Here is a 72,089-nt window from a genome sequence, read left to right as displayed (position 1 = left end):
GTTCTTATGATCCTAATTCCCAAAATCAAATATCTGGAAAGCTGAATCACTGACAACTAGAGAACTAAACACCTTTGAGAACCTAAGCCTTCATGTCTGGTCTATATTCTGACAATATAACACAAGTCTCACTGAGAGCAGTGGAAATAGTACTCACCTACACTTCTAAAAGGCCCTTCTTTTCCACTTCTCTTTTGTGCCTCTACTAGCAGATGGGCAGCTGTATGATGGACCACATCAGAGGGATGATCTGGCTGACAACAAAGACTTTTTTCCTAATTTTCATCTGGAGCTGTTCCCTGATCTAATTCACTGTGTGACTGCACTTAAACCATGAATGAGCATCTAGAGATGCTGAGCAGAATGAAATCACCTCTTTTATTCACAACAATGAGTTATACAAGACTAAGCTGCTAATGGAACTGCAGAGCTATGCGTCCCCCTCTAAGGTGGATATTTTTGCTATTTAAGGGATAGAAAGAGAAACTGAATATACATCTTTATCACTTTGAGCACATGAAATAATGCAAGCAAAAAATATTACTATTAGAAGTAACAGCTAAATTCATTGCTGGAATAATAACACATATATATTATTTGAATTTATTAGAATCCATGTCTTCAAGAAACTGACATATATTTTCTCATTTTGAAGTCAATAAAAAATTGTGGTTTATTTTTCCTCTTGTGGTTTTATTTCCATGTTATGTAAATGCATAGCATGAAAGACACTGCCCGAAATGTGTTTCATTAATGCACCCTCCATCCCATTAATTCTATAATTCGGTAATTTCATAGTTTATATTTCAGGGCTCCTTTTGCAATAATAAATTTGAACAGGCTTTAATATAAGGGAGAGAGACGTATGTGGAAATAAGGCTTGAAGACCAAATACCTTTCCCAGTTCTATAGGGAATTCTGAAGACAATGTAAGTATATACAACTTTCTGCAGAATCAGTGCTGCTTTGTTTTGTTAGCGTTACATTTTTTATCCATATGGTAAACTAAATTTGTATTTCGCTAAGAGCAGTCAGGTGTAGTTAGATGCAGCGAGGTGCATTCAATCAGATTCAATGATGTAAATTATGCCACGTAATACAATTTACAAGATACTCAGCAACTAAAATAAAACTTTTAATTTTTGCTGTTTTTCTATGGACCACTGTAATTTTCACACATTCAAACAGAGAGAAAAAATATTAGTCATAAAACAGGAGCACTGTGAATCCACAGCCTCATGTGCCTTAGCTTCATCTTAATCCTGCCATATAAACCAAAGTTAAATTTATAAATAACATGAAGGGAACTATAGCAATAATATTGGGCTATCATGGTTCATCCCATTACTGGCAGTGTTGACTAAGATCCCTTCGATTTTTGCAGTTGTATCAGTTAACACAGTCCAAAGAGGAGAGATTTCAGACCTTCAGGGCTACTACACCAGTGTTGTGCAGGAGGTCTCTACAGAAAGATAAAAACTTGCCAACACTTTCTAATGCTTGTAAAATGTTTGCATTTCTGGAGATTAACCAGTCAAGAATGTAAAGTGCATAATAAATATGTCATATGAATAACGCCCTAGCAATAAATCATTATAATTATAAATTATTTGACCTTACTGAATTAATTTTTAAGATTTCTTCTTTTATTTTCTTGAGCACTTTGACCACAAAGAGTGAAAGTATCTAGCAGGCATTTAACAATTAATTACAGTAAGCATGCTCTTGAGCCTGTGCCAGCCAACCCAATCTTTCTGTTGGAAGAATGGAAAAAAAAAAGGATCCCTTTAAGATGGAGCCTCTTGTAAGATGCAGAACCAGTGGCTGGTGACAGGTCACTAGGTTGGTTTTAAAAAATTTTTTTTAAATGAAAAAAAAAGATAAATACTTTAATGGTCTCAGATGCAATGACATTTATTTTCTGGTTTACTGTGGGCTTTTTTGCTTGGTTGACTTTTTGTTAAACAGATACCTTGTTCAAATCAACCCCAAATTTTTTCTTAACTTTTTGCCATTAATATTTTTTCTATTTTTGTGGTACTCTATAAATTTAAGTTTTATAAGAAAAATACCATTTCAAGAAGTCTTGCCACAGAAATGAAATTTTATAGCAATTGTAAAACAAAGCCTTAATTAGGAAATTAAGTATTTTGACATTTTGAGATCCCTAGCTTGAGTGCTTTGAATTTACTAAATGTTTCAATCTCCTGAAACTTATAAAAGCTTAAAGAAATTGAAATATGTCTCAAACAACTGATGGTAAAGGATGTAAAATGACTGACAAGGTTCTCCTTGATGCTTACCAAAGATGCTTTGCATTAAAGGTAAAGCTGCATCTTTATGCCCATAGTAAAGCTGGAGAGATTTTGCACCAGGACCAACCAAGGTGAAATAAGCCACTGTCAGGTAAGATGAGATGGAAAGATTTCATGCAGCAACAACCCTCACCCATGTTCTTCTTTTTTTTTTTTTTTTTACTTATATCTACATATTTACACTTGCTCAGAAAATCTTTTGAAAGCCTGTTGGTATCTGAGTTTACATCCAATACATCTCTTCTATGCTTTTGATGGATAAACAACAGGCAGAGATTGACAGCATAATTGGAATTCTTATAGGCAAAAGGATACTGTCACTGTATCTTCAGGATCAGCACTGATCACAAGGGCCTGTTTTTATGAAATGGTAACAGAGTACCATGTTCCTTGAAAATGCCAGAGCAAATCCAGGAGGATTACCGCTATTCTTTCCAATTCTGAGAATTTTAGAGTTTAAGAGCCTAAGGAAACATCCAAACACAGTTAGTGACCCTTGCTTTCTAAACTCCTTTTGGAACCTGGGTGCAGCTGGATTCAATCTTAGTCTCAGACTTGGTCAAAGGTTTATGTCTAATGGAATTGTCCATACAATGTTTATAATAACATTGAGTAGCTACATGGATTAGTAATGTTTCACTGTATTAATTCAGCATGCTATCAGTCACATACAGGGGATCTGTCATGGGTAAGGGATCTCTTCATCTTGGGTAAGGATCTCTTAGTCTCAGGTAAGGAATCTCTAACCCTGAGAGGCATCCCTGTTCAAGGGGAGAGTCATCTGGTGTGCAGTCCAGCTGCAATTCAGGGAGAGCTCCAACTGGGCCCATCCTGATGGTAATATTTATAGAGTGAAGTAGTTGGCTGCTAGTCAACAGTATAGACAAGATAGATGTCTTCATTTTAGCTCTCGTGTCTTGTTCTGTACTTCGGTTATCTTGCAATTTTGGGTTTCCAAACCGACTTTTGAAATATTTTTCAAGATACCTTCACTCATCTATACATGAGCCAGGGGCTTTCCAGCTCACAAGCTCGTCCCAAGGATGTAAGGCCTGTTTCTCCTTAGTCAGCTTGAACCAAAGTATGTCTAGGAGTCAGGTGTATCCATCACAGACTTTGTTATACATTCATAGAGCATTTACCATGATAGAACTTCAGATTCTTGAAATAAGTGAAAAGTAAGCATATAAACTGAATTGAGGCTTTTGACCCCCTACAAAAACGGATTTTCAGACAGCTGTGCTTCTTAGTCAGTTTTCATCACTATTATGACCTTTTAAAACATTTAAATAGAACATTTTTCACCCCTGCACATTAATCAGTCAACTTTTATTATATAGTTGAAAACGTTATATTCAGATTATTGTGTCGCAATAAAAAGCTTGGTCTTAGCAGGACTAAGTTATCCTTAAACTTATTTTCCTTGAGGATTTGACAGGGAAAGCCAGGGAAAGAGGTGGTATACTTGCTCTGAAGACAATAAAGTTTTGAGCCTATGATTCATTTCTACAGCTGGATTATAGATCAATGAAAATCTAAATTGACAGTGAAGATGTTAACAGACACAAAGTATAGATCCAGCACTACTAGAGATAAACAATTAGTATTTACATTTGCAAATATTCATGCTGCATTCTAGATTATGTTTGCCCTATTTACTTCTTTGGCAGTAATGAATCAAATATCCTATAACATAATCCTCTCTCAGCACTTACCAATGAACTATGAAATAGTATTAAATAGAATTAATTAGAAGTTTTAATGAATCATGTCTGTCCTCATTTATTATACAATGTAATTTTCAAGGAGTGATTAATTATGAGCTACAGATGAGTGAATGGTTAATGTAGTTTGTTAACCTTACTAAGCAGCTACAGTACACAGTGCAAGTTAGTTCTCCTCTGTTATTAGCACACTTACGTACTTTCCATCACTTCAAGTGAACAAGATTTTCATGACTTTGCCATTAAGATGCAGAATCGGCTAGTTGTTGACCTTCCCCCTATATTATTTTTACAGCTTCTGATAGACCAATACGTGTTCCTTCTTCTTCCTTTCCTTTCAACCCTAATTTTCAAAGCAGATGGTACCCATATGCAAAAAATCCTCCCTTCCATCAAAGTGAATTTGTAGGCTTAATTCCTATTGCATTTAAGGTCACAAATTAATTTGGTAAGAGAGGAATCCCCTTGTGTTCTAGACAGCCCTCAGAGATCAGAGCGGCTAGGGTTGGCTGGACTTATCTCTTAATAGATACGCCAATTATGGCCATAACTATAAGCCTGACACCAGATGCACGAACAGCCCGTATGCTGTGGGTCCTGTTGCATTCAAGAGAAGCAGTCAGGTTCACAAATAGTACGGTTTATTCTTATGCAACATCTACAGATTCTCAGAAGATAACATAAGATGAATAAACAAATTAATTTCTTGACATAAGATATGCTCTATAGTAACTCAAAACCCAAGTCTGACTGTTTTGCCTCTTGAACAGTAGCTTTATTTTGGTGTGTTGCTTTATGATTGCATCTGACCTTGTGTTTGTTCTGGGCACCATGTGTTAAGGAAAAGTATGTTTTGCAGTTTTTTCACTGATTTGTTTTTCCCACGCTACCAACAATTCCCAATACATCATTTAGCCCATGTAATATTTTACCTAACAGTATCTGAAATTGCTAGGTTTTGCTATGTTCTCAGTGTGCAATATTACCATAACTATAATTTCAGCATGTGCTGAAACTGGGGTTGATAACATACCAGTGTTTTAGGTATTGGTGAACAGCTTTGTCACAGCATCAAGATCTTTTTCCTGCTCTGCTCTACAGTGAGTAGGCTGGGGGTGCACAAGAAGTTGGGTGGAAACACAGTTGTGACAGCTGAACTGAACAACCAGAGGGATATCTTATGCCATATGACATTGTACTCAGCAATAAAAGCTCAGGGAAAGGAGGAGAAAGAGGGAAATAACCCCTTCTGGGTTATAGCATTTGTCTTCTCAAGTACCTGTTATGTGTACTGAGGCTCTGCTTTCCATCTGCTCTGCCCATGAGAAGTAGTGAATTAATTCTTTATTTTGCTTTGGTTGCACATGCAGCTTTACTTCACTCGTTAAATTGTCTTTATCTTGACCCACAAGTTTTTCTTGCTTTTGCCTTTCCTATTCTCTCCCCATCTATCTAGAGGGGAATGAGTGAGCAACTGAGTGGGATCAGCTCACTACAGTTCCCACTTGGACTTCTTTAAAAAGAAATCATACAGCATAGGTGACACTTTTGTGGACATATGTTTGAAGCAATTCTCATTTCCTTTTATTACCTAGGAGAGATGACGGCATTTTCTAATGCTCAAGTTCTCAATAACAATACAACTTAATGAGACCCCATATTTGTCATATAAACAGAAATCAAGGGAAGTCTACTCCATTTATTCTTTTTTTTTTCCATTCACCGTGAAAGTTTTCCTCATTATTTTAGAGTCTTAAAGAGGCCCACACTTCTTTCTATTTACCAGATGGTATTAGCAGTAAGCTCATGAATTTACAGAACCATCAAAATGCAGGCTTTATCTTTTTAAGTCATAGTCATAGACAAGTGATGATAGACATAGGTCTAGCCCTCAGTAGAGCAAGTTTCCTTAGTATGCTTGGTTCAGAAATAACTGCTTAGAATGTGGCTTGGAAGGACTTTTTCTATTCACACCTTCTCTCCAGGGTAGGATTCAACCCTTCATGTCCACTGTTTGCCTACAGCAATACCCTAACCTTTTGCTAGCTCTCAGAACTCCTCTCCCTACCTCAGAGCTTGAGGTCACAGAACAGGACCAGTCTTGAGCAGGACAGATCAAGGCAGCCAAGACCCCACCAGAACCTTGGGGCACAAAGTAGTCACTGGGGTTCTTTATGTCTAGAGTTGGCCCTGCATTGCATTCCAGCACAAAATAGATTGCAGAATCTCTCTTAACCAATCAGCTGCAGAAAGCAACAGAAGTTCACCCATTTTTGCAAATCAGGAGGAAGAAAGAAATATATTCTCTCTTTTTCTGTGTACAAGAACCATGATGTTTCTGAAGGGGTGGAGTGTCCTGGTTTAGCCAGGATAGGGTTGAGTTTCCCCAGCAGTGGGGGGAAGCTCTAGCCAGGTTATTCAGATACCATGCAGACGTCACATCCTGGCGTGTCGCATCCTGGCGTGGGATCATGGGGCGCGTGGTTTTATACATCTGCTCCTCTCACTCCTGTATTGGTAGATATTTTGATCTGCTCATTGTTATCACTGTTATTCTTATTGTTGCTGTTTGTTGCGTTGCTGTTGCTCTGTTGTATTAAACCTTTCCTTATCTCAGCCTCGGGGCTTTGTATTTCACTCCCTTTGTGGGGGAGGGGCAGCGGCTGCGTGGTCTCAGACCCCAGCAGGGGCTAAACCATCACAACCATGGGAAGTAAAAATGAAACTCGAGAAAAAGTCAACTGTGGTCTACTCAGAAAGGATTTAACCTATAAAAGAAGAGCGTGCATAATCATTCAGAAGATCAGAAGACTAAACCCACACTTCCCTTCCAGAGCATGGGACTCTTAATCCCAGGGTCGTGGGTTCGAGCCCCACCTTGGGCACCAAAGTTGTGATGGTTTAGCCCCTGCCGGGGTCTGAGACCACGCAGCCGCTGCCCCTCCCCCACAAAGGGAGTGAAATACAAAGCCCCGAGGCTGAGATAAGGAAAGGTTTAATACAACAGAGCAACAGCAATGCAACAAACAGCAACAATAAGAATAACAGTGATAACAATGAACAGATCAAAATATCTACCAATACAGGAGTGAGAGGAGCAGATGTATAAAACCACGCGCCCCGCGCTCCCACGCCAGGATGCGACACGACAGGATGTGACGTCCGCCTGGTATCTGAATAACCCGGCTAGAGCTCCCCTCCACTGCTGGGGAAATTTAACCCTATCCTGGCTAAACCAGGACATGGAGACATTTTCCATCTGAACACACAAAACAGAAAGCCATTCTACTTGGATTGCCCCTAGATTTACATAAGTAAGCCCTGATATTAAATTTTAAACAAAATCAGTGGAAAATTAAGAGTTTGAGTCCTTGCTTCAATGATAATATGAAATGGATTTTATACACATTCACGGTCAACTGCAAATATATTATGACTCTTGTAAGATATTCAACAGCTTAAACTTTAGAAAAGCAGACATACACCTCACTAAAATGTTTCTGTTGATGTATAAATGTGCTCAACAATGTTTTCTTTTTCTTAGCCATGCTAAAAGCATAGCAAGATCAGCACGTAAATTCCTAGACACAGAACAGCAGACAGAAAAAGTCATTTTTTCCTTTAACAAAATAAATAATTGGGGTTCTATAACAGCTTATGTATTGGAAGATGTTGAGGGAGACAGGGTTAGCCATGTGTCAATATATTTTTGCCCAGGCTGAATGATTTGAGCAGGAACTTTGTTAGATGGGACCCCTCAAAAACTGTTCACATTATTTGCACTGAAGTCAAAAGACTTATTCATAAATAATTTCTTTGTGTTTGTGTGTGTGGTATGCCTATATTATTCTTAAAAACAAAGGGATTCTATCATAAAATTTACCCTAGATGCTTCCAACTTTACCTTCTTATCCTATTAATATCAAGGTAGCCTAGTCAGTGACAGTTCCTTTCATTGATTCATAATTCATATTCATACTATGGGGTACCTGATCAAATGAGCTATACATATTTCATTGTGTATTTGTTAACATAGTCAGTTTAAACAGCCACCAAACCAAAACAATATGTCATTTCTTCTCAGCATTGGAAACTTTAAAAAACATGGCTTCATTAGAAATTAGGTTCCCAGAATGCCTCTGGTAATCACATAAGATCAATTTGAATTGAATTTTATGGCTATTTGTCACCACTTGTTGCATTGTCATGTTAATGTTTAGTGTCTTCCCTCTGGCAATATACAATATATCTCAGGTGTTAATTTGGGAAAAGCCATTGTAAATATAGTTCTGAACTTTAGGACAGACTATCTGAAAATATATTTCAATAATTAAATAAACGTAACACAGAATAATCGCATGGCATGAACGGCACACATCAATCACAACACTTAAGTCAGATGGAAGGATTTCATTAAAGCAAAAGAAATATCTGTGGCATGAAGCTCAATTTGTGAAGAGCTCAAACCACAGGACTCCTGTTAAAGAAAAGCTGCTGCTGAGACACATCAAAAGATCATCTTTATTGAAGAACAATTGCATGACCTAGTTTCCTGGTCAGCAACAAGCTTTTGTAGAAATTTCAGGAGCTGATAAAAAGCTCTGTAAAGTTAGCATGTGTTTTATCTTTACTCCAGTAGGAAGGAGGGATTTGAAAAGATTTTCTGCCATCTTACCTTACATTTAATTCTAAAAGTTATGTAAATTTAGGAACAAGGGAAGAAACGAATGTAATATAAACTAGATGTTCATAAATATTTACTGTATTAGGTAGAAGTTTAAGATCTAGGTGGTATGTGTGAAAACATTTTTCTGTTTTTGTAAACAGAAAGTAGAACAGCAAAATATAAGGAAGACGATTTGACTCAACTGTTAATATTCACAAAGTAGACTTAAATGATAGAAAAATGGTAGACAAGACTTTTCGAAAGGCATGTACCATATGTGGTGGCTGTACCTAAACTAAATGGAAAGAAAATGGAAGTATGGGATTTTTGTCACCTGTTTGAGGGGTTTTTTTGGTGCTCATGAAGTTCCACCTACCCATTCTAAGATCCAGTCCCTGACATCCAGCTAGTTAAATCAACATACCTTTAGGCTACACTGCTTACTTAACTCTCAGTTCTGTCCTCCTTTGCTACACATTCACTTTGTCTCCCCATGCAAGCCCAGCTTTCTAAGGTACATATTCTAGACTGACAGACATATGCAGTAGAGGATGGGCTCCAGAAACAGGCAGTAGACCAGGGCAGTAACTCTGGATCAGACTTGAGAGAGATATCTGTAGGTGATGAATTTTGCAATTGCTTATCCTCCAGCTAAGGAGAGTAAATGTGGAGGTGGAAGGAGAGGGAGAAGGAAGAAACACTTGCAGTTCTGAGTTTTTTCCTGAGAAAGACTAGATAAGAGAGTGAAAATTTTTAAGTCTAGAGCATGCTTGTGACTAAATATTCAAAAGCTTTAAAGAGCACTCTATATGAGTACACATTACAAATCTTCTCCCTACCATTTCACAGAGGACATGAGATAGTACAAACACCCAGCTCTACTATTCCTTAAACCCCGAGTTTTAGTTCAGAAAGGTCGTTTGTTTTCTTTAATTCCTCATCTGTTAGCCAAGGCAGTCCACATGGGACATTTGTAAATGGCATGTGTGCTTACAATGATGTTGGTGATTCAGTCCTCCTGAGCAGCAAAGTGCACGTATCTCAAGGCATTACAAAAGTCATCCTAGTGATGCCAGTTGCCTAGAACCGCTAGTTCTGGAATCCAGAATCTCCTGAATACCACTGAGTAGCTTTATATCTTTGTATCTGATGTTTCTCAAATAAACAAGTGGAAAGTCAGTAAAAACAGAAAGCAAATTAAAAAAAAAAAAAGGCAGAAATTCATAGGAAAAAATCTCAAAATTGTAAAAAAAAAAAGTTTTATAGAACAGTTTAATCCACTTTTTTTGTCAAATGCACCAGTTTTGCGTTTACTATGAAGCATGTGGTTCATGATCTCTTCTTGACATTAACTGCTCAGCTATCTTCTTTGTGATCGTGTAGGTTCTTTGGCACTAGAACCATTCAATAGAATTTTTTGTTGTTCCAGACAGAATTTTCCCACCTTGTGTCAAGTAATAGCACACTTCAGAGCAGTGCTTTCAGGCACTTTTGTAGGGAAAAGTATTAGATCATCAGATGGATTAATAGTAGAAGCACTAATAGATTTGGCAAGACTGATACCTTGGGAGCAAAGGTTTTTAGTTCATATGAAGAAAATTGTCAGGAGGGAACCACATGATTTTAAAAGCAAGCAAGGAAAGAGCCTGATGTTTGCACACCTTGCCATATTTTTTAATGTAATTTAGAATCCCATTTGTTTTATGGAGATAACTGTAACTGAGGCCTGTCCTACAATAAAGTCAGACCAAAGCTCACTTTTATAACATGTTGTAAAGTCTGTCTACAATGAAAGTCCAAACAGGTTTTAAAAAATCATGAATGTCCCACTGGCACCACCAGGAGTGCAAGAACAGACATAGGGAAACCACTTTCACATCCTCCTCAGTCTTTGGATAAGTGGAAATGCAAGTTTGTACCTGGCAGCCATGAGAATAACATTTCCAAAAAGCATTAAACTGAATGCGTATCAGAAGATCACACCATGTTGTTGTTCATATCCACTCTGCCTGTCGTATCCACTGTGTGTCACTGGCTATGTTTCAGGGCAAGACTGAAGGGAAATATAGTCTTGGTAGGTACCAGAATACAGCTGAGTTCAGACATACTCTTTCCAAAAGAAAAATTGCAGAAAAAGCTGCAAGGGAACTGTTTCTGCCTTTATGTGGTCACAGAAATGGCCAATACACAGCATCATCCAGAATTAGACTGCTGATCTATGACAAGCAGACAAGGTCCACAAATGTTCATTTTTCTTGTACCTGCAAGGAATGTTAGAAGCTGTGGTGGAGGACACAGTGACCACCATCAACACTGTTTTAAAAGGCAAACAGCCACTTATCAAAAAAGATATCAAGTTCTTTCTTAGGTAGAAAAATTTTTAATATGTTTGGGTTTATGTGATGGGACAAATCTTGAGTGTTCTCAGCTCTTGAAACACCTATCTAGGAACCTTCCTATGAAAAACATGCACCACATTGTAACTGGTGCATTTCTTCCAGATTGTGGTACATAGTAAAATATGGAATACATAAAAATTATTCATGCTCCCTTACCAAGTTAAAAAAGCTAGTTATTTTCAATCGTTGACCAACAAAAAAGTGAAACACCACTGTTGATTTTAATTTTAAAATCACACATACTTAGATGTTACTGTCTCAACTTTGGCAGCTCTACAGTTAAGATTTATAAAACAAAATATTTACAGCACCACATGTGTGTTTCATGAACCCTGGTAGACAGGGGCCGCAGACTTCAGAAGATCAAGCAAAAGGCAAGTCCTGCTGGAACTGCATCACTGCAAAATCTTAGCTCTCCACTCTTGCACACAAACTCACAACCACCAGAATGCTGCATACGTGCTTATTTTATAAGGTAAAAGGTTGCTTCAATAACTGGACACCAAAACCACTATGAAATTAGAGAGGGAAATCAAATCAATAGCAGGTCCAGGAGGAGACTGTATTCTATGCTTGGATCTGTTAGCAGGCGTGCTGGGTGCATACAGATTAGCTGATAAATGGCTGATTCAATAGACTGGTAGCAAACACATGCTTTGCTAGAGATGACTTTTTAAGTCACCATACATCAAACAGACAGTGTCAGCCTTTGAGGATAAACCAGTGATGGCTTTTTGTGCTCTTTGAACTGCCTCGGAGACCCAGAGACTAAAAAAGTGCCTGAATGTTCCCCTGAATCCACTGGGAGGATTGAAAGCTTCAAAGAGGAACACTATCACATCCAAGGGGAAATGCATTGATTGAAGGAACCAGTGTGAAATAGTCTTTAATAATTTCCAGAATGCTGGAATCGACTGGTGTTTTGCTGAGATATATTTTATCTTTATTGGATTAACTGTGACATGGTAGGTTATGTCAAAGGGAATCTGCATGAATATTAAAAGTAAATGTGGTGTGAATAATAGATAACTTACATTAGATGCAACAGCATGCAGCAATTTTTATTCACCTATGTAATTGGATTAAAACAAATCTGCTGAATAAAGTATATTGTCTTATTATAATCCAAATTCAAAAGTATCAAGAAGTTATGAAATGGGCATAATTGTTCATCTTTAGAAGATGTGTGTGGTTATACACATATACACATGACAGAATAATTTTGAGAAGAGTTCTAGAGAAAATGGTTTGGTAATGAATTGAAAATTGATTTAGTCTCAAATTGTTAATAAGTGTTCCACATATCTACTTAGAACTTTGGCAGTAGGTATGTGCTGTTCATTTAAAAAAAAAAAAAAAAGAAAAAATAAATTTGAGATAAATGTAAGGAACAGAAATTATATAAGGCAACTGAGCTTAGTGCTAGGGTAGAGCATTAAATCCTTATGGACATTTTAAACTTGTATTCTCAGCATCAGGTCTTCCAATTACTTAAATGATCAGTTGTATGTTCTTTAACACAATGAGTGTTTTCTTATGTATGCCACAGAAATATATAGTGATTTAGAATTTTTAGGTAGAGTCCAATTTTTGCAAAGATGAGTACTTGAAAATATGGATTTCAGTGGTATCTGTAGAATCACAGAATAATTTAGCCTGGAAGGGACCTTCAGGGATCATAGAGCTCTTGCTCTATGCAGAGCTAATTAGATCAGTCTCCTCTGTGATATGTATAGTGGAGTCTTGAACACCTCCAAGGACAGATATTCCACACCCTCTCTGTCCACCTGTTCCAGGATGTGATCATCTTCCTGGAAAAAAAAAAAAATCTTAACATATAAGAGTCAAAATTTTCCACAGTCCAACCTGCGTCTGTTGCCTCTCATCCTACCAGCATGCACCTCCAAGAAGAGTCTGGCTCCATCTTCTCTCTATCCTTACATTACATAGTTATAAAACAGCAATAAGGTCCCCCTTTGCCTTCTCTTCTCTGAGCTGAATAGACTCAGCTCTCTCAGCCTCTCCTCCTATGTTGCATGCCCTGACTATCTTGGTAGCCTCCACTGGAGTCACTTAAGTATGTCAATATTCTTCTTGTACTGGGGAGCCCAAAACTAGGCAGAGCATTGTAGACATAGTCTCAAAAGTGCCAAATAGAGGATCACTTCCCCAGACCTGCTGACTGCACTTTTCTAATACAGATGAGTGTGCAAGTGGGCTTCTCTGGCTCACTTTTAACTTACTGTCAACTAGGACCCCCAGGTCCTCTTCTGTAGAGCTGTTTCCCCACCAACTTGTCCTTAGCCTGTATCATTGCAAGGCATTATTCCATCCCAGATGAAGGACTTGACATTTGTTAAACTCCAGGATGCCAGCCAGCCCATCTCTCCAGCTTGTCCAGGTTTCTTTGGCTAGGGTCTCTGCCCTCCAGTGTACTGACCACTGAAATCAATTTGGTTTTGTCCACAAACTTGTTGAGGATGCACTCCATCTTGTCATCCAAAATGTTAATGAAGACACTAAACAGTTTTTTCACAGTATTGATCCCTGATGGATGCCACTAGTTACTGGCTGCAGATTGGACTTTGTGCCACTGGTGTCCGCTCTTTGAGTTCAGCAGTCTGGACAATTTTCCAATCACCTATCATTTACTTAACCAGCTTGTCTCTCACCAAGCTGGTAATAAGGAGGCTTGGGGACTGTTAAAAATCTTGATAAAGTCAAAGTATACAACACTCACTGCCTTGTTCACAGTGCCAGTCACATCACCGAAGAAAGAAGTCAGGGTAGTCAGGCATTATTTACACTTGGTAAACCCATGTTGACATATGACAACAGCCTTCTTGATCCTCAAGTGTTTAGAAATGGTTTCTAAGAGGATTTTCTCCTTAATCTTTCCAGATTGCCTGTAGTTACCTGGATCCTACCTCTTGCCTTTCCTGAAAGCAGTTGTAATGTTTGCCTTCTTTCAGTCACCAGGAACCTCCCTTCAAACAGTTACTTTATCCTTTTGAAGACAACAGAGAGCCACTTCACAATGACAGCTAGCTCCATCATTACCCTTGGATGTTTCCCATATCATCCCATGGAGTTTTATATCTCTAATTAACTTAAGTGATCCCTAACTTGATTCACTCCCACAGACTTTACTAGTAGGCTTAGGGACCTGGGAGGCAGGTGGGTAAACCTTATCAGTGAAAACTGAGACTAAAAAGGCATTAGAGCATTACAATGAGGAAAAAAGGACCCACATGCTTTGAAAAATCTAGCTTTTTTTAACAAGTACATGCATTTACACATACATACATACATGCACACATACAGATATGTACTGCCTGTGAAAAAGGCAGGGGCAAGAATAGAACAAGTTTTAAGGAGCATCTGCTCATCACAGTCTTAGCTGTGTCTAATGCTTTAGATTTTGTAGAAAGCCATCAAAGAAGCCAAAGTTGTGGTAGGGTTTTATTTTATTTTTAATCTAATCACCCTTTTCCCTACATAGGAGCAGTTAAACATTGCCAGTCTTTATTTACCTTTAAATGTGTCAGTATATGCTGAATAAGTCCCTTTCATTTTCAGGCTTTATCAATCAAATCAAGCTATTCACCAAGTGCTGAAGAGCTAACATTACACAGCTGCTGAGGCAAACTCATTTTTGACAATGGTGCATTTAAAGTCAATGAACACAGTCCACACAGACCAAACATAGCCTGTAGCTTCTTTCCAATACCGTTCACATCACGTCACACTTAGAATGATTCAGAGTTTGACATTTTAGCTGTTAAAGTAACCATGAAAGTGCAGAGTGGGCAACCATTTGTCTTACACAGATTGTAGAAGAAGGAAGAAATATTTCTGGTTGTCTTCAAAGCTACCATTGGGAAAAAAAGGAAAATATTTTATGCCATTTCCCCTTCTTCCCAAAGAACTGACTTATGTTTAAAAAGTTTTATTGTAAGATTTGTGTTTGACACATAAAGTGTTGGTTTTAAATATACACAGAAATCTCAGGAGGACACAAAAGAGGCAACAAGCATCAGAACTGTTTATAGCAATGCAGAAAGCATACCTAAAGATTACCTCATCCAGCCCCAACTCTTAAAGACACTTCCAAATAAGATATCTATCTTCCATGTTACACAAAAGACATGAATCTCATATGACAACATAAGGAAATTTAAGTTGTCAACTAATACTTTGAAAAAGTCCAAATTATTTATTTATCAATGTTATGAGCACAAGCATGCTTGATTGTCCTGAGAAGAAGGTCACTAGTAGGAAAAATCAATAACTGATTGCAGAACTGGTGTTGCTGACAGGGTTTTGGGTTCTATGATGGTTCCACGGGACCCTTTTTGCAGATCAGTGTCTGCTTGGAAGAAATGGGATTCACCTCACTGAGCTGGACAAAGCTATTGTCACCAGTGAGATGGCTGACCTCATAAAGATGACTTTAAACTAAGAATGACAGGGGTGGGAGAGAGTAACCAGCAGTCCTGTGAGGGAGCAACCAACTGGATTGCTAAGCAAAGGGCACGGGTTGATGTGATGGCAAGGGATCACAAAATCAACAAAATGGGGCTTTTTGCATGTAACCAAGGAATGACCTACAAGGTGCTGTTATGGAAAAATCCTCCAAACTGTCTCCAGACATCACGCTGGGGTGCCTCTCTAAAGTGCCAGTATACTAATGCATGAAGTACGGGAGAGAGTGAGAAGCATTACCACATCTTGAAAACACCTTCCCCCATCCCTCCCTTCTTCCCGGGCTCAGCTTTGCTCCCGATCTCCTGATATCTCTACGTCCTCACCCCTTGCAGCACAGGGGGCAGGGAATGGGGAGTGCAGTCAATCCTGCTGCTTCTTCCACCTCAGGGGAGGGGAAACATCTGGCATTCCTCCCCTGTTCCAGCACAGTCCCTTCTCAGAGGACACAGTCCTCCACAAATCATCTCCGACATGAGTCATTCCCATGGCTGTGTGGGTCACCCCTGCCTGTTACAATCCTCCCAGTGCTGAACTACAACAGCGGGGGCTTCTTCCCACAGGGTCCCGGCCTTCTTCAGGTGCAATCACCTGTCCCAGCGTGGGGCCCCTCAGAGGCCGCAAATCAGCATCTGCTCCACCACAGACCCCCATGGGTGGCAGGGGGGCGGCCCTGCCATCTCACCACGGGATACAGGGGAGTCTCTGCTCTGGTGCTCCTCCCCCCCTTCTCCTCTCTTCTGCCACTGACCTCAATGTTCACACAGATGTTCTCCTCACAGCTTCCACCACTCCTCCTAGGTTCCCCTTCTTAAATACATTATCTCATAGGCACAGCTAATTGGCCCAGCCTTGACACAAAGGCAGATCAGACTTGGAGCTGGGGGAGCTTCAAGAAGCTTCTCACAGGGGTCACCACTGCAGCCCCCTTCCCTGCTACCAAAAAATGCCCAGCACTCACTCAAATCAGGACAGGCTCCCATGACTGGAGTCTTCCAATGGAGAGATACAGTCTTTTCAGGAAGTACAAGATGGGAAGACAAGGATAAGTTGTCTTTTATGTGAGAGAGCAGCTAGAGCACATGGAGCTCTGCCTGGGGATGGATGAGGAACCAACTGAGAGTTTATAGGTTAGGATTAAAGGGAGAAAGATAACTTTATAGTGAGTGTCTGCTATAGGTGTCCTGACCAGGAAGAACAAGTGAATCAGGCCCTCTGCACACAGATAGGAATAGCCTCACATTCCCAGGCCCTAGTCCTCTTGGGGAACTTCAGCCACTACCCCACGGCTAAGGGGAAAAAACAGCAAGGTCATATCAATCCAGGAGGTTCCTGGAGTGCATTGATGATCTTTCTCCTCCAAGGGATAGAGGAGCTGATGAGGAGAGGTGTTTGCTGGACATCTTACTCGCCAACAAGGAGGGGCTCACTGGGGATGTGAGGGTCAAAGGCAGTGTTGGCTTCAGGGACCATGAGATGGTAGAGTTCAGGATACTGAGGACAGCGGGGAGGGTAAAAAGCAAGCTCACAATCCTGCACTTCAGTAGAGCAGACTTTGACCTCTTTGGGGATCTGCTTGTAAGAGTCCCCTTGGATAAGGACATGAAGGGAAGAGGGGCCCAAGAAAGCTGTTTAATATTTAAAACTCACCTGCTCTAAACTCAAGAGCAGTCCATCCCAATGAATATGAAGTCAGGCAAAAACACCAGGACGCCTGCATGGATGAACAGTATTTCCTGGCCAAAATCAAACACAAAAAGGAAGCATAAAGAGGGTGGAAGCAACAACAGGTAACCAGGGAAGAATAGAGAAACTTCATCCAAGGATGAAGTTAGGAAAGCTAAAGCCCAAATGGAATTGAATTTACCAGGATATCAAAGACAAAAAGAAGGGCTTGTATAAGACATAGGTGACAAAAGGAAGACTAAGGAAAAGTAGGCCCATTGCTCTACAAGACAGAGGACCTGGTTACACAGGACATGGAAAAGGCTGAGGTACTGAATATATTCTTCACCTTACTCTTAACTAGCAAGACTGATTTTCAGGAGTCCCAGGCCCCAGAGACCTGGGGAATAGTCTGGAGCAAGGAAGACTTATCCCTGGTGGAAGAGGATCACATTAGAGAAAACTTAAGCAGACTGGACATATATAAATCCATGGGATCTGATGGACTGCACTCAGGATTACTGAGGGAGCTGGCTGATGCCTTCAAGGTCACTCTCAATAATCTTTGAATGATCATAGTAACTGGGAGAGGTGTCTCAAGTCTGGAGGAAAACAAACATCACTCCTGTTTCCAAGAATGGCAAGGAAGACTCAGGGAACTACAGGCTGGTCAGCCTCAATATAATCCCTGGGAAAGTTATGAAACAACTAATCCTGTCAACCATTTCCAGGCATATGAAGGAGAAGGTGATAATCAGCAGTAGAATGGATGTATTCACAAAGGAGATGTCATCCCTGACCAACTTGGTAACCTTCTATGATGAAATGACTCATTTGGTAGACAGGTGGAGGGCAGAGCAGTGGATATGGTCTACCTTAACTTATTAATGTATATAAATACCTGAAGGGAGGGTGCAAAGAGGTCAGAGCCAGGCTCTTTCCAGTGCTGCTCATTGACAGGACCAAAGGCAATTGGCACAGACTGAAAAATGGAGGGTTCCTTCTGAACATCAGGAAACACTTTTTTACTGTCATGGTGACTGGGCACTGACACAGGTTGCCCAAGGACATTTGGGAATCTCCATTGCTGGAGATACTCAAAAGCCATCTGGATGCTGTCCTGGGCAACTGCTCTAGGCAGTCCTGCTTGAGCAGGGGTTTGGACCAGATAACCTCCAGACGTCCCTTCCAGGCTTGACCATTCTGTGATTCTGACATAACCTTTTATGATTAGATTATTACCTTGGTAGACAAAGGGAGGGAAGGACCTATTTCCTATCTAGTCTTCAGTAAGGTATGAGACTATCTCCCATAAAATCCTCACAGAGAAGCTAGTGAAGTATCGACTGGAAGAGCAGACAGTGAGGTAGATTGAAAACTGGCTGAACAACTGGGCCCAGAGGGTGGTGATCAATGGCATGAAATCTTGATGGATGCCAGTAACTAGTGGAGCACCCAGAGGTCAGTACTGGTTTCAATCCCATTTAACATCTTGCCCTGAGCAAAGGCAGCCCATTCCACCACTTCTGTCTTTAGCAGGGGGGTTGCACGAGATGACCACCAGAGGTCTCCCAGTTTCAACCATTCTATGGTTCTGTGAATAAGGCAGCATATAAAAATCTTAATAGCTCTTGAGTGTTCTTACATATAACTGGATCTACTGTTGTAATCAAGTACCATCGAGTAGCAATATTTGCAAAGCACAAACTTAAAAAGTAACTACTGAAGGGCCTTCAGTTTTTGGATTCCCAGTTCATGGACTCTTTGAAAGACATTACTAGGTATACATCTCCTACCTTAGAGGCTTAAGTAAGGGAAGAACAACAGAGCTACAAGGTCTTTTTACAGTACTCTGAATATAATGTTTAAAAAGCCAAATCAATGTGAAAAATGTATACATTACAACATGAGGCAAACTCATATTTTCCCCATTCCAAGGGTGAAACTGTGCAAACAAAGCAAGTAAGCTAAAATAATTTCATGATTCATTAAAATCAGTAGTCAAAAGCTGGCTCTCTTTACAAGTGTGAAATGTTACAATGAAGATATATTTTGTTCAGCTCTCTCTTCTTACATGTTAAGATGGAATTGTCCATAACTACTCATTGAGCAAAGCATCATATTCCCAATTCATTCATGGAAACTAATAAAATTGCCATTGGTTTCCCATTACACTGTTCTCACGGAGGATACAAGTTCATAAATTTAAATGCTTCTAGACCTGGACTATTCAAATAGATCTTCTTTTTAATGATTTGTTTTGTCTTGAAAGCTGACATTTAGCTGTATAAGTGTAAAAGGGTTCTATGCTGTAGCTGATAAGAAACTCTTACTAAGAGTTTTAAGCGAAATGAAGTTATTCCAAGAAGGAAACTGTTGTTAAAAGTGGCATTTTAAAGCTAAATCGAAAAAAAATTAAAAAAGGAAAAAAAAGGGGGGGGGGGGGGAACCCAAAGTAAATAACTAGAATACATTTGTTTTAGTATTTCCCTTTACTTTGTAAATAAAAGTTCTACATCATCATCAAAATGTAAAATATATGACAGTCTTCGTCACAGTTTTCACATGTTCAGGTTCACATTATCCAGTTGCTGGAAACAGCTGAGAATTTTCCTGTGTTTAAAAAAGGAAGAATATGTAAGTTACTAGAGGAAGAATTAAAGCTGAAAACACATACTGACTTCAATATCTTTACAGTTCTCTTAAAGCCTAACTTAATTCTGGATATACAGCTATACAAGTAAGGTCTTGTGATAAAACTCTTGCGTATTTTACAAAACATGGTCAACATTAAAAGTTAAGTCTATTCAAGTTTTTCATATGTGTCATAGACCAACACCCCACAGCACAATCTACATCATAAATACAAGATATGAAAACAAGCTTGCAAGGGGTATAGTAATCTTACAACAATTGCCACAGCTCTAAAAATCTATGGATGAAGCTTACCTTTTCTAATCAAGGATAAAATCTTCATGGGAATGTAGTGATGGGAATAGAATAGAATAGAATAGAATAGAATAGAATAGAATAGAATAGAATAGAATAGAATAGAATAGAATAGAATAGAATAGAATAGAATAGAATAGTTCCTGTTGGAAGGGACCTACAACGATCATCTAGTCCAACTGCCTGACAACTTCAATACTGACCAAAAGTTAAAGCATGTTATTAGGGCATTGTCCAAATGACTCTTAAACACTGACAGGATTGGGGCATCAACCAAGAAACCTTTTCCAGTGTTTGACCACCCTCTTGGTAAATAAATGTTTCCTAGTACCCAGTCCAAACCTCCCCTGGCACAGTTTTGAACCATTCCCGTGCATCCTATCACTAGATCCCAGGGAGAAGAGATCAGCACCTCCCTCTCCACCTCCCCTCCTCAGGAAGATGTAGAGAGCAATGAGGTCACTCCTTAGCCTCTTTTTCTCCAAACTAGATAAACTCAGAATCCTCAGCTGCTCCTCGCAGGACATGCCTTCCTGCCCTTCCACTGGCTTTGTTGCCCTCTTCTGGATGCATTCAAGGACAGTCTTAAATTGTAGGCCCAGAACGGCACACAGCACTCAAGGTGAGGCTGCACCAATCCTGAGTACAGCGGGACAGTCACCTCTTTTGCCTGGCTGGTTATGCTGTTTTTGATGCACCCCAGGATGCGGTTTGCTCTCCTGGCTGCCAGGGCACACTGCTGGCTCACACTGAGCCTGCTGTCGACCAGCACCCCCAGATCCCTTTCTGCAAGCCAACTCTCCAGACACTCCTCTCCCAATTTGTACTTGTGTCTGGAGGTACTTTGTCCCAGGTGCAGGATCTGACATTTGTACTGGTTAAATTTCATGCCATTGATGATTGCCCAATGCTCCAATCTATCTAGATCCCTCTGCAAGGCCTCTTGTCCCTCAAAAGAGTCAACAGCACCTCCCAGTTTGAGACCATCGGTAAACTCGCTAATGTTGCATTCAACTCCTGCATCCAGATCATTGATAAATATATTGAACAGAACTGGCCCAAGAAGTGAGCCCTGAGGAACAACGCTGGTGACCAGTGATCAGCCAGATGTAGCCCTATTCACTACAGCCCTTTGAGCCCTGCCATTCAGCCAGTTCTTCACCCAACACACTGTGTACTTGCTTATCTCACAGTTGGACAACTTCTCCAGAAGGATGCTGTGAGGGACAGTATCAAAAGCTTACTAAAATCTAGGAAAGCTACATCCACCACCTTCCCTTCACCCACTGGGCAGGTGACCTTATCATAGGAAGTTATCAGATTTGTCAAACAGGACTTTTCCTTTGTGAACCCATGTTAACTATGCCTGATGATTGCATTGTCCTTTAAATGTCTTACAGTAGCACGCAGCATAATCTTCTCCACAATTTTCCGAGGAACTGAGTTTAGACTAACAGTTCTGTAGTTTCCTGGGTCTTCCTCATGCCCTTCTTGTAAATTGCAATCACGTTGGCTAGCTTCCAGTCAGTGGGGACCTCCCCAGAATCCCAAGACCTTTGGTAGATGATTGAGAGGGTTCCCGCTGTAACATCCACTAGTACTCCAGTACTCTGGGGTGAATCCCATCAGGCCCCATGGACTTGTGAACATTCAGTTGATATAATTCATCCCTGACAATTTCAGTGTCCACAAATGGAAAGTCATTGCTCCTGCAGTCATGGTCCTCCAACTCAGAGGAGTGGGTAGATGAAGTTTTATTATTAGACCAAGGCAAAAAAGCATTGAATGCCTTCACTTTTTTTCATCCCTACTTGTCAGATGACCATCTTAATCAAATATTGGTTCAATATTTTCCTTAATCATCCTCTTGCTATTGACATACTTCAAAAAGCCTTTGTTGTTGTCTGACACAACACTGACCAGTTACCATGCTAGTTGAGCTTTGGCCTTTCAGTTCTCTCCCTGCATATACGAACCACAGCTCTGTACTCTTCCTGCAAAGCCTGACCTCACTTCCAGAGATCATACAATTTCTTTTTCTTTCTGAGCTTCACAAGGAGTTTCTTGATCTTCTGCCCTGCTTGCTAGACTTACAACACAGTGGGATTGCTGGCTCCTGTGCTTTTAAAGGTGATTATTAAAGACTGAGCAGCACTCATGGACCCCTTAACACTCAAAAACAGATTCCCAGGGGACACTGCTAACTAGCTCTCTGAGTAGCTTGAGGTTTGCTCTCTTGAAATCCCAGGTAGCAACTCTTGTGAACCTTTTTCTCATTACACCAAAAAATTTAAACTCAACCTTTTTGTGATCACTGTGGCCAAGACAGCTACTTACCGTTACATCTCCCATGAATCCTTTTCTATTCAAAAATAACAAGTCTAGGAGAGCATCTTTCCTAGTTGACTCACTGAGTAGTTTTGACAAGAAATTATCTTCAACATACTTCAGAAATTTTCCAGACTTGCTTGTCACATCAATATGCTATTCTCAGTTGATATCTGGGAAGTTGAAAAACCCCAAAAAATGTTAGTGTGTGACAGTTTAATGATTTGAAGATGTGAAGTAGCAGTTTTAACTTTCATTCTAATTCTAAGGGCTAAAATTAATACTGGAATTATATAAGTATACTGAGCAACTGGACTGGATTTTCAGTTTATTTGCACTGACAGAGCCATGCAATGCAGTAAGAATGCATGCGCTTGGCTGCCCCTTCTTCATAACCATTGCCTTCTCCTGAAGGCCCCCTTTGGCACCCTCCAGTCTGACGCAGGTACGACAGACTTCAGATAGCACCAGGTCATTTCTAGTTGCACCAGGCTGCAATTATTCTGAAAGCTAATGAGCAATGACACGCAATAGTGGCCAGAAAACCCAGGGCCTTTCTGCCAGTGAATGCCATATTCAGAGGAAAGTTTCTAAACAGGGCCAAGTTATTCCAGTCTTGTTGGTTAGTGGAAAATTCCCCTATGCCACAGAATAGTTAAACAGAGATATCTAACTGACTTGACAGTTATGCTTCAAAAGATCAAAGCAGCTGTATCAGGCTTAGGATCTGGCTAATAAGGTAACAAATTTATTTTGCATGTATAGTGAATAGCAGTTACAGGATGTTACGTTAGCTGATGACCTGTAGTTATGGAGTTTTCATAAAACTGGTTTATTGGTCAATAATGTGTCCAAAGCACCTGTTCTGATTACACAAAAAAAGTAAAGCCCATCATGCCATTAGGTTTTGTAGAGAACCATAATCAATTTTGAAGCATGCAGAAAATAAAATGCAAATGACTCTTGTTTGCATTAATTTAAGATTATAGCAAAGGCCAACACTAGCAAGGCAGAAACATCTATTTCTAACTCACTGTGGAGAAAAGGTGGAAGGGTTCAAGGCACATATGAAGAATTAACCATTATTTGGAATTCACTAGATTCTGCTGCATCTGTCACCCTACCAACTTAAATAGGCACTCATACTCAGGAAAACAGTCAAGCACAACATATTTTTCCCAAAAGGTTATTATGCTGCTATTTACTTCTTTCTCACTCTCTCTTTTAATCTATGTTCATTATAGAGGATATTTATGTGTAAAACAGTGCCTGCTTTTCAGTCAACCTTCTCCTTTCTTCCTGGTCTATTCAGTGATGACAAAACCCTAATGACATATTTATTTAATGTCAGATTATGGCATCAGAATCACCTCAAGGGTGAATCTCACACAAGCAGTTAAAGTTACATGAGCACTCAGAAACACTTATAATGGTCATTATATAGAAAAGCTGGCCACATATTAGATATTTAAAAGGGGGCTGAACTCACTGGAGAACGTGGCTGTATAGGCCCATCTCTGCAAGGCACTGAATGCCCTCATTTCCTCTCCACCACAAAAGCAACACAGAGGAGTCTTTTTGTCAAAGGCAACATTGGCTTCTCCTCAGCTTCAGTGGCAGATTCCTGTGCATTGCTACATGTGTGCTCACCCAGTGTCTGAGCAGGATCCTCAGCAAATGCAAATTATTCTAGCTTCAGTCATACCAATGAAGATATCCTTTTTAGAACAGATGTGGATTTGGTCCACTTTGTAAAATAAATAAATAAATCATAAAAATTAAATAACAAACAGAAAGGCTTTACAAGGAAATTTCCATCTCAAAGCAGATTTTTTTTATGTGAGTTATAAACCCTTGAAAGTAGCAGGTTTATAATGGAAATGCTGACACAACTTTAACTATAGCGTTGCAAATGGCAATGCTATAATTAAGCTTCGATCTTCTTTGGAAAAAAGGAAGAGGGAGGTTATTGTTCAATGAGCTGCTCTGTCATTTGCTGCAGCGATTCTTAATTGTGTCTCATTACTGCAAGATGATCATTACTCTACTTGTCTATCTGATTTAGAGACCACTAAAAGTGTCTTGTAACAAGCAGCCGTCTCCTATGCAACAGTCCTTTGGCTCTCACCCTCATTACTCAGAATCTGTCCAATTATTTGTCATTAAAGTAATAAAAAGGACTGCAGTAGAAAATGTGGGAGGTAATTGTTGGAGGCCTGCCGAGGAAAAAATGAAAACTGTTTTCAAGGCACTGGGAAAGTGACATCGTTAATTAAGTGTTAGAGAATATGCAAATCAGTCACAATCTCAAGAGACTGTAATAAAACAGAGAAAACATTATTATCATTTGAGGTAAAAGAAGGCAGAGTTATCCATTCAGTGTTAGGTTTAGTCACTCTCTAAGAATGGCAATGGTAAAAGGGCACAAGCTCCAAATAAAATTAGCACATGGGTGTATTAATGTTCTATAGCTCAGACCTAGGGAAAAAGGCAGTGGTAGTATGGGATCCCAAATTAAGATTTCCCATGAACACTGTTTATTTAATCACTGGATATCTACACTCCAATTCCTTCACAAAATGTCAGAAACAAAATTGAACAAGCGGATGTTCATTGTTTGTTTATGTTACAGAGTTTATTGTAATTTACACTTCACCTTCATGGTTTCATTTATTTAAGCAGAAAGAGAGAGAAAGGAAAAGAAGGAGAGCGGGAGAGAGAAACAACCAGAAAGGAAGACAAATACAAGGAGACCTGTGCAACTAATTATAAAAAAAAAACATTGAGGGGGTCTTTTCAGCTAATTATTTACACAAAAAATTGATAAAGCAGTTCTGAATCACATACTCTAAAGGGAAGATTACTGAAAGCAAGTGTAACATGGGTGGATTATAAACATACACAAAGGTGTTGTCCATCAGTTCAGAACAATCAAGCCTAAAAGAATCAATCTTCCTTTGTGCTGAGCTTTATATAGGAAAAGGATATCCAAATTTGGGAGGTAAACAGATGAAATATGAATTAATTGACTTAACTGAACTACAAAATGTTGTTTTCCAGACCAGAAATCCATGCACAGGGAAGAAGGATCTGCACTCAGAAAACCTCTCTGTTGCATTCTGAGGGGGATCTTGTCCAGGCTGGGGAGGGAAGACAGCCAGTTTTCAAAGCATCATAAAGTTATACAATACATCTTATGTAAGGACCATCAAGGATCTATTTGGCCCATGGCATATTCAGGTATGTTTGCTGAGGTTTCTCAGGTCAGCTGAGAACAACCTCAAGAGTAAATCTTCTATGTCCCTTGCTTACACCTCTGCTTTCCTGCTTGCTGATATGAGTCCTGCTTAACATGCAGTTTTGAGTCTCACAGGAAAGAAGCACTCCTTTGGAAAGATATATGTATGGAAGCAAGCTGGTAGACAAATTGTGGCTTTGGGCCAGCCTTGGCAAGGTAGATACTGGCATGTAAAGTGTTGGACCTTGTGCTTTAGGAAAAGAGAAGGACATATTTAGATTTACATAGACCAGATATCTTCCTTTTTTTACCCGCTCAGGTCTAACATGGGATCATCAGGCAGGAAGCAGGATAACCTGACACTCCAGCAATAGTGGAGTCAATAAAAACTGGACCACTGTATAGAGAACTAGGTTGTAGCAAAGTTTAGTCTCCTTTAGGATAGGTTGATATGCAACCAAGGTAAATTATGCTAAGTAGATAAATCTAATTATCTTCAAATAATCAGAATCCATTTCAGAGGTTTTGACTAAAAATAGCTTGAAGTGGTGATCATATTTCTTAGTGTGATGTATCATCATGCTTCCTGCGTTTGAGAGGTGCCAAGTAATGATACGTGATGTCTGTGCCACTAAGTGAAACTGTTTACATGATGACATGTTCTCAGGAAAGAGAGAAATTGGCTGACCAGCTGATCAGTCACTAGCCTTTCATGTTATAGGCACTTCTTTCTGAAATTAGTTTTGAGATGATTAAATGAACATAATGCTCTCTCAAGGCAATAAGCCTTGTGATCTCAGTGCAACTTTCTATGGGTAGCAAAATCTGTTTCTCATTGACTGCCTGTGCTGAGGAAAAAATGAAGATTGGCAAGGAAAAAAATGTAACAACATATGACTCTTTAGGGTTTATGCAAAATACAGTGTCTAGGGCCATTTATCTGTTTTGTATTTGGCTACTATCCATTTCTTTAGGAACTGAGATGCATTTTACAGCAGTAGCAACAGAAAATAGAAAGTGAAGAAAAGTAGAAAGTTTTAGTGAATTCACAAAGGAGGAGAATGGGAATATGAAATAGTTGTAGCTGTACCTTTACCTCAGCATTCTGCACCTGAGCATTTAAAACACAGATGTATTGTGAAAATACACAGCACTAGTTATTTGCAGGTTAGGAGTTTAAGGAAAAACAGTCAAAAGTAGATCTTAACTCTCTAAGCTTTGAAGCTGCCTTCCTGAAAAGCAAAATAAAATATATAAACACTGTATGCAATTGCCATTGTGGTCAACTCTGCAGATAATTACAACTGGAATTCTTTTTCCTAGGACAGACTGCAAAATGCCAGAAGAATACCTCTAGAATACAAAGCTAATTCCAGAAAATAGCAGCAAGTTGACATCAGGATGTTCTCCCTAGTAGCACAGAAGAAGAACAGCTATTTGTTTTGCTTATATTACTGAGGTGTCTAGAACAGGTTTTGTCAGTCTTTTCACAAACTGCAAAACTACCCTGAATGTATTTGGTTAAAATGGAAGTTCATACAGCCAGGGTAACCTTATATGCCCAGAACACTAATTTTTAAATGGTACACAATAAACAAAACCCCACTGCACACAGTCAGTATTTTCAGAGGCTCACATCTAACAAATCAAAACCAGTTTTTCTGAGTGACAGTATTCACTGTATTTCAGTTTATCCCTTTTACATCCCACACACCACTTTGAAGTCTCAAATATGTTAGAGATGTTGAAGTAAAGACTGCAAACATAATTCAGAAACAGAGGAAGTGTTTTATCTGTCTCTGCCTGAGCTAACACATACTGAAATATTTTTCTATCCTTCTACCGCTCTTAAAGACTCACCAGGAAAGCTACACTGGAATATAGACAAGTTCAACAACACAAAAAAATAGGAACATTTCCAAAAATAGAAAGAAAATCATTATTAATCCATATTAATTAAAAAACATTAAAATATGTGTGTCATGTTTAAAATTACTTGTAAGGAATAAGCACACTTTGTTTTATATCCCATCTTGGCTTCTTTCTCAAAGTACCATTACCCATTTTCTCCATTTTCCCAGTTTTCAAACCCAACTATAGGTTATAAAAATTAAAAATAAAAATAAAGATATAATCAAATCGTGAAATTGTAGTGTAGTAAGCTTCATTTAACTTTCAGGATATCTTAAGTATTCTTTTTAGGGTATGCTAAATTACAGGAGGCAGGAATTTTATTTTTCAATTTGTCAGTTCTCATAGTGTAAGGTTATGATCTCCAGTGTAAATGTAGGCCACTTCAACTTAACACTTGTCTTTTATTTGCTGTTTCTCTGCCTCTCATCTTTTGCCTTTCTCCCATTTGCCTTCATTATATCCTTTTTATTATTATTATTTTAGGCATGGTGTAAAACGATGCACATTAAAGGTACTGTTCTCCATCCGCCTCCTATTTTCCCAAGATGGCTTTTTTCAGCATTAAGTGGACAGCACACCAGTATTGCAGCCAATGTCATTTGCAGATTGATTTTTTTCTCTAGTGCTTGGAAACTCTGAGAGGAGGCAATTTTATCAGGCCTGTGAATTCTAACAGCCTGAAAATAAGACTCTTCTCAGTCTCTGTTCTAAGCTTTTCATTAGATCCAAATCCCTGGCTTCCTTCTCAAAATTAAATGAAGAAAATTGGAAATACTGATATCCCATTCTATCTTCAACAAGTTAAAGTGCAAAGTTTGTATATTCGCTCTCCTAGCTCTATAATTTAAACTTGACTGTGCTGTGTAGAATGTTCGTTTACTCTTTGTCAGAATACTGTTATAAGCTGGATGAAAATGAAAAATATGGAAGCAAGTTTCTATTCATCTAACACATTGCAAACATTTTTTACTACCTGTTGCCCTCTTGCTTTGTCAAATTAAGTATATAATTAGCTTGACTATATTCTTTCCTCAGAGATAAACAGGGAAATCTATGACTTGTGAAGGTGAAAAACAAAAAAATCAATAGGTGTCTGCCTCAGTGGGAACCTGAGGGGATTTGTAAGTGTGTCAGCGGGAGCTGCCAGCTTTGCTGTCTAAGGAGCTATTATATGTTCTCCCTTAATTTTACAGAGTATGTCACAGATTATCTGTGGATTCTGGTTGAAGAATCAGTAAAAAATAAAATAAAACCTACCTTGCTCACTTAGAGCAGAGAGAATACACTGGAAATCTACTCAACCATTTCTCATCAGTAAGCTTTGATTCATAATCATCTGCCCAAACAAACACTCCCCACACCTACACACAGGTTCAAGGACACTTACAAATAAAGCTTATCTATATAATAGGCTGGAAATGTTAAACTTATGAAGGGGTTGTGACAGAAAATGAAGGAAACCTTGAGTAAAAGAAAGGCTCTGTCAAACTGTCAATTTTCACTGTTGGCACACATCACATCTAATTAAAATCTTTTTTCCCTTTTTTTTTTTTTTTTTTTTTTTGTAAGCACTGTGCATGTCAGAAGAATTTGTTATACATGTATAGATCTTTAAGATGAAAATGTTACCTTCTGGTGAGTGTAAGTTTTTTAGCCCAACTATGTTTTCCTATAAACTAGTAGCCCAAAGCCAGTAGAGGAAATGTTATTTTGTTTTCTTTGATTTAGTGTAGCAGAGAACTAGCACTCCTGGGTTTTAAACAGAGGTTCAATTATTTGCTTCTATAGGAAAATACTATTAATTAACAATAAGGTACCTTAATTCAAATATAATTTTATAAATTTTCTGCCAACTTAAATTAGAAATGAGCTCAGCTTTGAGATCTGAACAGGTCCAAGCCTACAGGATACACATATCCAGAGTCAAACTTCATCCGGGGAAACATTCCCTTCCAGTTATTTGCTGATCCTAAATATCATGAAAGAGATTCTTTACATTATGTCTGGGAAGTCTAGCCTGGACTAGTAATCTGCATCCTTGTTTAGCCACAGTTTTGTGAAATAATTTTAAGATGAAAAAGAATAACTGTATGAAAAAGTTTAAGTGATGCACTAACTTGCTATGAGAAGACACACTCATCTGGAAGGGATTTTTTGGATCATATTTACCTGTTTATTAATGGATAGCAAGCTATATGATTTTAAAAGTAACATAAGACACTCCTCAGCTTTTCTAAAAATTAGTAATAGAATTAAAGCATGGTCCTGATGAAGAACATCATCTGGACTACATGTCCGGATAATAACAACAAATTTTGTTTAGAGCACATGTATAAGCACCACTGCTAACAACATTAAAATGAAAAAAGAGATAAGGAATAAGATATAGCAAAGAGGAGCAGCTTGATCAATTAAAAGACTTGCTGAGATGGATATGAAGTCAGCAAGATTAAATGGAACAGACATGAGAATTTTAAAAACTAAGAGAACCATGAAAACTGGAATTATGAAACAGAGTTGAGATGAACGATGGGAGGATTATCACACTCTCACAAGGATGCACTGCATCTGCCCTTTGCAATTATTTTCTAGCATTCCCACAGCAGGCAATGCACTCTGTGCGCACAGAAACAGTCATTGCTATTAGTAGCTATAAATAAGTACTTAAAAAATCCCCCTGAAAACAGAGCCATTCCCTTCTCTCCTCCATTATTCCCCATCCCCCCTCCCCCCCGGGGTATATCTCACTTCCCACACTTTCAATGAGACAGCTCACAGGAGCTAAACAGCAAAAAGACACATTGTCTGGTTTTGTACCCTTCCACTGCCACCCCCTACTATTAGTTGCGAGATTTAACCAGTAAGTTGCAGGCACTTATATATGTAACTATTTGATGACATCCCTACTCTGATTACAACCTGTTCTTATTATTACATCTTACATAAGTCAAACAATAGTTTACAGTCTAATTATTATACTGTTATGCTCTACTCCCATGAGTTCTGTCAACAGAATTTGACCCAAGGAGATCTTCTTGTCGTTTTGCAATAAACCAAGAGTCATTTAGAAATACCTAAATACTTTTCTTGCAAACTGAAGATAACTGTAAAGGATTGTTATGTGTACTTTTACATCTACAATATTCTGAAAACAGGAATCTAAATAGCATAACAAGATGTCTTTCATATATCGTGCTGGAACAACTCTGATGCCCTCATGTGGGAAAAAGGTATTTTAACACCTGTCAACTTGGCTGAAAATTCATGCTGGGAAACAATGAAATCTTGCACAATATTTGGGGACAAGATTTTGATACTAAGAACAGAATAAATTTTACTTCCATTTTAAATGGAAAAGACATGAACGTTTTTTGATGCAAAAAGCCTTTCAGAATCTCGAAAAAAAATCAGGTAGCAAACACATAATATATGCATCATTTCTATGAAGGTCTTTACTTCCTGTAATTTCTATCTAAGTGTCAGGCTTTAAGTGTCCTGAATTATATTTTAGTTATTTATTTACCTAAAAACTGCTCTCAATAGTGAAAGAGCCATTAATCTCTCACTGCTTACTTCAACCCTCAGCTCTTATAAATCTGGTTTTTTTGAGTGGGAAGACCAAATGCTGTGTTTAGGGGGTAGGAGATTAATTCAAGAGTAAAAAATAAAATCTGTTTTTCTTTTGCTTAATTTCACTCACATTTACATCATAGGGAAGAATAAAAGTGTAAAAACTTTGCCATTTTACTGATTATGTCTGTAGCTTATTCTTCATTACACTGAACATGAATAAAAAGCAGATCTGATGAAAATTATTATATCTGGATTTAGAAATGTACCATTACTACATATTTGTACTGAAGTTGTATCAAGTTGTTTCAGGAATAACCTACACTTCTAGACATATTATAAACACCCAACAAAAAGAATTTCCCATGCACCAAAGACTTCAGAATTTGCGTATTCTTATGACCTGACTACATCAGAGTCTGTGAAAAAGAAAGATATGAGGACTACATGATTCAAACCAATGGCCATTCCTTGGATTTGTCTAGATAAATGTGATTAGATTCCCTATGGAACCCCTTTATTTCTTTTTCCATGATAAAATATATATGGCAAAAAATTACTTAAAGAACTCAGGGTTTTTTTTTCTGTCAAATAATCTGTGAACAGTCTATTTTCTGAGTGTATTCATTATTTCACCATAAATACTTTATGTGAACATATCTGCCCAGGGGGCTACTACAAACTATTCACTTTGGTTACTGTATTTCTTTGACTGTTTTTTTATTCATCATTTTTGCTGACTAAATCACGAGTTACACGACATTGTTTCTGCTTGCCAATTACTTGACTGAAGAAAACCTTTGTAAAACCGGAGGCAGATCATTTCAGCATGAATATCATATTCCCCTAAAAAAATTATTGGTTGTATATGTATACAAATATTCTTCTGAAGAATAGTAATTCCTCAATATTCATATAAACAGAAGTCTCTTCAGAGCAGGTGTTTGCAGCAGAAAACAAAAGGATAAACAGGAGCCTAAATTTTGGCCAGGCCAAAACCAATCACAGTTTTAGGCCATGAACATATTTTTTTCCCATTACTTACTGAGCTTTGGTCTATTTGCTTAAAATATGCTAAGGAAATAATAAGCACTAAAAACAAACAAATGCAACACAAGAAAAAGACTCACAGCGATGCTGCAGCCAGCATGAGTAAGATCTTCAACTTTATACACACATTTTAAACAGGTCATTCAAGATTTCATTCGTAATGAGAAGGAGAGACGACCATTAAGGTCCTTTTCTTGCTATGAGCTAAATGATTTCCCATTTGAAGAGATAGCAAAGATAGTATTGACAGTAGCTAATCCATTAACAAACTGACTTAGTCTGGGATGGACTGTTACCTGTAGGAACAGAAAACAATAGAGTCTACATAATTTAAAATTTTACATGTTTTGAAATTTAAGTACCATTTATCTAATATCACTGGAAGATGCATCTCTTCAAAGGACTATGGTAGACCCCACCTCCCAGTGCATCTCAAGAAACAGAAACAAACAAATTGAATTTTGTCCAATAACCAGCAGACTCAGACGCAGTCTGAAAGGCAGCCTTCAAAATATCACATCTCTTCTCTCCACTTTCACAGAAGCTTGTATGTGAGTATTGTATGGCCAGGGCTTTATTTCTTTGAGGAATCATTGTTAGACAGTGAAGCAAACTACAGAGGGTAAAAAAAATCTACAAAGCAACAAGCATCTTAGAGCAATACCACAGGATTAATTTTTTTAAGAGTATTGGCACTGTCATAGTTTCATTCCCATAGAGTATTTCTCTATGTATAAGGTGGGTTTCCCTATAAGGCTAAGGCTGACACATGGACAGACAGAAACAGCCTCCAAGTAAAATCAATAAACCATGTTATAGATTTGAAGATAGGCTTTCAAATTCACACTGAAAATCTCAGAAACATTGAGTACTCAAGCTGACTTTTCTTTAACACATTTTTTTTCTGGAGAGTTGCCTGGCTTTGACTCCAGATCTCAAATATCCTAGGAAAAAGATTGTTCCTTTCTCCTACATCATGGAGATGCCCTCACCAGCTTAAGATAGACCCTAAGACCGCAAGAGATCTGTTCCATAACATTCCCACATAACTTTCTGTCAAACTGGAACCTACAGCTCCTTGCTTACAAGCAACTTGATAAATGTTAAGCTCACCATCAATTAAATGGTTTTCTTAATTAATTTCTTAATTAAGTGCTTTTCTTAATGACCAATATAATTTTATTTTATCCCTGGATCTAACAACTTTTATATTTGCACTTTTGCTCTTTTCTGCAAGACCTGTATTTTTGTTCTATATTTGCACAGTGCAAACAGTTCAGTGGAATCCTGTACTATGAATTTTTAGCAGTTCAGTATTATAAATTACACTTTGAGTGAAAGTAAATCTTAACACATTTTTCCACATAAATCATTCAATAAAAGGAGACATCGTGACAGGGAAGAAGGTATACATACCAATAACACTATATAACTATAAACAAATTAGACTCAAGTAAGAGGAAGTTACAGTATGTCAGACATCTGTGAAATCAATCAGTATATTTTGAACAACCCACTTCATATTCTGTATGGAGATCTGTCCCATGACCAGCATGAAGCAGCATGAAAAAAAAAGTTGCATGAAATATTAGAAGCAAAATAATCAGCATGTTTGACAAGAGAGGCACTTATGTTAAGGTAGCTAAAAAGTACTAAAAAGACTGAAAAATATTGTATGATCATCTAAGAAACTCAAATGCTGTGATAGCTGAGTTGTGTCATGAGAATGAAATGTCCAGCTCTCAACCCATCTCTGTATTTTCCTTACTAATGGGGCAGATTGTACAAATAATGTTAATGGTGTTCCTGAGAAATAAGATCTGAAGTTGGGAAAGACAGCAAATACTGTAAAAGTCAATACTGAAGGATACTAAAATGTCAAACTTCAGTAAGAGCAATAATATAAAATTTGATAAAGACAACAAGTAAAATATTCATCTAGGAAAAGAGTGAAGTGAGGAACCTTAACAAAATGGATGCAGGACAACTAAGAGGGATGCTGGACAGGCATGATGATGCAATAAAAGGATGAGTTACAGCAGGGTGGGCTCTCAGCAGGAGGGGCTCTTGAGATAAGGAAGGAGCTGCAACTACTGAGTTCCAAGATAAGGAACGGAGACTCAATGAATGCTGAGTTGTCATGACTATGGAAATGCTGAAGTCATGGTAACTAATGGAGAAGACCTAATTGGTGAAAAGTCACTAGAGGATGAGGAGGCATCTTCAACCTTCATCCTGAAGACCCCCACCCAAGACCACCAGGAGCCACTGCGCAGGTGCAACGGAGAGGGACTTGGGGCGGGATTTATGTTAATGATTTCTCAAAACTAATTGTAATATCTCTCCCTATTCTCAGAATTATAACAAATATGTAATGCTTTACGCTATAGAAAGGAGCCGCTTTTCGCTCCAAGGGGTGCACGCTTGTGGAGGAGCAATCCCCCGTGCACCCAGTGCTGAATAAACATACCTTCTTTATAACCTTACTGGTTGTAAAGTCGTTACTCCACACATCAAGAGAACCTAGAGCAGATAAATTGAGGTATACAAGCTAGTTGGTAGCATTACAGAGCTGTATGGAGCAATATAAACAGATTAAAAATAAATTAATATGAATATATTATTGTGAAAATGTCAAATCCTACAGTGTTGTATAGTTCGAAAAATTGTGTAATAAACAAATAAGCTAACTATTGCATTTTGAAATGGTAAATCTCAGCTAGAGCATTGGATTCAACTGCGGGCAGTTCATTTCTTATTGCCAAATGCTCAGGCAAAAATCTTAATTTGGAGCATTCAAAGGAAAGTAAGAAACAGGGTAATCTATTTGGAAAATATGATACAACAATGAGAAGCTTAAGTCCACAGAAGGTGACAGTGGACTGGAGGGTGGCAAATGTGACACCCATCTACAAGAAAGGCAGGAAGGAGGATCCAGGAAACTATAGACCTCTCAGTCTGACCTCGGTGCCAGGGAAGGTCATGGAGCAGGTCATCTCGAGTGCCATTACAAGTCATATAATGGACAACCAGGGGATCAGGCCTAGTCAGCATGGGGTTATGAAAGACAGGTCCTGCCTGACAAACCTGATCTCCTTCTACGACAGGGCAACCCGCTTATTGGATGAGGGAAAGACTGTGCATGTTGTCTATCTTGACTTTAGTAAGGCCTTTGACACTGTTTCCCACAGCGTTCTCTTGGTGAAACTGACTACTTGTGGCTTGGATGGGCACACGCTTCGCTGGGCAAAAAACTGGCTGGATGGCCGGGCCCAAAGAGTTGTGGTGAATGGAGTTAAATCCAGTTGGCGGCCGGTCACGAGTGGTGTCCCCCAGGGCTCGGTTTTGGGGCCACTCCTGTTTAACATCTTTATTGATGATCTAGACGAGGGGATCGAGTGCACCCTCAGTAAATTTGCAGATGACACCAAGTTGGGTGGGAGTGTTGATCTGCTCGAGGGTAGGGAGGCTCTGCAGAGAGATCTGGACAGGCTGGAGCGATGGTCTGAGGCCAACTGTAGGAGTTTCAATAAGGCCAAATGCCGGCTGCTGCACTTGGGCCACAACAACCCCCAGCAGTGCTACAGGCTTGGGGAGGAGTGGCTGGAGAGCTGCCAGTCAGAGAGGGACCTGGGGGTGTTGATTGACAGCCAGCTGAACATGAGCCAGCAGTGTGCCCAGGTGGCCAAGAAGGCCAATGGCATCCTGGCTTGTATCAGAAATAGCGTGTCCAGCAGGGACAGGGAAGTGATCTTACCCCTGTACTCGGCACTGGGGAGGCCGCACCTCGATGACTGTGTTCAGTTTTGGGCCCCTCACTACAAAAAGGACATTGAATTACTCAAGCGTGTCCAAAGAAGGGCAACGAAGCTGGTGCAGGGTCTGGAGCACATGTCGTACAAGGAGTGGTTGAGGGAACTGGGGTTATTTAGTCTGGAGAAGAGGAGGCTGAGGGGAGACCTCATCGCTCTCTACAACTACCTGAAAGGAAGTTGCAGAGAGCTGGGGATGAGTCTCTTTAACCAAGTAACAAGTGATAGGACAAGAGGGAATGGCCTCAAGTTGCACCAGGGAAGGTTTAGACTGGATATTAGGAAGCATTTCTTTACAGAACGGGTTGTTAGGCGTTGGAATGGGCTGCCCAAGGAGGTGGTGGAGTCCCCATCCCTGGAGGTGTTTAAGAGTAAAGTTGACTTAACGCCCAGGGATATGCTGTTGTTGGGAACTGTCAGTGTTAGGTCAGTGGTTGGACTGGATGATCTTCAAGGTCTCTTCCAACCTAGATGAAAAAAATTAAAAAAAAAAAAAAGATTCAAAGAAGGTGCAGTAACTACCAGTGTGTAAAGGAATGTTCTAAAATGAAGGGCAACCAATTATTTTCATCTGTCAATGATGATGGAACAAACATTATCTTAAATACCCCATAAACAGCAAACTTATAACTGTCAGTACTATAAGCTTCTAGGGCAGCCTAGGGGAGGTGTGAGGTTGCTGCCTGCAGAAATAAGAATGGACGAGAATTGTTCTATAAATTACTAAATCAGTTGTTCAAATGCAAACACATTAGACTAATCACTAGTGTTCTGGCTTTTGAATGGCAGTGAGCATCAAGACATTTACTCATGATCCACAAATGCATTTTTAAAGTTGTGAGTATGCTAGTGTTTGTGCAGTCTGTGTGGAAAACTATTCGAACAGCTAGTTTGCAATGGCGTGCCAGTTCTTTAATACATTCTCTTTTTTTTGTAAGATAAAGCTAATTTATTTTAAATTACATTTAAATTAGATATAATAATTAGATTATTGCAAATCAGCTTAAAGGCAACATACCAAAGAGCAGTGGTGGATTCAGTTTCAAAAAGACATATACAAAGAAATTCATTTAGTATAGTGCATTCAGAATTAACACATTGTCTTTTATTAATGAGAGCTAGTAACTACCAGTCTAGCTCCATGTGTGCTGTGCTAAAATAGTATTTCAGAGCTTACAAAGAGCTCAACTTTCAACAGAACAGAAATATGAATCAGCTTGGGTTCAAATATCAGTTTAACTGCTGTCCAATGATTCTGCTTTGAAGTACCAGCCTTTAGATAGAAGTGTGTAGCATGAATAAGTTAATGCCTTTCAAAAACAAACAAAAAGCTTCCTGAGCTCTCTAAGTCGTTGTTCTGAACTTTTGCATCTACAAGGAGTTTTGGAACATGGTTCACTTAGAAAAAGGAAGGAAAAACAAATATTACTTATGTTTCATAAGGCCAGCAGCACCTGCTTGTTCACGTGCCCCCTCCAGTGTTTCACTTAGGAGTCACCACACTTCCTCAGAAGCTCATTTAAAATCACCACCAAAAAAAAAAAAAAAAAAAAAAACCAGAAACAAGTAAAAAGCTCAACTCTCAAAAATAATGCAAAAGTTGTCCTGTGAGAGCCAAACCTCTGATGTTTTCCTTTAATGGTCTAACAACTGTGGAGGAGGATCTCAAAATTTTTCAGAGGTTGCTTGTCAGGAACTCCCCTTTTGTTGTCACTTAAAAATCTCCTTAAATTTGGAAGAACTAGGGAAAAAATCCTGGTGTTCAGTGAAGACTTGGTGGGATTTAGCTCAGATTTTCTGAAAACTGAAATTTAGTATGACTGAACATATTCTACTCCTTTTCAAATTCTAATACAAACTACAGATGATGTGTCCCCATAGCATTTAATGTCTTCCAGGCTAGAAAGAAAGCAGGGTTTTTCTTGCTACTCCAAGACAAGTCTGAGGTGAACACTGGAACTAAGACCAAGGAACACTTTTCTCAACCCAGTGCCTTCCAAATATGCCTTCTTCTGGCACCTCATCACCCCTGAAGTGGAAATTGGCTGATTTGCACACACAGGAGACTGAAAATTGTTGTTTGACAGCAAAAATGAATGGATTAGACAGGAATTAACATTATGCTAAAAATGAGAATGAAGGAGGTGAGAGAAATCAGGGTTGATGATGGGAGGAACAACAATGTCTCAAAATGGTGAGGACAGAATGAGGAATATTCCAGCTAGAATCCAGCACTGTGAAAGAAACAGTTTGGGAAAGACTATGAGATGAGAGGAAAGGCGAAGTGTGGATGGGCTTTTCAGAGACAGGAGCATAAAACTGGTAACAGGTAGGTCAGAAAAAAAACCAAATTCATTCTTTCCTATAGTGCTACATCTGTAAAGCTACACCTAGAAACCCAAGATGACAACTCTTACAAGCACTAGCAGTTTTGGAGTAATTCCCTTAAGGGCATTCAGTACAGTTGGACATCAAACAGCTGTCTACCAAGAAACCACTGAGTCTAAAACTGCTTGTTTGGAAGATTATTCCAGATCAACAATCCTGCTGAAGTTTATAGAACTAAACCCAGTTTTAATTTTAATCAATGAACTTGTAATTAGAAGTTCAAAGCCAAATATCCCAAAACTTGAAACAAGAAAATAAAATACTTTGGTAAAAACTTATAAATTAAATGTTGCAAAAAAAAATGTAAACTTAACATTTTATTTTAAATTAGCTGCTAAAAATGTGAAGAATGCCTATTAATAGTGTATTCACTTTTATGCTCTGTACAAGTGACTTGTACTAGACAGCTTAATTTACAATGTGGATCAGACATTCGGTCTGCCCAGCAGCTGCCCCTGGATGCCAGTCTCCCTAACTGCCAGCACCTGGACATAAAGACAGACAGACACGGGGACAGGGACACGCGGACACACACACAGAGTTGGCCAGAACTCCCCTGGTCCATAGCAGGCCACCATGTGCTCTGGCCTTAGAGACACAGAGGGCCTCCCACACCCAGAGCTGGCTGTTAAGAGACCCTCTCAACCCTTTGCTCCCAGGTCCCTTCACCGACTCACCAGATGGTCCAGCTTGATCCTTGCTGGCCGTCATACACTCAGTCACACACCGACACTTGCTCCAGTCACTGGCAGCATGGACACATGGCTCTCCCACCCTTGGTCTGACTTCAGTTGCTGGCATTACACACACACACACATGCACTGAATAGAGTGCCTTACCTAGGAAAGAGTTTAAAAGGAATTTAATAAAAGGATAAGGCAGACAGTGCTGATCAGGCACAGGGCAAGGCCAGACAAGCATATCGACCACAGATGACCAGCCCTTTTCATCCCCTTACCCCTCTGTTTTCCCACACTTCTTCCCCCAAATCATCCAGGTCCCTCTTTTTTTCCACCTTTGGTTCCTCTCCTAAATATCCTATAGTAAATCTGGTGCAATCCTGAAATGCTATTCCCTTTCATGCCATGTGTCTCACACCCCTGGACAGCAACTACCCTTAGACCAAAAAACAATTGAGAAGGCTGCTCCTGGTGAATCATCTTGGTGGGTTTCATATCTGGACATGGGGGCTGAAGGTCTTGTGGGTCAGCATTGGAAGGACCCAGAGAAGGTGTCTATTCCTCAGGAGTCTGTAGTTTGAGTTCCCATCTGGAAATGTGTGTCCCTGTGCTCCTCTGGGCTTGTGGAGATGGGCTTTTTTTAGGCTGATAATGTCCTGGGATGGACTTGGGGGTAGCTGGGGCAGGGTATTATTTGATCTGTCAAATAATACTGACATTGTCTCTCTGTGCTCCTTTGTGGGCATGCAGAGAAGCTTTTATCGTGTAATGTAACAAAGTGTATTTCAATTATGGGCCATAGTTCAATACTTTGTATTAGTGCTAACAATTAAATAGTGACTAATATTTCCCTTGTCAATATTTCCCTTGTCATATTTTCCAGAGAGAATATTTGAAATGTTTTGAAATCTTCAAGTAGTAGTTTAATGTGAAATATAAAGACATAGAAGGCTTCTTTTAGGCCAGTGACTATTTTATCAGATGCTTTGTAAATTATTTATCCCTGAGAGTTATCCAGTCTCATTAGATATAGTTATTCCTTTGAAATACTTGACTAATATCCAGTTATTCCTCAACTCAGTACATTGAGTTTATCTTGAGCAGATCACACCTGACAAACAGCTGATGCTTCAGAAGTCTTTCCAAGACAAGTTACAGTGATACTGAACTGTTGTTGAACAGTTGGTGCTGAACAGGCACCGCATATTTCCAGATTTAAAGTTAGGCTCTAATCGCAAATGCAGCGCTTTTTTTTTTTAAAGGTCTACATTTTGATTTGATTGTACCAATGACAGAGCACTTCCATGTTCCAATTTAAGTAAAACTCCTTCCAAAAAAGAGCTTACATAAACTTTCAATAAAATTAGTGATTTCTCTATCAGTTGGTGATTTTCTTCATGAGTTGATTGTAATTATATTCTAACCCCATGTTCCTTGAATAATCAAGGTCAGAAGTAAAAACAAAAGAGGTGAATTATTTCCCCCATGAGGAGGATGAGGTTCCAGTAATGCTGATACACTAGGTGCCTTTTTTTCCCTTTTGCACAATTTTACATTGTTATTATAATTATTACAATATTTTATAATATCATATTTTTTTGGTTTTTTTCAATGTTTGTGCTATTTACACTCATGTGCTCAGCATAGGCTTTTATGCTTACATCATTACCCAAAGTAGAGTTGTTCATTTTAACTTTAAATGATCCCACAACAGTAGATCTAATTAAAAAGGAATTTGTGGTAGAACTTTCTTGGTAAAAATATTAAAATGTACTAATGACCACAACGTATGTTAGTTTATGCCAGTATATTTTATTGGCCATAACTCAACAATATGCCGCAAAAGCTGTTGAAGTCTCATATGAGGTAAGGGAGTAAAAGAAAGGGGGAGAAAAGGTTCTGCTCCCATCACATAATATAGGCAACTCATATTAAAGCTCCTTAGAAGTACTGATAAAGCCCTGCATCAGGTGTCCAGGAGAAAACAAAAGGTTACCAGAGTTTCTGGAATTTATAGAAAGGGAGGTTCCATAAACCAGATAAAATGAGAAGGAGAAGTTGAAAGGGTGTGAGTACAGTTCTTCCCTTTGTAGGGTTTAAAATATTTCCTTCACCTCAAAAATAAGAATTGAGTGAATGAAAAAAATTTAAAACCCCATAATTATAATAGGGGTTTCATTTTTTCATCTATATGAGCAACAGAACTTGTCTCTGGCTTGATAAACCATACTGTGTTCTGACACAATAAAATGCCATCCATACTGATTCTGGCATTGCACTGGATTTCCATTCTGATCTGTTTTGGGTTTCCCACCACATCTTTCACAAGTTAATGCTAACACTCTTTCTCATGACTCATTACTAGAAGCTAATATCCTATACCCAGAGGAAACAGCAGCCCTTAAATAGAGAGCAGCATTGCTGATGACACTGTATTTATACAGACCATCTCACAGTAGCTACCTCTATGGTAAAATACAGTACAGGCTTTTGTATTGTCATTTCATACAAGAACAACTGCAGAGATTTAAAAATATTTAGTGTGTGCTTACATACAGAGTACAACTAAAATCTTGTTGACTACTAGACCAACACCTGTACCCAGAAGACTCTGCATAGTCCCCAAGTTTTAGCATACTGAAGAAGTAAGAGCCAGGATTTTTTGCTTTCCTTGTTAAGCTTACCTTGGCAGTTTTTTGCCTTTCAATCCCCCAAAAAGCCTTTCCAGAATCCTGCCATAATAGAACTAGTCTTCCTTTAAACAATACAAGTCTTCCTCCACTGTTATTTAAAGCATTGTACTCCCTAGCAGGTACAGATGAAAGGTAACTGTGATTTGCTAGCCATCTAGAATGACTTTTATATAGTAATATTATACAGAAGGGATGCTTTAAGGTAATACCTTATCATCACAGTCACAGCAAAAACTATTTGCAGTTCAATATCATATACAACACCAGTTAAGAAACACTGCCAGATGCTTACATAATTAACCAGTTGGATGTACAAAGCATCTGCTTGTGTTTGTATACCTCTGCATTAGGCAGAAAACAGTGATCTCCAAGTTGCATAAAAAACTTCTGGTCAAGCTCTAAGAAAGAGTGAGTATAATCATAGAGCAAGGTATATGGTTTACATTTTGTCCTTTACAATAAAAACAATAAAACATTTAATAGCAAATAAAAATCAGGCTTTATTTCAGCAACACTGGAAGACTCCTAAGGTAGCTTTTAGTCTCTTCACTTTAGATTCCCAGTTCAGACAATAACCAGTTCTCTTTAAAGTCTGTCTATTCTTTACATATAATCTTTTACTGAAAGCTCATATTGGATTTTGTCTGCATTAAACATATTCATCAACTAATTGCTTTGTTACTTGAAAAACTATAGGATCTTCTTGATACTCCCAGTAAGAAAACCTGCAATTCTTAAATTCTGTCCAATAACCAGTAAGTTTAAGAGAAATCATGGAAAGTTTTAAATTCTAGTGCAGAAAGGTTGAATTCTACATAATTCATTTCCATTTAGACATTCAAAACTCCGAAGCAGTGGAGGTGTGAGTTATATTAAATTCTGTCTAGCTGCCTTTATGACAAATACATACATTACCCAAAGTTAAGATGGTTTAAAAAATACATGAAGATATAACATATACTGTCAGATATCCAAAAGCTTCATTATTTAGAATGCATGCATTATCTGCCTGCACTTGTATGCAGAATGTTAGTACTGTGCAGAAGACAGGCATCTCTAAAATCATGTGAGAAACCTCTGATCAAGTGAAAAGAATTTTTTTTAGAAAAATCATCACCAAGAAACACAGCCAAGCAGTAATTTTATGAAAAGGAACTTACTGGTGAAATTATTCACTGCTGAATTAGAAATCTTATACTGATTTTATGCAGTGTTGTGTTACATACTTAGTAACAGGGAAAGAAAGCCATTCCAGAGGAATCTTGAAAAAATGTCTTCCCACTGAAGAAAAAGCAGAAAAGGAACAACTGTAAAAAAATTGTTGGAAAGTATTCACCATTCCTGCTCCCATCTTTGTTCTGTAATTCTACATGATGCCAAGAAATGTACATTTTCTATGCTGTGACCACATGTGCTATGGTCAGCATCTGGAAAAACACACAATGCCTCCCAGTAACTTGGAAACTTCCAAAGATTTTTTTTGCCATTGTTCTTGTTTAATTATGCAGAGATAGGGAGGAGTTCAAAAGGACTACAGCACAACACATCACCTTAGTAGAATGCTAAGGTAAGATGTACACATGCCATCCTTGATGGCAAGTTCAATCACTCAGTGAATTCCTTTTTTTCCTTCATACCATGGACATCATAGTGGGTTTATGACTATTTATTAACATTTTGTAGCAGAACTTTTGGTTCCCATGCAGCGAGATCTGGAAATTCAATAATTTTCACCCAAGTAACCCCTAGGCTTATGTTGTGTATTTGGTCTACCAGGAACTCAAGATTTGTTTCTCTTCCACAGAAATTAACATTATCAATGTATAAATGTAAAAACTTCATATGGATGTTCCTGGAAAACAAATAAAATATTTTCCTGACTGGAAGTAAAATGTTATCCTGGCTGGAAAACAAGTAAAATATTTGATATATGTTCAAAATGGTCAAATATATAATTTTACTTTAAATCATACTGCATAACAAGTGCTATAGATTAAAGGTAAAATACTTTTATCTTCTCCGGTGTGAAGATTTACTTTAAAATACCATTCTGTTTTATATCTACAAACTAGTATCCACACAGTTCTGTGTGCAAAGCTGATTGCAGCTGGCTGTCTTATTCAGTGTCTGCTTTATAGCTGATGTCACAGGGGTCAAATTTGTGTTTCATTCTGCAGCCAATTATGTCATCACAAATCATTTGGAAACAATGAAATTACAACCAGAAATCACTTTTCAAAGATGCATTGCTTTTGCAGGAAATAAACTTCTCACTCTAACAGTCAGTGATTCTACCACTTGGAAGTTCCAAAGGTTTTGCTTGCCAGTTTAGAAGATAATTTCAGGAAATCCCCAACCTACAGATTCTCCAGATACATCAAAAAAAGAAGCAGTGTTAAACACCACATGATCTTGAATTATTTTGCATCTTAGAAACTTTCAACATCTTTTTGTGTATCTGGTAATACTGACAAATAATTTTGGTAATTTTGGTAATACTGACAAATATGCCAATAACATTTTACTAGTTCTTGTGGAAAAAGCTAGGGAATGTCAGCGGTTTTTATTGTCTTGTTGTGTTTTTTTGAGAAAATGAATTTATTTATTTATGTTCAATGATATTCCAGTACCAGGAAAAATAAATACATTAAAAAAATACTAATAAAGGCTGTACTCCTTGTCTTAAAATACTGTAGAAAAACATGCCACTGATTACCTACAAGTACTTAACAGTAAAATTTGAACTGTTGTAACTTAGAACAATGTGTTGTACATTTTTAAAATACTCTGTTAAGCAAACATGCTAGCTTTGATGTGAATAAGTTTACATGTATCCACTATTTAACACTGTTAAAATAATTTTCTCTAAATACATACAGTTCTTTCCAATTAAGTTCTGCAATATGTGGAGGACTATAAGCAAAAAAAAAAAAAATAAAATTCAAAAATCAGACTTCCTGACAGCAAAGAGGAACATATGTAGAGAGATAATCTCATTTCCCCACCACTTCCCCATCATTCTTCCTTTCATTATATTAGGATGTAAAGTCATTTACAAAGTTCTTTTGAAGAGCTCAGAGCTTAGTTATGAACACCATTACAGTAGTTCCTTCTTTTTTAAATTATTAGTTTTTCTAAACTGAACAGTATTATTTACTGTAGAAAATGTCTTAAGACAGGCTTCAAAAGAAAGGTGAAGAACACCCAGTCACAGTGTCACAGTAGTATGTCCCAAGCAATTTTTCAGATTTGTTCTCTTGATGTCTTTGCCTCCTTCCTTTTTCACCTCTCTGGAATTACCACTTTAACATGGAAATCATCACTATCTACAGTTTTCCTGAGAGTTTTTCTATCAGAACTCAGTTTTTCTTCAGAAAGCAAGATTTCCTTTCAAATAATTGAGCCAGAACTGGTCAATCAAACTTTAGATTTGTCTTTATAATTCATTAAATGTCTCCCTTTTGAAACTACCACAGTTTTGATTTATTTTCAGAAACTGATAAAAGCAATTCAGAAACAACCAAGGTGACTGAGACAGCCTTATTAGTCTTTTTTCTGCTGCAATGGTTGAATTCAAGGGCAGTACAAATTCAGAAACAAGATGCTCATTGATCTGTTTGAATGACACCAACAAGAAATGCTTTAGCTCCAGGACCCCCCGACCTGCACAAATTCTAATTCTTAATCACATTATTTCTTGGTCACATGGTGTTTTATTGGCCTGCACAGATGAAACATAGCTGTTATATCACACTCACACAAGCTGCACTTCAATACACATTGTGATGTCGTAAACATTTGTGATGAGCATCTATTTAATCACTTCACTTCCCTTCCTGAGAGCCAGCTTTGGTTCCTTTCAAAATGACCCTTGAGTCTTTGCACCAACAATTTTGAATTTATGTGACTTCCTCAAGCAGTTGCCATTACCCAAGTGAAAAAAAGTATCTTCTTAGAACAAGCTGATTTTCATTCTCCTGTAACTTCTCATTTCATACCATATAGAAACTAAGCATATCGATTTTACCTACAGGTTTGTGGCTTTTGAAACTTCAGTTAAATGTCCTTTTGTGAACTATTCCCATCAACAGTATTTGTTAGGATTCTTTATCTCTCTTATACACCAAACCACTTGATGCTAAGATCAGCCTAGTTTCTACTCTTAATATTGTTTCCTCTGCCAGAATGTGTACACAGAGGATTTAATTTCTCATAACCATATGTTCTCTAGTATTGCCACCTCCATCTAACAGATATTTTATTATTTATTTGCCTTATTTTCAACAGAGATATACACCTGCATCTTCTCCCAAAGTAGTCCATAATCATTGTGCATAGTATTACTTCACTACATACCCTTTTTATTTTGTCTTAATCATATGGGGAATATTAACAGATATTTTAAATAACCTCAGCATCATATTTTGCTCACCATTATCTTCTTATGCTCTTATATATAATTTTGTTTTCCTTAGCTTTTCAAGATTATCAGTGCTGTCTAGAATTACCTTAATTTCTAGTCTCTAAAGTATGTTTCAAGATTTCATGTTTTGTCCTTATTTGTAATCAAAGATATTTTAAATGTATAAAGTCAAGCATTTGCACTTATTCCTGAAATGATGGTAAAAGGTGTTTGATAGAATCATAGAATGATCTGGGTTGGAAGGGACATTAAAGACTGTCTAGTTCCAACCCCTCTGCCATGGGCAGGGACACCTTCCGCTAGACCAGGTTGCTCAAAGCCCCGTCCAACCTGGCCTTGAACACTGCCAGGGAGGGGGCATCCACAGCTTCTCTGGGCAACCTGTTCCAGTGCCTCACCACCTTCACAGGAAAAAATTTCTTCCTTACATCTAATCTAAAACTATCCTCTTTCAGTTTAAAACCATTACCCCTCATCCCATCACTACTCTCCCTGATAAAGAGTCTTTCCCCATCTTTCCTGTAGGCCCCCTTTAAGTACTGGAAGGCTGCTATAAAGTCTCCCTGGAGCCTTCTCTTTAGGCTGAACAACCCCAACTCTCTCAGCCTGTGCTCATAAGGGAAGTGCTCTGACTCCCTGATCATCTTTGTGGCCCTCCTCTGGACCCACTTGAGCAGGTCTGTGTCCTTCTCATACTGGGGTCCCTGAGCTGGACACAGTACTTCAGGTGGGGTCTCACCAGACCGGAGCAGAGGGGGAGAATCACCTCTCTCAACCTGCTGGCCACACTTCTCTTGATGCAGCCCAGGATACAGCTGTCTTGTTGAACTTCTTGAGGTTTGCACAGGTCCACTTCTCAAGGATTTTTTCTTTTTACTTTGTTACTCACAGCTTCCTTACAGAGTAAGAGCAGGAAACACAACCCCAAACCCAAATAAGATATTTATTTTTTGTAAAAGTAGGCAATAGAGAAAGTAGATTATTTAAATTTTAAAGGTGGCTTATTTAGTAACACCCAAGAAAATATACACAAATCAAAATAAATAAAATCTCAACTAAACAGGCACACATTGCAGTACAGCTAAAATCCACAATCATGACACACCTTCAAGCAAAAAGTCAAAGGACAAAATTCATAGTGATGTGGAAGGTTCACACAATGACAATCACATCACTTAGACCAAACTCTAAGTTTACTTTCAAACTAGTTTGCTTCAGATTAAATTCATGATATGATCCCAGGATACAACACTCAAAATACATAGAAGAGTGACCAAAAGATATCAGCACTTACAAACTCACTAAGCTGTGAACTTAATTTTACTTCTGTAACCTTTACACAGTTCATTTACACAATACCAGGTAATTTCCATTTTACACCACTAAAAATAATACCAAGGGAACTGATGGACATACTTTCTGTTCAAGAATTCTGTGTTAGTAGATCAGGATAGATAATAACATGATGGATTCAAAGACTATTAGTTTTCAAAAAATGTTGTATTCCTTCATCATTGAATTTTACATCACATTAATGTGTTACTAATATGATAATTAACAAGAAACTGAACAATATGAGATTTATAGAAGTTTCATAAAAATTAGTGATATTACAGATGAAAAAAACTTGTGTTCTACTGCTATAGACATGTTCCAAAATGCTAGACTACAATTTATAATTCGCTATGGTTAGTTTCAGTATGAAGCAAACTAACTAGTTCTCAGCTCATTAGTTCTTCTTTCACACAAAATTAATCAAAATTTAAAGCTGTATATGTAAGAAGTTCAGTAGTCTGATTACAGATCAGCAAAGTGTTTTTATTCTAATGTATGGGTTTGAGTTTAAATCATATGCTTAATCATCTATTAATTTGCAGATTCATAAAATCTTGCCATTAACTCAAGCTAAGAAGTATTTTTTCCATTACACTTGTGTTAAGTGCCTGCACACATATGCATGCATATATATGTAAATTTCTGTTGCCTTTCAAGAGCAAGATTTTCATTTTTATATACTAATATTCCTATAATCTGCTTTACAGGTTCCATGTGTCATCTCACATAAAAGTTTTATTGCATATTTGACATCATATTTTCCAGTGAAGGGTCACAAAGATTGTTAAGAGACTGGAGCATCTCATATAAGAGGAAAGGCTGAGAGAGTGGGACTGTTCAGCCTAGAGAAGAGCAGGCTCAGGGGCAATATTATTAATGTATATAAATACCTGAAGGGAGAGTGTAGAGAGGACAGACCCAGGCTGCTTGGTGATAGGACCAAAGACAATAGGCACAGACAAAAACATGGAGGGTTCCTCCTGAACATCAGGAAACACTTTTTTGTGACTGAGCACTAGCACAGGTTGACCAGGGTAGTTTAGAGTCCCCATCCTTGAAGGTATTCAAAAACCATACTGACATGATCCTGGGTGACCTGTTCTAAGCAGTCCTGCTTGAGCAGCGGTGTTGGACCAGATTACCTCCAGAGGTCCCTTCCAACCTCAACCATTCTGTGATTTGGTGATTCTGTGACATTGTAAGTAATAAAGCTTTGTTGCTTCAGTTTGGGCACTAATGGTTTCTGATGACTTCTGTTTACCCCCAAGAAAAACCAAACAGGCTTAAACAATGTATTTTTATATATGCCACAATCCATTTGATTAACTTTTGAAAGTATCTATTTCTTTTTTTCAATGTGAATTTCACCCAAAACCTACCAAACCTGAAACTATTTCCAAGAAACACACTTTAATGATCAACTTTTCCTTCAAGGTTTTTACATAAGTACTCTGCTGGTAAAAGGCAGGATCCATTTATAAGGACTAGGGTTCTCTTTTTCAAAGGTTCCACCACAAATAAAATCTATGAGTCATCACATAAACCATGAAGAAAACACATACCTGCATAGACATAGAAGTAAAAAGAGGCACTCAGGTCTGTATCCAAAGATCCCAGGTCAACAGTGCAGAGTTCGATGATGATGCTGTCTAGAACTCCCTTTTCCACAGAGCACAAGCCTCCTTTCACTATAAGAAAATGAAATTCCATTGCTGTTATCTCATCCACTGAATGGCCTATTGGTTGTTCTGCTATATCTCCAACTTATTGTGGGCCTGGATCAGGATAAGTACAAAGTACTCTTCTATCCCTGACTATTTAACACCAGACCAATGCAGGGATGGGAGGACAGGCCTTAGTGCACTGCAGTGGAAGTGATGACAAATAATTCCACCTTCCCTGATCTTACCAACAAGCACTAAAGAAGATACCGTCAGACTCAACTGATAAGTATGCTTGTAAATTAGTCAATTTCACCACTAAATGTCTGAGTTTTATTTCAAGTCTGATTTTCTCCATCACTCATTGGGTCATATTACGCCATAGGATGATAGGCCAGAAAATGCTTTATTCACAAGTATCTTTTCTTCATACACATTCTTCTACACTGCAACCATAGACCAAAAGGTCTGCCTGACCCTGTCTCTGACATTGGCCCTACAGCAGGTGCCTGAGGAAAAGGGTGAGCATTACATGTTCTCCCAAACCTCAGTAGTCTGAAGCTCAAGACTTTCCTGATTCTGAGGTGGTTTTGTTTTGTTTTATCTTGAGTTTTCAATGCATTTTTTCCATAAGTTCATTCAGGTGCTTTTTCAACCCACATTACCTTTCTGCATTTTCATCTTATAATGAGTTCTACTGCTTAATTCTGCATACTGTAAAGAAACGTGATTTTTTTTTAAGGAATCATTTGTTAATTTTACTTGAAATGCTCTAGTTTTTAATGAGAGTAGGCAGTCCACCGTCATTCTTTATTTTCCCCTTCCACATTCTTGTATTTTCTAGACACCTACTGTATCTACTCTTGCTCATGTCTCTTCCAGTCTGAAAGATCCCACTGGCTTTAATTCCCAGGTGCACACACACTGCCCATACCTTTGATGTTGCAGCCTTTCTACAAAGGCAGAACCTTTTCCAGTTTGACTTTCGGCTTGGCTTCTCTTTGTTGAGATTGTAGACAAATCACACTATGCACAGACTATGTACACAATTCAAGATGCAAACTTATCCTCTGTGCCAGATATTGGGATACCTGAGATTTGTTTTACACTTTTTGGCCATTCCCATAGCTCTTCTTTAAAGCATCTTCAAGGTTTCAGTGTCGATACTGAGTTGTTGATACCTGGCCATGATCATAGAATCACAGAATCATTCAGGTTGGAAAAGACCCTTGGGATCATCGAGTCCAACCATCAGCCCTACTCTGCAAAGTTCTCCCCTACACCATATCCCCCAACATCTCATCTAAACGACCCTTAAACACATCCAGGGATGGTGACTCCACCACCTCCCTGGGCAGCCTATTCCACTGTCTGACCACTTTTCCGTGAAAAATTTTTTTCTAATGTCCAGTCTAAACCTCCCCTTGGAGTTTAAACCTTGGAGTTTAAAGCCATTCCCTCTTGTTCTATCGCTAATTACCTGTGAGAAGAGACCAGCACCAACCTCTCTACAATGTCCTTTCAGACAGTAGAGAGTGATGAGATCTCCCCTCAGCCTTCTCCTCCTCAAACTGAGCAGTCGCAGCTCCTTCAATCACTCCTCATAGGATTTGTTCTCCAGGCCCTTCACCAGCTTCGTTGCCCTCCTCTGCACTCACTCCAGCACCTTGATATCTCTCTCATATTGAGGTGCCCAAAACTGGACACAATACTCCAGGTGTGACCTCACCAGTGCAGAGTACAGGGGGACTATCACCTCCCTACTTCTGCTGGTCACACTATTTCTAATACAAGTCAGTATGCCGTTGGCTTTCTTGGCCACCCGGGCACACTGCCGGCTCATGTTCAGCTGTTTGTCAATTAGAACCCCTAGATCCTTCCCTTCCAGAGAGCTCTCCAGCCACACCTCCCCAATGATGTCCAGAAATAATCACATGGGTGCCAACCAAACACAGAAATAACAGCAAATTAGTCCCAACAGTATTTCTTTGGCCACAGCACTATCCTCACATTCAACTGATGATCAGCAATATGTTGCAAGTCTTTCTCAGAGCTACTGCTTTCTGTCACAGGAAGTTCTGACATACAGTAGGTGACTGGACCATACCAGTTTAGGAGGATCCTGATGCCAGAACACTAGATATGCAAAAGCAGTCAGCAGTATTTGTTTCTCCCTGTATGATGTATGCATTGCTGGCTACGCACAACTTGCAGAGGGCTCTAGATTGTTTGGTATCAGTGTTCTGACTTCTTTTTTATTGATCCTCCAGCTTTCACATCATTAGTGAATTGATCATTAATGATTTTATGTCACAGATAAAAATGTTAAATAGCTCGGGGCCCACAGAACTCAATCCACTCAGCAATGTTTCCCCAGCAATTTTTTCTCAGAGAACATAATTTATGTAATGTTTTCACCTGACTGATATATATTGATTTAGTATTGGTTTTGCTCCTTAGTCAAAATGCTTTGCAATACCAAGTTAAAATACCTTACAGATCCCTAATTGTATTACATCAACACTTCCAGAAACCAAACATACCATAAAAAAATTTTTTCTAAGTTAGCTTAACAAGATCAATTTTCAATAAATCTATGTCTATTGACATTAATTCACTTTTCTTAACTCTTAAAAACAAGTCACATCTATTATCTGCCATTCCAATTGTCCACAATCTACACAAGACAGACAAGTTTATAATTACTTGAGTCACCCTATTTACTCTCTTTAAATATTGTCACAGCATTAGCTTTCTTTTGGTCCCCCAGAACTGTCCCAGCATTCCACAACACCTAGACAGTCCAGAAAGTTTAGCAGCTTATACAGGTTTTAAAATTAAGAAGTTAAAATGCCCAAATTAAAAAAAACTGTTTGTGTTTACTATCTAACTTCTTTCCAAAACAATTTGATCATGATCTTCACATCATGCAAATACATTTTCTGGCTTTTTCTCAAATGTATAATAGAAACATTTATTCCACCATTTTCCTGTAGTAGTGCAGATGAATATTATTGCCAGGATTCCCTTTGATACCCAAACACTCAAACGCTCATTTTTATAAATTCTGCTTGTCATTTGCATTTCCTTAAAAACAGGGAAAAGCCCCACAGGATCAGATGAAAGGCTCATCTTGCCCAGTAGATGTAGTCACAAAGCAAATGCTGTTCATGGACAACACACAAACCTGGTCACTTTGAGGTCCATTCCCTAGAACTCCTCTGGCATCTGCAGTTGCTGTATTAACAGTTCTGGAGGGTTATATTCCCTCCTAGGAATTAGGTCGTTGTTTTTTTTTTTCCCCAGCAGTTCAGAAACAGATATAAAAAGCTATTAGCTCTCTATTTTTTCTTTTATCATGTTTTTGGCTGTTTAGATTTTTTTTTTATGGATGCTTTCAGCCTATATCCCTTCCAATTAAATGAATAAGAAAATAATCTTGTTCTTCCTGACTGTGGTTTTTGGATATCTCTTCAAAACCTCTCCATTACTCTTATTTTCATGGCCAGATGATCTTGTTTCTGTTTGAAAGAGGTTCTGTAAGACTACTGTCCTTTACATTCATACTCACACTAACAGATCTGTGGTTTATATTAAAGCATGAAGCAAGTAATCTTTTCTTGTTAGCTGCTGGATTTTTAGATATATGGTTTTAACTATCAGTGTAAAATCTGTACAGAAAGTTATCATGAAATTACTCACACATAGAAAAGAAAACTTAAAGTCCTTAATTCTATTTTCTTAAAGAAATTAGTGTGTGTTATCATGAGGATTTTAACATGTTTAGACATAATTTCCCCTAAATGAGTTTATTTTCTCCAGGCACTGTGGACATTGTTCCAAAGACATACCATCAAAACAGCTAGAATTCAATTTCTATGATTCCTCTATGAAGCATGTTGATCCACATGTGTTGAAGATTATATTGCATCACACAGTTTTCATCATTTAAAACAAAAGAGAAAGTTTTCAATTCATAATCATTTTAAAAAGGAATGTAAAGACAACATAGCTGGAGTTGTAATGGGGTTGTCCAAACTCTAAGCCTAACATTATTGATAACAAAAAAAACTTTAAAAAACCTGCCAAAACACTATTGAGGATGATTGTTTGATGCAACTGTGGTTAAAAAGCTGTGCCATAAGGAACACATTCTGAAAGCTGCTTTGCAAACACCTGGATATCATCCACATCAGCTCTAGTACTACCCAGGAGAGACTAATCTCCTGAAGGTGGCTCTAAGTTTATGCTCCATTTTCATAACCCAATGGGACACAGATGAAGGCAACAGAGTCTGAGATACTGAGATATTGAGGTTATTGTTCCCTTCTCCAACCATGCAACTTGTACCATAAGTCAGGAAAGATGCTGCAACAAGAATGAACATTTCAGACACACACCAGCCAAAGTTTCACTTACAGATGGAGTTTATGTGTTTCAAAGATGGTATTGGGTACTTCCTAGGGGGACCAGTAATGTTACATACTCCAATGAGTGCATCCTTCCTTACAAGAGAATCACTTTTTTCTTTGCTGTACAGAATTCTCGGCCCTAGAGGTAAAATTTGTTTTAGAAACATTAATTCATTAATTCTTGCAACAATACTCTTTCTTGAATAAAATTCACATGACCTGGTTACAAATACATGCATATAAACTAATTTCCTGTTTCAGTGATTATGAAGCAATACCAGGATTTTCAGTCATGTGCACACCATCAGACATATGTACATTACTGTACAGGACACATTTTTTCCTAGATTGATAGATGTTCTTTTTGGACATTATCTACTGTGTATTTCCTTCTGCTTGATGTGTTCTGATTACACTACAGATACAACAGGTTGTTTTCTTCCTGTGAGTACAACAATATGGTTGTTAACAATCACCTCAGCAGCAAGTTATTCTTGAGTTTTTTCCACACAGTAGTTTTGAGATAGGCTAGACAAAATGACTGCAGACAGCTACCTTATCATAACTGTAAGCCTCCCTTAACTCTGTGATCCTACCCAATGAGTCTTCCAGAGTCTATTTTTTCCATCTGAAAATTATAGACAATAGCTACATGTATTTAATAGCTGCATGCATATGTTGTTCTTATACATACTTGGAATCCTAATAGTTTTTAAATACCACATGTGATAGCATATATTAGTCCTGCAAGATACTGTGCTACAGAGTAAAAAGAAAAATTTGACATATTTAATTCTATAAATAAACTCTTCCAATTCCAATTTTTACCTGAAAGAAGCTAGAGTACTCTTAATTCTGCTTTTATCCACAAAAATAAAACAATGTGATATCAGGCTTTGGAGGATAAATGCCACATAAAACAATGCATTTTGCATGAGTGAAGTGAGGAATGGACAAAAAGCCATGGCTCCGCATTGACTAATGCTGAAGGTATCCACTGTTGCTTTCTGTCAAATTACTCAGAGTTCACACTAGATTTATTCTTTCTCAACAGCTTCATGGCAAGTGCAGGAAACAGAAAGTACCCATAGCACAAGGTTCAAGTCTTAATCTGTTAAACCAGAAGTATTTTTTTAACAAATTTGAACCAGCAGAATGAGTTTATCCTTCAGGAGTGCTTTGCATTACATGTCCAAAATGCTTCCCAAGTTGGAAAAGAAAACATCAAGGTTTCTGACTGCCTGGAAGCTGTGGTGTTTGCCAAGGTTCTTACCTTCTCTAGGCTTCTCCTGGTGGCTCTTAAACAGATTAAGCTCTACCTATACCATAAAAGACCTGCATAGGTAATATTTCTATTAATTTTCCCACAAATTTCCAGTAAAAAACAAACAAAAAAAAAATTACCAAAGCAAATGCAAGCATTAAAATACAGACTTTTTGATACTACCTTTGCATCCACATTATGCTTACCTTGTATCACAAGACCTCATATTAGTTCTCCTGAGGATCTTGGTAGGCATATAACCAACTTCAGATGATGATACTAAGTACATCAAGAGAGATTTAGAAAAGAGGGGAGAAATAATGAACAGGGACTAACCTAGAACTTGTCAATGTGGGCATAGATATTAGAATAAATCAGATGATGTATATTTTTTTTTACCCAAAATTTTAGGGATTTTGTGTTTGGATCAATATACACCTTCTCCTTTGTTCCTACATCTGCCAAACCCTGTATCATGATACCCTGCCAATTAAACTCTACTCTCATTTAAACAATCAAATTAATTATGGGTTCGTATGTTGTGTTCACACAGGGCTGATGATATTTACTCAGTTGAGATAACCTAGACCTCCATTTCCAGCATATTGAAGTTCATGACACTACAGATTTCCATGCCAAAGAGCAAGGTCTTGCTGGTTTTTTTCCAACTATCTTTCGACATACCATCTGAATGATTGTCTATTTAAATAAGATATTTAGTTGCCTGGACACAGTCATCAGATATTTCAGTAGTAGCCACATGTCTCAAAATTATTTTAAAGGATCTTCACCTCACATGGCTCTAGTGGAATAGGAATTTATACTCATTTTCAAAGAGGGAAATGAAGCAATAATTAAATTAAGGTAACTTAAAGAAGACAGTGAAGGCGTCCAGTTGGACCTATGCCTCCCAAGTTTCACTGTGCTGTCTGATATACCATTTTTCTGCCCTAGCCTCCAAATTGATGTCATACTTCTCTTCCCCCTCACTGTACTCCATAGCCTAAAGAAGGCGAAAGACATCATAGGAAAACGAGATATGTCGCCATGTTTGTCCTCTGTATTCAAGTTACTGAAAAATATAATAAGACCATATTTCTCAATGCTACCAGCCTACGCTAACAGTTTCTTGATGAAATATACCCATAAGCACAGTGGTATAGTATGAGTCGCAAAGAAACCTAGACTTGGATGAAAAGAAGGTGATAAATATACACTGAAATTTCATGAAAATTATTGATTCCATACAGTCGCACATAGAAATCTACTATAAAGTGTTTTGTTTGTATGGTTTCAAATTATAACATTACATTGAACTGAATAAAATCACGTTTGATTGAACTCTAATAAAGTGAAATGTCACTTCATACATTTGAATTAAAGTCCAGTTACTTAAATGAATCAGACTGTGCAAATTGCAATTTTAATAATAATGAACCTTTAATTAGTGATGTTATGCTGAGGGGGAAAGACTTTTGAAATGAGCATGCACATGAAGTCCTGTCTTTGATTGCTAAGTTAATGAATGTTGCTTAAAACTGTCGCCCCTCATTTTCACAGTTTAGAGACTTCTTAAAAGTAACACCAGCTTTGAGCACTATGAAAAGCATCAGTAATAGATTTGTTTATAGGCACTGTATAAAAAATATGCTAATCTGATTATGAATATGAAAAAATAAACAAAATTAGACGGCAAATTTATTCTAAGGATACCACTTCTTAATGTTTAAAGTTTTTTAGTTTGAAGGTTTTGGCTGGGGGCTTTTTCATTTTTATTTTTTTCCCCATGTCAGGAGAGATGTTATTTTACCAGTCTCAATTTGTGTCTTTAAAAGCTTACAAAGATCTTAAACAGCTTGGAATTGTTCAACTGCAATGAATAGATCATGACTGTATTTGGTTTAAACTGTCCCTAACTGACTCTCAACATCTCGAGGAAACTCAAGAGACTTGAAATATTTTTATTGACCTGGAAAGGGTCTGAATATATATATAATTTTTTTCTAATCTAGAAAGAGTCAGCAGGGCTTAGACAAGATATTCATTGACCTGGAAAGACTGCTAGTTCAGCCTTGCTTGCTATGGAATGATTGTAAAAGACTTTTAGCAACTTTGCTCTTACTAAGAGATACTCTATTTTGCTGAACAATGTGACTGTTACCCATATTGCCTTCATTTCTAAAAACACTTTAAGGGACCACGTATTAATTAAAGAATACTACATTGCATGCACCGCTTCTATTTTGTGAGTTATTTCACACAGAATATTTCTAGTGCTTTAGCATGGTTTTGTTCAGTCTCCATTACTGAAATACAATCTGTTATCCAAGACTACTTTGCTAGTGCTAGGACTTTTCAAGGAACTATTTATTCTTAGCAAGAAAAGACCAGTTCAGCAAAACAAAAATTTATTGGAAGCATATGACAAAGCCATTATCCAGAAAGGTATCTTGATTTAGAATAGAGTTTCTGAATACAGTCAGCTGTAACAAGAGATCAGGGATTGGGGATCTGGTTTTAATGTTGGTTTTAATTAATGTAATGCAATTACCTGATGTAAAGAACTTAAAACCATTTTGTAATATTTTACATTGGTTGTAGATGCTTTTGTTTCCAATCCTTTAGTACTCTTTTTCAGTAAACATTTTTTCTAGATGAAAAGATTACTTGAGTTCATAGGTTGCTACCTGAGACATTTTTGTTAAAATACCAGGGCCATTAACTAAGCATCAGTCACCAATCAGGTTTTAAGTAGCCAATTTACTTGCTCTTTCTTAAACTCCTATTGTTAGAGGTGTTTTAAGTAGGTGTGCACATTAATTCACCAGAGAGCTGACAATAACTAGGCAGAAAAGAATCAAAAGACAATGACAGTCCTGCTGTTAAAAAAAAAATGGGTTTGTGCCCTATATGTTTTGGTTTTATAGCAAACGACCAATATATGTCTTTTATTTTAGAAAAGCTGTCTTTGCAAGACACACTTGCTATATAAGGTGTTCCCTGTTTAAAATTAACTTACATTCAAAACCAGATGTAATTGAGTCTTACAGGGTAAGAGGTTTAAATAAGGGCACTGTGATTTTCTTAAAGTCAGAAGAGTAAGTACAACAGCTCTGAGGATTCCAAGAAAAATTATGCAAGATAATAGCATAGAGAAAAAAAATATGTTGGTCATCCTTGACCTTAAGTCTATCTTATTTATTGTTATTATATTAATTCTAGATATTCTATCCACCAAAACTACAAAAGATCCTAATTCCACCATGACATGAGCAGTATTGTTTCTACTAAAACTTGACCAGAACACCATATACTGAGTTGAAAATAACTAATTATTCAGAATGGTAGATAGCATCCCAGTTCTACATGCACTAGTTCCAGTTTTTAGTTGTGAATGACCATATTGCATCAGAAAGGACTGCAAAAATCATTTTCTCACAATCAGTTCCTGCATATTTAAAGTATATAAAGGGAATTAATTGCATTAATATACAAATAAATTATCTTCCTTCAGGAAGGGAAATTGCTTCATGGTACAACTTCAGGATCTTGGTCTATATGTTTGTCTTGATAGGTAGCAAACAGTGTCACCAGCACAAGGAAATGTATGATTTACTAAGAACAGTGCAGGATCATCATGTAACCAGAACATAAATATCTGATGTAGTTTCAGAAGCAGTAATTTTGTCTTATTTGAGGTGAAAAGAGAGAGAATAAACACAATTCAGTCTCTAAGCAAATAACTTAGTTTTAAATTAAAACAGTTTCTCCTCAGATTTTTTGTCTCAGAACTGACAGATTTGTGGTCATTGTTACTCAGAGAAATGAACGTATATTGGTTTCATTATTCCCCAGCAAGCAGTTATTACAGGGATTAAACTTTTTTTTTATCATATTCTGTGATGAGGGAACGGTAAGTATCAGCAGGATTACTCCAAAGGAAAAAGGGCAAAGATTCATAAACAATCAGAGAACCATACCTTCCAGAGAAAAACAACCTAGTCTGGTGTGATGGTTCAGCAATTTTTCCTGCATGGTGGCAAACAAGACGGGTCTCCACACTGAACAAGTGTCATAACTGCAGCAAGTAAGATGTGAGTGAAGAGTGTTTACAATTCTCTCTCTCTTCTTGTTTTTCCAAATATTAACTAACTCATTGCTTTTTCTTCTGTTAAAGGGGCCTAATATGGAATGAAACTTTGTTATAGACCAAATCTTTCAAAAATGTGTCATCCCATCCAGATATTTGACATAGCATTTAATCAAGAACAAAACAAGAACCAAGACTTTTTCTTCTCTGCATAGGCCAAAATGTTTAAAAAAAAAAAAAAAGAACCCCCACAATTCCATTTTTTCTTCCTTTAAAGGATGAGACCATCAGTAATCTTTGAAGATTCCACTACATCACACAAGTGAGAATGTGCAAAAGCAATAGACTGAGGAAATACATTCACTATAGTAGAGAAATATTTTCTTTCAGATTGTCAATTTTAAAACTTGAGTGACTGCTAAAACATTTTAATTTTCTTTAAAAATTGAGTCCCTTATCAGAAATAGAGAGAAAGAGAAAGAGCAGAGACAGATATTATCTATTAATCACATGTATTTTTATTTTCTTTCTTTTTTTCTATTAATTTGTTTAGTCAAATGAGAGAAGTTTTTATAATAGCAGAAAAGAAAGCTGAAGTAGATATAGTATAAAGCATGCGGTTAAAATAATTGACAGTCTATACATGGTAGTTGCTTGGTATCCAGTGTGATCACTGTCAAATTATTTGTGAAGAAAAGTAGGACTGCCTAGAGAGAATGTTATTGCTGAGCATTTTTATGGGAGCTTTTCTTTCTACCAAGAAATACAATAAAACAGCTTATTATCAGAAGTTCATGGTCTTGCTGTTCTGAAATAGTCTAAGATCATTATGAATGTCTAGTTATACTGGGCCAAATCCTTGCATAATTCATTTTAACTGTACTTACCTCAATTTACAAGAACTATGGATTTGACCCAGACATTTTCTCCTTAAAGAGATAGGTTGTAAGTTGAACCAGGCTACCTATAGGAAGCTTTTTTATTGAACTGATGAGTTTTAATGCAATTGGAGGGGGAATAGGTTAAATATCTGGTTAAAAGTTAAAGAAAGAGAACACTAAAACAAAGCTTGATTTTGAATTCAGCGGAATATTTATAGAAAATTTGTTTCCAATGTCTGATTGTATTGTTGCTAGGAGGGGGAAAAAAGTGTGGTTTGGAATGGACAAAGAAACAACTGGGAGGCAATAGATTGGTTCTTTTTTTGATGAGAAGTCCAGACTCAAAAGCCAATTGGAATTGGGTTTCCTACATGATAGGGAAAGTATCAGTAATCCTCCTTACACCAGTAATGTGTAAATCACACTATGCTTTGATAAGGTGTAAACTTCAGTAACAGGATTAGTTACTGGAGAAAGTGATCCAGAAAATTTTGTTGAGCTATGGAATAACTTAGATGGAAAGGACCACTGGATGTCATTTAGTCCAATTTGATTTGCACCCTCATTCAAAGCAGGGACAACTTAAAGCAATTTCCTTGGGACCTTGTTCAGCTGAATATTGGTTGTCTCCGTGGAAGGAGATTTATGCTACTGATTCTGACGACTAAACTAAAGTTTGCAAGCCATGCAGTTAAATTTTTCCTTCTTGTTAACCACAGTGCTAATAGATGTAAAGCTAGACAATGCTGTACAATAACTCAGTGACTCACTTTTACCAAAAACTGGCTATTTTTGTATGGGATCACACTCAGGACTCACTTGCATTTTTATATACATATATATCTGTTGGAATCTGTTTACAAGAACTTTTGAAACAAAACCATGGAAACTGTAAGTTCAAGAGACAAGCAAAACAAAACAAAACGATAACAGAAGTTCTAACTCAACATTCTATTTTAATTTCAGTGAATTGTCCAGATAAGTTCTATTTAACTCATAATTTGCTTCAAGTCATTAGACTCTGGACACATTGAATTATTTTTTTATTATTATTATTTTTTATTCTGGAAAGAAAGAAAAAAAGGATAAATAAGTTTTCAGAGGATTGGAGTTTTTTAATGTCCCCTCTGACCTGCTGTTTTCATGAAGTTCCCCCTCATCCAAGAGAATGTGATAGCTTTATTTCTTGGAAATGTTGATGTCTCTAGGAAATTTTCTACTCTGCTTGTTCTAAACTTGTAAATAGAACAATGACAGGGTAAGTCACTGATTTAAAAGTGTTGCGATCAAAAGAAGGAACTTGGAGGCAAGAGTAAGTTATTCCAACTTTGTATAAACAATGCATGTCTGGTTAACAATACAAAGACTGATAGGAGGGGATTGTCCTTCCCCAGGAGGCACCACAAGATGGATGATTGTCTGAGAAGAAAATCAGAAGTAACTGGGGAAAAGATAAAGGTGGAAGGAAAGCAAGGAAGACTGCAACCACAGACCCAATTTAAGATGAAGAAGACATGCCCACTCCCCACTTTGAGTTTGCACAGAAAAATTAAAGGACTCTGTACTTCAACTTGAAATAAGGCATGTTGTTAACCAACGAGGGACAAAGTGATAAGAAACTAATCAATGGTCACTACAGTACATGGGTATTCATGTAATCTGAAGTTTATAAATACATTGAAGTTCTTTTGTGCTGTATGCTAATTTTGTGGAATTACCACCTAGCACCCCACTCTGGGCAGACATGGAATAAATAAATACTTCTGCTCTGTGTGTATATTAGCATGTGCTATACTGGTAAAGGACCCGACCTGAGGGACAACAGTGTTGTCTATTACAACTGAACATTGTGATTTAGGCCCAGACAACAACTAAACACTACATAGCTGCTCACTCACTCCTCCCTCAAGCTGGGATGGGGACGAGAAAATATAGCAAAAAGGGTCATAGGTCAAGACAATGACAGAGAGAACTCACCCACCAATTATGGTCTTGGGCAAAAGACAGACTCAAATTGGAAAAAAAAAGAAAACATCAATTTCATCTGAACACCATCACCACCACTAATTTACCAATCAAAACTGAGTAGGATAGTTAGAAATAGAGCCACATCTTAAAAAACCCTTCCCCCCACGCCTCCCTTCTTCCTGGGCTCTGCTTTGCTCCCATTATGTCTACCTCCTCCGTGCAGTGGTGCAGGGGAATGGGGGTTGTGGACAATTCATCACATACTCTCTCTGTCCCTCCTTCCTCCTCAGGGGGAGGACTCCTCATACTGTTCCCCTGCTCCAGCATGGGGTCCTTCCCATGGGAGAGAGTTGTCCATTAATTTCTCCATTTTCCCACAGCCTACAGTTCTTAATGAACTGCTCCAACATGGGTCCTTTCCACAGGGCGCAGTACTTCAGCAACAGACTGCTCCAGTGTGGATTGCCCACAGGGTCACAAGTCCTGTCAGCAAACCTTCTCCACCATGGGCTCCTCTCTCCACAGGGCCACAGGCCCTGCCAGAAGCCTGCTCCAGTGTGGGCTTCCCACGGGGTCACAGCCTTCTTCAGGTGCATTCACCTGATCTGGTGTGGGATCCTCCACAAGCTGCAGGTGGCTATCTGCTCCACCGTGGACCTCCATGGGCTGCAGGGGGACAGCCTGCCTCACCACAGTCTTCCCCATGGGCTGCAGGGGAATCTCTGCTTCAGCACCTGGAGCACCTCCTCTCCTCCTTCTTCACTGGCCTTGGTATCTGCAGAGTGGTTTCTCTCATATTCTCACTCCTCTCTTTGGCTGCAATTGCATAGGATTTTTTTCTCCCTTCTTAAATTATCACAGAGGTGCTACCACCGTCACTGATGGGCTTGGCCTTGGCCAGAGGAGAGGCCGTCTTGGAGCTGGGGGACCTTCTAGAAGCTTCTCACACAAGCCATCCCTGTAGCTCCTCTCCCACTACCAAAAATCCTCCACACACAAGCTCCACATACTGACAAAATATAAAAACAAAACAAAAGGAATGAAACATCCTCATTAGTGACAAACAAACTTCAAAGATTACATTAAAATTTCCCAAAGTTTTGATGTCTCATACATGTAGTATCCGTTGTTCATCAGATCCTGGTATTCTTTTTCTGTGCAACACCATTCATGTCACATCAAGGCATTCTTTACACGCTGTTAGAGTGCTTGCACTAGTTAGTGTTCATACTCTCACTCAGACAGTCTTTGGGAAGTACTCAAGACAGTCATTTGCTTTATTCAACAACCCTGTCTCTGTTCTGATCTTTTAGAACTGGTGCACAGCTCAGTCACTGTCTACTACTATATAGCAAGGCCCTCTACAATAAATAAAAGTTCACTCATTTATTTAACAAGTGTTAATAGAAGTGTCTTAGGTATTGAATGACCCTTTTTCCATTAACTTCAGCACTAAAAATACACAAAAGCATCATGGAGGAAAATACTGTGCATTGCTCAGTAAAAAAGAAAATGCTACCGTATTATGCAATTGTTCTCCTACTGAAGTAATCTTAATTTCCTTCTTTCTCCTCCATTTGATCACATTATAAAAACATTTTTCCAGTTTAGACAGATTAATTTTTTTTGCTTCATTAGTTTTTTCCTTTCCCTCAATTCTGCAGTGAGCAGACCGCATGCACGCACACATGCACACACCCACCCCCCTTTTCAGTCTCTCTGCTTTTAGCAATAATTTGCACATAATGGAACAGCCAGAGGGGGATTTGATCAATGACCTCTGTCTCGGAGATGCTGTTCCAAGGGAAACACATCTGCCAACATAAAGTATTGGAGCAATCATAGCTCAGTGAGCGCCGTAATAAGCAACTGTTACACAGGAGCCATCAGTCATGTTCAGTTACAGACCTGAAAGGATATGGCACCTCAGGGAGCAATGTCCTTCCATAAATTTGGGCAGCAATGAAGAATGATTTGCAATCAAGTAATAAAAGGCCTAAAAAAGGTCCACCATGCATACTAACATCCAATACAGCTGACAAAGAAAATAAAAAACCTTGGCATTGTTTGCTCATTATGTAAACTACACAGCTGTCCAAGCAATTAAGATATGATTTTGGGAATTCTCTCGTAAAAATTTGCTAACAGTACTTCCACTTGTGAAAGTGACATTCTTCTTTATCAGTAAAGTGCATTTCATTAAGGTAATGCAATTTCATCTAGCCTAATAGTAGGAATTGCTTAACCTTATGGCAAGAGTACGTAAACAACATAAAATTAATGACACTCCATGCATTGTGGGAATAGATCTGCATTAGTGACAGCATTGATCAAGTAATAGAGAAACTAACATGCACTTCCAATTGTTGGTACTCTAGGGATTTCTGTTCACTATCTGCAAAGTCATATTTCTGGTCTTCTGGTTACAAAACTGTTAGAAAAGATAAAATTCACAGTAAGCTTTTCAATTTTTCAACACTAACACTAATGAAATAAGCACGATAAAAAGGTCTGAGAGGATCCGTCTTCACAGTCAGGCTAAAAATATAAATGAAACACAAGAGACATGCAAGGGTGTTTTAGAAGTGGTGATTCACTTGAAATGTGCAACACCCCCATGATTCAAGAGGGGTTTTTTTTCCATTCCCTCAGATGAGAAAATTTCTAAGTCCTACAGCTACCACTTCATGTTCTGATACTTTTATGGATCCAGCTACAGGAATGCTTATTCTGCTTTATGTGCTCTACTTCTACCATTAATGGTGTGGCAGTGTATCATTACAGAGTATTATGAGCAAGACGATTCTCTCATATGTGAGCTTTTTCACATGACAAAGTCAAAAAAAAAAAAAAAATACCGAGGGCATCTAAAGTCACATCTGCTCCCTGCAGGATCTACAGTGTTTTGTACTTCTTCATTGATGAGACTTTACAGACACATACAACTGCACAAGCATACCAACAAAGGCTGTTCTGGGTAGTCTGACCCTTTTCTTATCAGGAGGTGCTTTTCTCTGGCCCCTCTTGATGACCAAGTTAAGAAATCTATTGTTTCTTAGAGAGGTTTGATGACTTTCTGAAAAGTCTCAGTCCAGCACAAACATGTAAAACCATAGGACTAGCCTGTTAATGCAGTTGAATCTTTATTGCTAGTATTTATAAACACTTAAGACCTGCTTTCAGCTCCTCTTAGTTCCAAAGGAACTACTTAATAAAACTCATCTGAAATATTCTCATTTTATTAATTTTAGTGCTAGAAGTATGAGCAAGAAACCCATCATAGAGACTGTGGGAAGTAGAGTGATGGGTAGTGCTTTAGCAGAGATCAGCAAGTCACCTCCATCAAGGAACACTACTTCTGCTGGGGTTTTATTTTGGTTTTGTTTGCCCTTTTTCAGGTTATTGCTTATTTTAGAGCTTTTAATTTAAAAGACAAAAAAAAAAATTCTCTCCCTCTCTTCTAGACAAAGGACATAAATGGAATTCTTAACTGTAAATCCCTTTCACTTAACTAACTTCATGACAGAAAAAATGCCTCGGACTTCAGAGGTTCCTACTAAAACAACATACACATAGTAAACAAGCTGAGGAATAAACAGTATTGGTCTCCCTAAAAATCTCCTTAAATGATAGCAATCCAAGGTGTTATTTGAAACAATATTGGGTTACACTTTCAGAAAATATTGGGTTAGACTCTTTGTTCAAAGTGTCCTTTTCATATCAAAATCATTCCTCAACAGGAAAAAGATTCAAAGTTATGAAAACAAGAGCCATGCAATTAGAGGGAAAGGACATTTTACCAGCAATCGGCAGGCTCCTTCATTATACAAGACCTAGAGTGGAAAATCCAACAAAGGGCAAATTCCTCTTACTTAAGATGTGCTAGGATGTCATTCCAGATGGCAGGCCAGACACACTGGTGGATTAATGGGAGCAAGGTAGAATGAACACTATAAATCCCAAGCCTAAAAAGCCTAAATCAGTATAATTCCTAAACCCATCAACAGGACAACTTCTAGGCAGAGAACAAGTAGGTCTCTGCATGAATGATCTGTAAACTGCATAAGAAGGGGATTAAGAGGATGCAATATGCAAGTCCCTAATGGCATTTTAGTCTTAACCAGTTTACTGCACATCATAGTAGGACTCCAGGATACTGTAAGTAGTTAACAGAGTTAATTTATGACAGGGGAACTCCTGCAAGGTTTTAGAAGTCCGAGACTCAAACTTACAAAATAAGCCTTCCAACAATTATTCAAATTTTTTTTTCCTTTTTTGCAAGTCAGCCTACAGCAAGTCTAGGAAAGCTAGGCAAAGATCCCATTATCTTTATTTGCTATTAACCATCATGAAGTGCTTTTTAGAGGGAAAAAATACACTTCAGAATAAATCTGGACAAGAGATTATTGCCTGTTTCACAAATCAGTCACCTATTCTTAGAGGAAGGAAATAAGCCTGACAGTAGGCATTACAGGTAGTGCCAAACAGCTCTCCAGAAACTTAGTTTCTAGGGGAAGTTCTGCAGTCATTGCTCATTCCTACATAGGAAACCATTATATTGTTTTATAGTTTTTCCAGTTACAGCTCCCAGGGCTTACAGAAAGCACTGATATGCCAAAGACAACATCAGGGAAAAAGTAAAAACATGGATTTAAACAGAGATCTATTCCCATGCACTAAGACAGAAGAAAATTTCTGAAGTTCTGGAAAGGATTATTAAATCAGAGGAGGGCCACCAAGTTTTAATTCCTCTAACACTTTGATTCCATTGATCCCATTCTTCAATGATTCAGGCTCAAATACCTCTGCTCTCCATCTGTGATTCTCTAGTTTTCACATGATTCTTTATTGCTCATTACGCAGTGAAGCATCTTTTGCTTAGAAAATGATCTATCAATACTGACCTCAGTCATGAATGGAAGCCCACTAATCACTGAATGAACACAGTAGATCTGAGAGAAGGGAAGGTAGATTTGAATGATTTGCTTTCTTCTCATTTTTTAAAAGATTTATTTGAAGCAGATAATTGTGTCCATCATGTCATGCTTTTTAATCTATACTTTTTCTGTGCTCCCAACACAGGGTTCTGATTTTTGTGAAGAGTTAGAAGTTATGATTTCCCCCTCGTTTCCCTCTCAAACACCTTTTAGTAAAAGTCATTACTGTTGTCATTTTGTAAGCGAGGACACATGGTCTCCTTTGCACTGGGAGAGACTTTTTGCAGCCCAAAGGATTCTACAGCTCATATAATACAAATTATGACATGTTCTGAATCATGGTTAGCACAGTGACCAAAACCAAGATACCTCTTGTCTTTTAGGTTTGACAAAATATAAACACCTAATGAAAGAATTTCATCCATGAATAGAGGGTCAACATATAGCCATCGTGGACCTTCAGGCACTCAGGGTAAATTGCACCATTTGAAAACAAGGCTGAGATTTTTAGAGTTCATGCCAACAGCCATGTATTCTACGTCATCATTAAAGTGTTCAGTTTAGTGGAAAGCCACCTATACCACATACAACTTGCACTAATTAAACTCTCACTTATGTCAGTGACAAATCAGCCTCAACACTAACTTTAAACTCAAGAAAGCAAATATTGGACTGCTTAATGTCCGGTACTTCGTACCAGAACTATGAAGATGTTACCTCACCTAGTACAACATAACTGTCATGAAATCGAGATGAATTAACAAATGTTCCTTTTATTCCTCTTTCCCCTCCCTCCAGCTCTCATCATGCAAATCTAACATATTCTGAATGTTTAAGGTAGGAAAGCACATGAAAAACATACAGTTCACATATGCTTGTATCATCAGACAGACAATAGTGTCAGCTGTATTTTCCTGATGGATAAGATCAAGCGGAGCTGCCATGTAATGGAAGATGCTCAAATTTCCTGAATGCTGAATATCTGCTTTACATGAGACAGTGAGTAAGCAAGATTTTGTTATTTAAAAATATTTGATAGAATAGGTCCTTGACCCACTGAAGACCTAGCCATTCTGCTTTGTCCAGGAGAACCTATAAACTCTCTAACGTCATGCCCTAAACTTGCAGTACCTTATCTTTGGCATATATTTAATTTAGATATAAGAGCAATAAGGGCTTATACTTAAAGATACTCTAAAGATCTGTCTTTCATAATTCTGATACTTTGATTTAATTCAAAACAATAAATAGTCTCCATTCAATCTCATCTCCCCACTACCACAACCACACTCCTGGTCTGCTTTAAAATATTTTATGAGAAGATATAGAGATAAAAACTGTTTACACTAGCCATTTATAATTTAGCAAATCTATTGCTCATTCCAAGTGACTTCATAACTGAATATGCATTGACAGCCAATACCTATTCTTTCGTAAGCATACCCTGCCTATGTAATTACTATTGAGCACAATTAAAAGCTTTCTCTCCCTTTCCCTAAACAATTGTTATTTGCTACATAATTTGGGCCAGACTCATACAAACTTGAAGGTTTCAGTGGGGAAAAAAGAAGTAAGCACTGTTTAGCATTACTTTTTGCTTTCAGATAGCAAGTTTGAGTGAAAAAATCTACAATTAATACATCAGAGAGCTCTGCCAGGCTTTTATAGAATTACAGGATTTTTCAGCTATAAAGAAACATATTGAATCTTTAGAGCACAGCCCATTCTTCACTGCTTCAGTTGTCTTCTTTTGTTTACAAGTCCCTGCCATCCTTCTCTGTGAATTGAATGCTAAACTGTCTCTGGAGAGATGTTATATTGCTTACAGAATGCCTCAGCAGATGGTGCTTCCTGTTGCAACAGAAGGCTGTGATTACACCTGAACTCTTCAAGAACTCTAACTTAAACAGAAAAACAAGATAAATGAAAGTCTTCAAGCTCTATCCTTTTCCTCCTCTGTTCTCCTACATTCAGAAAAAAAAAAAAAAAAAAAAAAAAAAAGAATCTAGATTTGGAAACTGCTAATATTTTACCAGAATAGTTTGTCCCAACCTCCATTTCTGATATTTGGTTGCTCCTACCTTTTTATGACATCACTCATTATAGTTTTAAAATAGAATAAACCTCCACCAGGAAGAGTCCATAAACACAAAATGAAGCACCATGAACACCATCTGGATTCAAAAGTTCAGTGTTCTATAGCAGTTTGCCACTGAATGTGAAATGGACCTTTTTACAGAAGATCTATGAAGTCTTTGCAGCAGCATTCATTCCATATATTCCCCTGGTCTATTAGTTATTGTAAAATGTAAGAAACCCTTAAAGCTAACTTCGGGACCATATAGTTTAAAACCAAGAACCGTAACAGTATCATAAACAGTTGAATATGTATTTATTCTCTCAGTAATCAGCAGATAAATAATTATCATTGAAAGGCAGACATCTGGAAAAAAGAATTCCTGTAAATTACTTTCCGTTGTCTTTATATCCCAAATGCTGTTCTGCACTGTTTCTACAGATTGTCTACAGAGCTCATAAGGAGAGAAAGGGGCCAATATTACTCTCTGCATGTATTAGTCTTACAGATGAATGTCTTTTTGTCTGGCAGAGAAAGGATGTTGTCAGTTGCATGGCTGCATTGGTCTCTGCCTGCCTCTACCATTGCTATTTTGAATTTTATGGTCTGTGAGTTTTCAGTCCTCACCTGTGTTCAAATCAAAATCCATACTCAATTCATTTGTAGAGTTCCAGGTGGCTAGAGATCTCTTGGGACCTTACAAAACAGAGACAAATGAGAACAGATACAGGTCCTTCTCTTAAAGGAGTTTAATTCCTTCTCTCACTAAGTGATTTTTTTTTGTTTCTACCAGAGTTCATGCTACAGGAACAAAGTAGTCACAAGGGGTGTAGGGTGTCACTGCTACATGGATCTGCCCACACCTTACTGACTGTTCACTGAAGCTGAAAAGACTGCCTTCATCCAGTTCTCACAGCCATATCACAATATTTCCACCATAAATAGTTCCCCATCACAGGTGGCCTTCCCAGACAGCACTAAATAGGAAATTAAACTTGTATCTGGGTTCAGCAACTTTTATCATCCTCTCACCTTTCATACAGAGGATTCATCAGCTTCATTGTAAACCTTAACAGAATTGTCATTGCTGTTTCAGTGAGATTTCAAAATTCTCACTATATAAAACCATTTAAAAAATATACTAGTTTAAAAAAATTTCTTCAGAATCTTACAGGGTTCAAAGCTTGTTAATTTCTTACAATCTTTTTGTGTAGGCATGTTTTCCCCTAAAAGTAAGTTGTGGCAGATGAGACTAGCAGAAGGCAATTATCAAGTTCATTTCTTGAAATGGGGGCAAAACTCCTTACATTATCAGGATATTGTCAGTGAAAAATTCCTCTTCCTGCCTTCTCTTGCATTCTCTGAATATATCTATACAGTGTAACAGAGAGGCATGAGAAGGTAACCAAGTATTTGTGTTACTACAATGGTTCACACCAGTTTACCAGACTCTAACCAGACTCACCCACATAGGATCCTGCTTACACACTGTGCCTTTCTCCTGGTCTCTGCATCCATGTTCCCCCCTGCTCCTCTCTGTAGTGCTCTCTAGTTCCCACCTGCCAAGCTCAGCTGCAGCCCAGTGTGACCCGAGGAAGAAGGAAGTTCCCAGGCCCCTCTGTTCAACATCACATAAAACCCTCTTCATCAGTCATCCTACCATTGTGATAGAATCAAAAAAAAAGAAGTACCATAGTTCAGTTTCTTCTATCATCAAGATAATATATTGCACAATTCTGTAAATGTCCTACATCATGCAATTTCTGTCCTTCTGTAGTTCCTTCACTCCCCCTCAGTCTTGATGTCTACTCATCTGCTGATACCAGTTATATCATCTTTGTCATATTTGCCTACTGTTTTCCTACAGTTGCTCATCTCTTGAAGTAAGTTAAGTAATTTCATCTCTCATATATGCCTACAGTATTCCTCTCTTGTGTCTCTTCTCAGAATGAAAGGTCTGTCCCCAAGTTATCAACTCAGGTAAACTTCTATATTAAATTATCTATTTAAAAAACAAACAAACAAAACACAACAAACCAAAAACCTACTTCTCATGTAATGAGAAGAAGAACAAATAGAGAAAAAGAACAAATAGATAGACAAATTAACAACTGCTTATTCACTGTCACCTATGTTTTTACCCTTCCTGTTTGCTGATGAATATAGGTGGCTCAGTGACTGCGATAAACAGAAGTGTTGCTTTTTTCAAATGGGAAAGGAAAGTCTCAAACTCAGGTACATTAAAAAAGGCCCTATATTCTCAGCCACCACTCCAAATACAGGGTAGGTTATTTTTGCACAGTTAAAGTTGCAAATTGGGCAGGAAAGCTTCAGCAATATTATTTTTTCACCCTGGTGACAGTCTATAGACGCTACTTACTTGTCTTGAATATTAGACAAGGCCATTTCCTTCTTTTCCCTAAGACTACTTCAGAAATCTTCTCTATTATTTAAAGTCCACTAAGGATTTGCACACATTTTTCTTGGTACTATGGAAAATAATGGTTCCTGTGGCCCTCCCTGGGTTTTTGGCAGAAATCTCAGCCCCCATTCCAAGAACAATACCATTTCCACTGTCACCATCACCATTTTTTCTGAATTTTTTTTTTCCCCAGGACAGAACTTCTTTTTCTCAGAAAATCAGCTTAAATCTTTCCAGGTTCATATAAACACCTTAACATTATAAAGACCTTGTTTACCAAATTTACAAATTGGTACTTATTGGAATCTCTGAAGAGCAATAATCCCCTGTGTATTTTTGTGAGGAGCTTAACAAACAAGGAGTTATCCCAAATATTGCCAAAACATTTCCAAATTTACCAGATAAAATTTTTCACAGTTTTTGGTTTGGAATGAGTGTTAAGGAACAATAATGGAAGGGAACTGGACTAAGCAGCCTCTGAAGGAGCATTCCTTTGTGGTGATATATGGGAAGAGCGAAAGGTTCAAGCAATAAACCTCACTTGCTGAATACATGCAAAGATGGATCCAATGTCAGTAGTTCTTCCTAAAGAGGTTTAACAGCACTTTTTTAGAGGTAGGCAAAAAGGATTTCACAAACAGTGCATTCCAACAGTACTAGAAATAACATATTTCACAGCCAATGATCTTCAAAACCTCTGCGTCTTCATCCTCACACCTACCTTGTCATGTATGTTGACACTG

The sequence above is a fragment of the Strix uralensis genome, chromosome Z, assembly GCF_047716275.1.
Source record: "Strix uralensis isolate ZFMK-TIS-50842 chromosome Z, bStrUra1, whole genome shotgun sequence".
In the NCBI taxonomy this organism is placed as follows: Eukaryota; Metazoa; Chordata; class Aves; order Strigiformes; family Strigidae; genus Strix; species Strix uralensis.
The sequence above is the reverse complement of the archived record's forward strand: the minus strand, read 5'-3'. Positions refer to the sequence as shown.